This window comes from Callospermophilus lateralis, chromosome 3 (assembly GCF_048772815.1).
Source record: "Callospermophilus lateralis isolate mCalLat2 chromosome 3, mCalLat2.hap1, whole genome shotgun sequence".
Lineage (NCBI taxonomy): Eukaryota > Metazoa > Chordata > Mammalia > Rodentia > Sciuridae > Callospermophilus > Callospermophilus lateralis.
In genome coordinates, this window is record NC_135307.1 from 172,954,185 (window position 1) to 173,024,875 (window position 70,691).

At 38.7% G+C, this 70,691-nt stretch overlaps 2 protein-coding genes and 1 long non-coding RNA gene across 3 annotated transcripts; 1 reads left to right on the forward strand and 2 right to left on the reverse strand.

Moving 5' to 3' along the window:
* Nucleotides 1-729: 729 nt before the first annotated feature.
* Nucleotides 730-4,685, reverse strand: LOC143394381 (uncharacterized). The gene is made up of 3 exons (XR_013090690.2): nucleotides 3,515-4,685; nucleotides 2,112-2,193; nucleotides 730-2,036 (listed from the first exon to the last, which is right to left on the reverse strand). It is a non-coding gene; the product is annotated as an uncharacterized LOC143394381 (long non-coding RNA).
* Nucleotides 4,686-4,979: 294 nt separating this feature from the next.
* Nucleotides 4,980-58,803, forward strand: Csnk2a1 (casein kinase 2 alpha 1). Its single transcript, XM_076851651.2, has 13 exons — nucleotides 4,980-5,120; nucleotides 37,739-37,948; nucleotides 39,978-40,089; nucleotides 44,427-44,528; nucleotides 45,043-45,093; nucleotides 46,258-46,317; nucleotides 48,330-48,413; nucleotides 52,397-52,507; nucleotides 53,356-53,457; nucleotides 54,577-54,677; nucleotides 55,376-55,524; nucleotides 56,315-56,401; nucleotides 57,414-58,803. Exons 2-13 carry the CDS (start codon nucleotides 37,848-37,850, stop codon nucleotides 57,527-57,529), a joined length of 1,176 nt encoding a protein of 391 aa, XP_076707766.1. The 5' UTR covers nucleotides 4,980-5,120; nucleotides 37,739-37,847; the 3' UTR covers nucleotides 57,530-58,803.
* LOC143394382 (small ubiquitin-related modifier 2-like) lies at nucleotides 26,200-26,767 on the reverse strand. The gene is made up of 2 exons (XM_077109047.1): nucleotides 26,545-26,767; nucleotides 26,200-26,487 (listed from the first exon to the last, which is right to left on the reverse strand). The coding sequence occupies exons 1-2, from the start codon at nucleotides 26,690-26,692 to the stop codon at nucleotides 26,411-26,413; spliced, it is 225 nt and encodes a 74-aa protein (XP_076965162.1). The 5' UTR covers nucleotides 26,693-26,767; the 3' UTR covers nucleotides 26,200-26,410.
* Nucleotides 58,804-70,691: the final 11,888 nt, after the last annotated feature.

The following is a 70,691-nucleotide window of genomic DNA, read 5'->3' on the forward strand; positions in this document are numbered from 1 at the left end:
AGTAGCAACCACCCGTGCTTAGGGGCCACAGTAGGCACCACTAAGGCATCTGATTTGCTTCCACATGTGTATTGCTATTTCTTCCTTCCTTCCTTCCTTTACTTTTCTCCCTCTCCCTCCCTCCCCGTCCCCCCACTCTGTTTTTCTCTCTTTTCGTGGTGGTGGGGAATGAACTTAAGCCTCAAGAATGTAAGGCAGTGCTCCTCCACTAAGCCACACCCCCAAACCCGCTTTCAATTTTCTTTTTAACAGACGAGGAAACTGAGGCTCAGAGAGGTCAAATAACTTCTGCAAGTTTGTACTGCTCGTAAGTAACAGCTGCAATCCAACCAAGCTGGAGCCTCCTCTATAAACGCCCCGTTCACCAGGCCAAAGGGTTTGGACCTTCTCTGCAGGCAACACAAAGCCATAGAAAACTCTTGGGCAAGAAGGGAACAGGGTAGGAAGTTAACTTTCTTCCAGTGGCAGCCAGCCTGCGGGTCGCACTGGGGAGAGAGGAGGAGCCCCGAAGTAGTCACCAAAGTTCGGGCCAGAAATTGATAAGGAGTGGAGCTCGGTGGTGCCAAAAGAAAAGAAACAAATAAATAAAAGTAAAAAACAAATAGAAAACGACAGAGACAAGGGACAAGGTGAAGGACATTTTAAAAACACTTTTATCTTCATGGAGTGTTAAAATAAAAATTCATGTTTGCTATAAAAAATTCAAGCAATGCAGATGGATGCGTTGAAAGAAAAAGTTCCCTCCTCTTCCCCCTCTTCAAAGATAAGCTCCATCAACAGTTTGTGGTAAATTCTTCCTGAATCTTATCTAAAACTTTTTATGTGGTGCTGAGGATCAATCCCAGGGCCTTGCATGTGCTAGGCAAGAGCTCTACCGCTGAGCCCCAGCCCCAGCCCTCTACTCATTCCTTAATGTGTTTCAACCAACCAAACTTCTGTCTTGTTTCTTGCTTTTGGTTATGCCACAGTGTGTCAGAGACACCTTTCCATGGCAGGACCTACTGCTGTCCTCATCTCTGTTTTTTATTTTTGGTACTGGAGATTGAACTCAGGGGCACTTAACCACTGAGCCACTTCCTCAGCCCTTTTTTGTAGTTTATTTAGAGACAGGTCTTGCTGAGTTGCTGAAGGCCTTGCTAAGTTGCTGAGCCTGGCTTTGAACTCGAAATCCTCTTGCCTCAGTCTCCTGAGCCCCTGGGATTACAGTCATGGATCAGGGCACCTGGTTTCTTACTCTTTTTAAAGGCTTTGTCACTTGCTAACTGTATGACTTTGAGCAAGTCATTTAAACTCTCTTAAGAGAGTTGGTATGCTTAATCTTTAAAATGGGGATAAAACGTACTTACTTCAACAGGGCTGTTGTGAGGATTAAATATGTTAATATATTGGAGGTATCTTATACAGTGGCTGACACACATTTACTGCTCAAAAACATTAGCCTGCTGGGGATAGTAGTGCATACCTGTAATCCCAGTGGCTCGGGAGGCTGAGGCAGGAGGATCACTAGTTCAAAGCCAGCCTCAGCAAAAAAGCAAGGCACTAAGCAACTTAATAAGATCCTGTCTCTAAATAAAGTACCAAAGGGGCTGGGGATGCGGTTCAGTGATTGAGTGCCCCTGAGTTCAATCCTCGGTATCAAAAAAATATACATATTTTTTTGTATATATGAGCTCTCCTTGCTGGGAATAGCTCCATGTTTAGCTGTACCATGATTTATATAACCAGTTCCATAACTATGATTACTTAATGTGAGATAATGTTTACAAATATGGCCATAAAAATTCCATCTTTTCTGGTACATGTGACTCTGTGATATGACTTTGATGTTTTCTTCATCAAGAGATATTATCTATTTCTAGTCTTCTTGAATCTGAGCTGGCCAGTCTCATGTGACTGGCTTTGATCAATAAAATGCAGTAAAGGTTGATGCCGGAGCACTTGTAAGCCTGTGTCTCGAGAGGTCCTGCTGCTTTTGTCCTCTTCCTTTTGGAGTCCATCGTGTAAGGAAGCTCAAGCTGGATGACTGAAGAAGCCACCTGGAGGAGAGCCAAGGTGCTCCAGCTGCCAGCCCCAGCCACACAGGACCACACAGGACAGGTCAGGTTACTGACCTGCCACCTAACTGCGAATGCAGGAACAACCTCCTCCAGATGTGTAGAACAGAAAAGAGCCTTCCTGGCCAACGTGTCCAAGCTGCAAATGCACACAAACACAATAAATGGTTGTCACTGGAAGCCACTTTGTGGGGTAACCTGTTAAACAGCAACAGAACGTTGATACGCTTAGGTTGTTAGTGCAGTGATTGAGACTCTAATGGCCCAGGTTGGAATGCAGGCTCCATCTCTGCTATGTGACCGTGGGCATGGCCTGTAGCGTTGCTAAACCTGTTTACTCACTGGTACCCTAGGATGCTTTGGGTTCCTATCTCATCAAATTGCTGTGAGGATTCAGTGAGATAAAGACTGTGTGTGGGGGGGGTACAGGGCCAGTCCTCCCAACATCTTCACAACCGCTGCTGCAGTTATTGTTGTTTAAGGAAGACTAACCTGGAGGGTCAGGGAGATGAGTGTTAAGGGTAAGTATTCAATTCATAAGGTGGACACTGGGGACTGAGAGCCTCTTGGGACCAGAGACCCATGCTAGAGTAGTCTAGGAAGTGGCAGCAGTTGGGCAGCAATTATGTTCTGCGTGAGTATGAAGGGATATACACGTATGTACAGGTGAGTTCTCTGAATGCAGTCGTGGGTTAAGGTCAGAACGAGGAAGAAGAATGGACGCTGTAAGGGAACTTGAGACTATTGGAAAGGCATGAGGGTCAAGCTGAGGGAAGACTTCACTCAGATGAAAGCCCAGCTTCCTGACCATGACCTGAATGCCCTGGCCACCTCTCCTTACTTACAGTGCTTCAGTCACCATGGCCCGCTTCAAACTTAGCAAGCTCTTTCCTACCTTGGGACTTTCATACTTATTATTCGCTTCCCCAAGAGAGCCCCTGAGCCACTCAAGCAAGAGTACTCTATTTCAGATGACTTCTCTGTTTCCTTCACCCTGCGTACAGCTATCTGAAGCTTTTAGTCTATTTCACAGCTACTTACTTTCTTCCTTCCTTGCATTTATTGCTACCTGAAATTATTGTGTTGATTCATCTGTTTACCTGTGCACTGTTTCTCACTTTAGCAGGTGACCTCCACCAGTGAGGAACTGGTATCTGTCTTGCTCATACCACATCTCTAGCACCTAGCACCTAGCACAGTGTCTGGCAAGCAATCAACGACTGTGAGTTAAACAAACATGAATAAAAGTTGGGAAAAGGAAGCCATACTCCAAGAGGTAAGAGGATGGGCGGTCATTTCCTGGAAGAGGGTTTCACAGAAAACGTGGAATCACCTTGTATAACGTCCTCATTCCACAGGAAGGGAAACTGAGGCTCGGGGAAGAGGGCTGGCTGGCTTTCAGGCCCCCAGAGAACAAATTTCTATGGAAACTGAGGCATTTGGGATTAAATGACACAGACCTGAGTGGTGAATGAGGTCCAGAAAAGGTCAAGGCCACCCCTCTGAGGTCATCAGTGTAGGTCTGTAAGCCACCACCATTCTCATTCCGTCTCTTTAGATCAGAGGTGCCAGTCAGCTGAAAATCTGAAAGGCGAGCTGGGGAGGGCAGAGAGGCCCCATTCCCGGAACAGGCATTTTATATTCTGAGGTAGCTGGGGATAATGGCTCTTACAGAAATAACCCAGCCTCTTCGCCCTCCTTCCAGCCCTCACACCTCTGCCCTCCCAAAGGTGAGGCTAACACTTGAATTCCTCTCAGCAACACTTATGGCTTTCACAGGGCCTGCAGGGAACAGGGTGATCAGCAGAACCATCCCTGTCCACTGGGGGCTCACAATCTGTTGGAGGGAGCAGAGTAGGAACTTCAAGCTGCCAAGTGATAGTGCTTGGGTTTGGGGGAGCTCACGAGAGAGATCCCCAGAGGAAAAGCGCCCTGAAATAGATGAACATACAAAAATCACCCAGTCCATGAGGTAAGAGTAACAGAAGTAACTGCCAGTGGAAAGGGTGGGAAGCAACACAGCCAAGTTGGAGGAACTCTTTGCAGTTTCAGTGAGTGGAAGCATGAGGGATTTGAGAGGGGGACCGCTGAAGAGGAGAAAAAAAAAGGAGTTTGAGCAAATGTGGAGGGTCTTGAATGTCAAGCAAGAGTTGGGTGTAGGTGTACAGAGAGAGCCACCAGAAATTTTTGACCAACGGACCAAGATCAGGTTTGCACAGTAGAAAGTGCCCTGTTTTAGAAAGGTGGGCAGGGCCTGAGAATGCGGGTAGGGTGCGGTTGGGGGGCAGATGGAAAGGTAGAACACCCTATGGAATTCTGGATGGGCAGCTCGAGGTAAGATCCCTATAGGAGGAATGAATTGAGCCTCGGTCTCTACAGGGCTACTATCGTCACTTCCCGGCCTCCTGCGCCATGCCCATCCTGACACCCAACTTTCGCCCATTCGTTTCAAACTCCAAGTCGGAGCAGAAAAGAAGCTCTGCTGGAACCCTAATCCTAGACGTGAGGTCCGAGCAGGAGACTTCAGCTCCCAGGATGCTTCGTTCTCCAGCTCTGCAGATCGCGCAGGCTTCTTTTCCAGAAAGGAGGGGCGGCTCGTAGGCTGGTGGGACTCGCCGTCTGGGCAAAGTGCACGAAACCTGGGGACCGCCATCTTCACTGGGAACAGACCAATCGCACACGGAGTGGGAAGTTCGTGCTCCTCTCTCTCGTCATTTAGTATGGATACTGAAATAAAATGCGCCTAGTCATTGGAAACCTCGTTATTATGAGTTACACCGAGAATTCATCCCATTTTGCGCCTCAGTCTGGGACGGCACCCCCAGGAACACAATAGGACAGCCCAGCATGGCCGCACTCAGCCGGATTCCATTGAGGGCGGAGTCGGAAGCGGTCCCGCCCCGCCTCCCGGCAGGAGGGGGCTTCCGCTTCCGGCAGCGGAGGCTGCAGCCTCGCTCTGGTCCCTGCGGCTGGCGGCCGAGCCGTGTGTCTCCTCCTCCGCCGCCGCCATATTGTCTGTGTGAGGAGAGGGGAGAGCGGCCGCTGCAGCAGTCGCTTCCACCACAGGTACCGCGGGAGCCACCAGGCGAGGTCGTTGGGGGTTGGGGGTGGGCCCAGGATGGGGCAGCGGGGCGCGGCCGCCTCCCACGCTTCCAGCGGACTCCCGAGTAGCCCCGTCGCCTTCCCCTGCCCCCCCTCCACACACACACCAGCCGAGGCCCCTGCAGTCTATAGGGGAGGCCCGGGGCCACCCCCAGGGCCAGAAAGCGAAGCTTGGGCTCAGAGGCGGATGTGAGGGTGGGAAATCGTTGTCGGACTCCAGTTTTTTGCAAGAGAGGGGTGCTGGACTGGGCGGAGGCTAGGGGGCAACTTGGAGGTGGGGTCGCGGGGGGGGGGAAGGGAGCTTGAGGGGTGGGGCCACGGGGGGATGGTGGGGGAGGGTGTCGTGGGAGTGGTGCCTGCTGGGTAGGGTGGCGTGAAGCCTCCGCGGAGAGGGGCAGCTGGAGTTAGGGCCTTCCTAGGGTCTAGGAAGGAGCTGAGGTCTGGGTGGAGCTGAGCTTCCCACCTGCAAACTGGGTGCGAGGTGGAGGGGTCCCTGGGCGGGCTTGCTGGGGAGAAAGGGAGATGGAGCCGTGAAGTGGAGCAGAACGGGTGGAGTTGGGGTTAAGGGCTACTTGCCAGCCTGGGGGGAAAGGGGAGGTATGTAGAACGAAGGGTTGGCTAAGAGTTACCTGTGTTGGTGACCTTTTGAGTCAGTAGGACTTTTAAATTTTGTTTCTTGTTTATTGCAGTGTTGGACCATATCTAGGCTAGGCAGGTGATGGGTGGAGCTTCTGTAGTTTGTTTTGGGGAAGCAAAGTCAAGAGTCAGGGGAATTGCTTTGTGGCTTTTGCTTTTGTGGCAAGGGAAAAGGTTCTGAAAAGGAGGTGACAAGTTATTTGGGAAGACTTGATTACCTTTTAAGTGCTAAGTTGTATGAGAAGGGGGCTTGGAGGGAGGAAATGAAAATAAAATTAGGAAGGGAAGATTTTTTTTTTTCCCCCAAGAGCTGAAGACCTCATTCCATTTAAGGAGTGCAGTATAGGCCAGTGCTTAAGAACTAGACTTCCTAGTTTCCAAATATCAGGGCCTCTGTAAGCCTCAGTTTTCCTGTCTGTGAAATGTGGATGATACATCCTAGCTCAAATTTATGGCAAGGAAATAAATTAGATAATTTGTATCAAGTGCTTACCACAGTGCCTGTAAGGCAATAAGCACTCAACAGTTCTTACTGGACACTGTTATTAAAGGGCGTACCTGGTATATTTGGGGTGTCTCCTGTCTAGATAAAGTTTATTCAAAAATCTGACTTCAGAAACTATCTTTGTAGTTACTGTGAATCAGTTGACCTAACTGGCTTCATATTCATAGACTTGGGGCTGAAGTTCCAGGACCAATACTAGTTCTTTTCCATATCCTTTGGAAAAGTTCACCTGCTTAAGTCTTACCAGAGCAGGTTTGTCCTTCTATGACTTAGAGGTATTTGACTTTCATTTGTTATTGGAGGAGAGTATGTGATTTGAAGAAAGAAGATTGGATGTTTATTTAGATTGGTTTGGTTTTATCATTTGGTTACAGAGTTCAGTTACTTTAAAAACTAGAACAACAGGGCTGGGGATATGGCTCAAGTGGTAGCACGCTCGCCTGGCATGCATGAGGCACTGGGTTCCATCCTCAGCGCCACATAAAAATAAAATAAAGATATTGTGTCCACCTAAAGCTAAAAAATAAATATTTTGAAAAAAAAACTAGAACAACAAAGCACATATACCTAATTAATTAATTATTTTTTTAATGGAGAATAAGAAAAGCAGAGTACATATTTAAGGGGGAACATGGGTCAGTTTCTGAATTATTGTGGGATTGCCATGCTGTTCGAGGATGAAACAGGTGTAACTTCTTTTCCACGAGGTGCTTTTAGTTTTCCTGTTGCTTACACACACACACAAACCCACTCTTCCAGGATGAGATTTCGCTTTTATTTAAATATCTTTAAATGTATACCTTTACATCACATATGCTTAAAAGGGTATTTTGTTTTGTGGTGCTGGGGTTCAAACCCTGGGCTTCATTCATGCTAGACAAATGCACTGCCACTGAACCATATCCCCAGCCCTGAGATTTTCTTTAGAAAGTGGGTTTAAAGACTTACATCGGGTTTCGGTTTATAGTTGGCAGAAATGACACCCTCACCCTGCACCATGTCCATACTTTAATCCCCAGAATCTGTAAATAAGTTATGTTACAAGGCAGAAAGGACTTTGAAAATGTAACTAAAATTAAGAATCTTAATAGGACCTCGCAGTGGTGGCACACACCTGTAGTACCAACTACTGTGCTGCCTGAGTCAAGTGGATTGCAAGTTCAAGATCAGCCTGGGCAACTTTGTGAGGCCCTGTATCAAAATTTTTAAAAAGTGGGATTGGGCCTGAAATTGTAACTCAGTGGTAGAGCACTTGCCTGGCATGTGTGAAGAGGTTCACTCCTCAGTACTGCAAAAATAAACAAGAATCTTAAAATAGGGATATTATTATTTGGGAATAATAGGCCCTGTCTAATCACATGAATCCTTGAAGGCTCAAAGAACTTTCTCCAGCTGGATCAGACAAACATAAGGGAAAACCAGAAATTTAAAGCATGAGAGGAACTGTATTTGCTATTGTTAGATAGAGTCACATGGAAAGCATAAGAAGGAATGTGGGCAGCCTCTAGTATCAGCCAGTGAGGAAATGGAGACCTCAGTCCCCCAACCCTGGGAACTGAATTCGGCCAACAACCTAATGAAGTGAGAAGTGTATTCTTCCCCAGAGTTTCCAGCAAAGAACAGCTTTGCACACACCTTGATTTTGGTCTCAGAACTCTAAGCAAAAGATCTAGAAAAACCTACCCAATTTACAACCTGCAAAATATGTGAATTAATAAAATTGTGAGATTTTAAATCACTTCCTTTGGGATAATTTGTTATAGAAATAATAGCACACTAGTATAGATTTTTGTTATTGGGAATGGGGTACTATTACCTAAAAGTGAAGTTGACTGTGGGTGAAGTCTGGAAGAATTTTGAGGATCATGGTAGAAAAGACTTAGAACAGATTGTTGGTAGTAATTTGAATGTTAATGACTGCTGGTGAGGGCTCAGATAGAAGTGAGGTACCTGTTGTTGGAAACTGGCAGAAAGGCAGTCCTTTGTATTTACAGAGTGGCAAATAAGCTTAGTAAAATTGTATCCTGTGGTTATACGGAAGACATAATTTGTTAGAAATAAACCAGATATATAGCTGAGAAGATTGTCAAGCAGAATATTGAAGGTGCAGGTTTATTTGTGGATGTCTAAAAGAGTGAACCTTGTGAGATTCATGTAAAGCCCCCTAGATTCTTGATAATTTTATGCCAGCAGAAACAATGCTGTCTTCAATCAAAAGAGATGGAAATTAAATAGGATTGGTAGACCCCTCCCAAATTTTGACAGGAAGAAAGTGGAGAAAACTATTCACATACTTGCACGTGAATGTGCTGCTTTTTCATAAAAAAAGAAGGGTGATTCAGAGGTGGAACCAGGAGCCCAGAGGGGCGGAGCTAAAAGGCTCAGAGGATTTTTTCCCAGGATATAAAATAGAATGAATTTTAAAATGACTTTGCCAGTTTTTTTTAATGTTTTATTGTAGATGGACACAATACCTGTATTTTTATTTATTTTTATGTGGTGCTGAGGATTGAACCCAATGCCTTACATGTGCAAGGCAAGTGCTCCACCATTGAGCTACAACCCAGCTCTGAAAATGACTTTGAAAGTGTGGCTCTCTTTCCCCTTAAATTTTCTTCAGTTGAACTAGAATGCCTGTGAAGTTATTCTATGCCTGTCTCATTATAGTATGTTGGAAATAGATAACCTTTAAAAAAATAATGGCCCAGGTCTTGTGCTTAATTTTATTATATACAGAATGTCCTATACCTGAATTAAAGGATGAGAATTGGGACTGTCTGAATTGATAAGCTTTAGATGAGATTTTGGGACTTTGAGTTGATGCTGTAGTGATATGAGACCTTTGGGAAGCTCGGGATGGGATGAATGTATTGCATTTGGGAGAGATTTGAATCTTTGGATGTCAGAGGGTAGATGGTGGTAGGCATTATGCCCTCCGCACCAACTCCCATCCCTTTGTCTGTTTTAATCTCTGGAATCTGAGCATGTTATGTAGCAGAAGGAACTTTATGGGACCTTTAAGCTTAAGGATCATAAAATTGGAAGATTATCTTGGATTTTCTTAGTGGATCTAGTCTAATCACGTGAGCTCTTAAAAGCAGATAACTTTTTCCAGCTGGAGTCAGAGAAGTAGACAGAAGTTAGAAATTTGAAGCATGAGGAAGACTCAACCTGCCCTTGTTGGAGGGGGCTACATGAAAAGCATAAAAAATGCAGCAGTCTCTAGTAGCAAAGGTCAGTCCCATTTGATAGCCCCAGAGAAATGGGGACCTCAGTCCTTCAACCACAAGGAACTAAATTCAGCCAACAACCTGAATGAGCAGGACGGAGTGTCCAATGATGAATGTAACTGGTGAAAACCCTGGTTTTGTGGCTTTCAGAACCCTAAACAGAGGACCCACCTAAGCCCACCTAACTCTGGCTCTAGAAACCGAGATAATAAATTTGCGTTGTTTTGTTTGTGGTAATTTGTTACAGCAACAATAGAAAACTAATAACAGGGCCAGGCATGGTGTGCATACCTGTAATCTCAGCGATTCTGAAAGCTGAAGACAACAAATTGAAGCTGGCTTCAGCAATTTAGCAATATCCTGTCTCAAAAAGATCTAGGGATGTAACTCAGTGATAGACTGTCCTAGGGTTCAGTCTAGGGTTCAGTCTCTGCTACCACCAAAAAGGGTAAAAAAGCTAATGCAGGGTTTTGTGGGTTTTATTTTAGAATTTTAGAATCCAGAGCACTTTGGTCTGAAAGTCTTCACAGAGTATAATGCCAGCAGTGCATGAGGCTGAGGCAGGAATATCCCGAGTTAACACCAGCCTCAGCAACTTAGCATGGCCCTGTCTCAAAAAAAAAAAAAAAAAAAAAATTGTAGGGGGGGAACTGGGGATGTGGCTTAGTGGTTAAATGCCTCTGAATTCACTCCCCAGAACCACACACAAAAAAAGACTTCACAGAAAAATGGTGTTGAGTAAGGACTCTTCCTTAATGTTTAAATATTCCATTACTAGATTCAGTTTGAAGGAGATAGATGACTAGATTGGTAAATATAGATTCTAGAACTCTGGCCCATTTTGGTAGGATTGTTTTTAAGAATTAATAGCCAGTTATACATTGATCTGTATGTTGTATCTTCCACCCTACCCCAGCTTGATGTTGTAAGACTTTTTCTCCCTGTCACTGTCATTTGGGGTTAAAAGTCAGATTTAGGAAGCATAACTACATAATGGAGCTTCTAGATTTTTTTGTCCTATTTAATTTTTAGCACTGGGGATTGAATGTGGGGATGCTTTACCACTGAGCTACATCTCCAGGCCATTTTATTTTGAATCAGGTTCTAAGTTGCTGAGGTTCTTGCTAAATTGCTTAGGCTGTCCTAGAACTTGCTGTCCTCCCATAGACTGCTCAGTTGCTGGGATTATAGGCACATACCACCATGCCTGGCTGAGTTTCTTTTAAGAAAAATCTCTTGTTTTTGTTCTTTAATTAAATTCATAAAATGTGGTCTAACTAGACCTTAGAGCGTGGAGGAAATGAGATTATAGGCGTGCACTACCATGCCTGGTTCACTTTTCAAAAGCATTACTTAAGACTAGTTACTTTCTCTGTCTTTTTCTTAATAGGGTCATTGTAAGGATTAATGGAGATTATATATATGTATAAAACACATTTAATATGTTACCTAACACATAAGTGTCTCCAAAATATTAACTGTTTATAACATTTATGATAGCTGTTTTGACAACTGTACAGCAATTTTTTCATAAATATTACAATTTGTATGAGTTCAGAAACTGATGTGATTTACCATTGAATGAAGTAAGGGCTTCACATTTTCAGGTAATAATAAATAATGCTTATAATACTTGATTTAATGAGAAACTGGATTTGATCCTTGGTCTGTCACAGTTTACTGGGTGACCTGGGCCAAGTTTGTTTAATAGGAGTATTATTGTGTTCTTACATCTAAATTTCTTTGGGCTCCTAAGATGAATAATTTCAAAAGTAGCATATAATTTAGTTATTTTGTAATAGAAATCTAGGCCAGCCAGCTTTTCAAATGAAGAAATTCCCCTAGGATTATTAAGGAAAAGTGGCTGCTGTCATTGTAGCAAAGGATATATTTGCCTTGGGTTAAAGACAATGGGTAGTTTTCTTGTGTGTGCTTTTTGTGTGCTTCGGAGTAGAATTCAGTAGACTTAGTATACACACAGTCACATGTAGTATACCTTTTTTTTTTTTTCTCCTTTTAATGGGAATCAAAGATTGAGCCTTTTTTAAAGTTTAGGGTAAAATAATTCACAGTATTACAAGATAAAGCTAGGAGTGGCATTTTCTGGGTCCTACAAATTCTGTGTCTTCAGCCTTAGACATAAAAAAAACCTACTTAGCAACAGTTGCTATCATGGGAAAGCTTTTTTTTTTTTTTTAACATTAGTGATGATAATATTGTCTTGCATAGAAAATGTTATCTAAAAAGAGGGTTTTGTGTTTAAATAACCAGGATTAGGTTAATCTTTATAATTTTGTATGTTTATCATCTTAAATGCCCTTTATATTGGCTGTTCTTTTACACTTTCTGCTCTTGTGGGTTTTTCTGACAAGATTTTTATTAGCTGAAACATTTTAGTTTGCTTGGAATTTTGGACTTTTTCTGAAGTTATGACTAATGTTCTAATGGGCATTTCTCAATTTAGCTCTCTCTCTAATGTTCTAAATTTTAAGAAAACCACCCTGTTATAAATGAATGGGTAAATTATTTTCTAAAATAAATTGTGTCCTTGTCAGAAAGTACAAAATAGCCATTGTTGGCTATTGGATTTATAACCAGTCAAAAGATGTTCATTCAGCAGATCCTAAATGCCTGCTACATTTCTTGCAGGTACTCTGCAAAAGATCTCCAGATTGTCCCTGCCGGCAAACTCACAGTTGACATTTTGTCAGATATATTTTGCCACCTAGTAACATTTGAAGGTGTTGTCTCAATGAAAACTCCAATTTACTTTGTGTCTTAGCTATACTTTCTAAAACAGAAATGAAGGGGTAAGGGTGGGAATGGGATCAGGAATTAGTTGAGATGGCCAGTGAGGAGTAGAAGGCAGCAGGATAGTGGGAAAGATTCGGAGTTGGGGGAAGCTCACTTAACCTCTCAAGCGTGGTTTCTCATCTCTGCCTCAGTAACTTATATTCAGCTTCTTCATCTGTAAAATGGGCTTTAGTATTTCCTACCTCAGGATTCTTAATGAAGATTAATAATAAAAGCACCATCTAATATTATCATCTCAGGATTACTGTGAGGATTAAAGGAGATAATTTATAAAATGCCTGACCCAACTAGTATTTGTTCTTTCCCTTCCCTGTCAATAAAGACACTGTGTTTATTGCTGAGGCTGCTCTTTAATGAGACTTTTGACTTGTACTTCCTGTTTCTGGTGTGGCCTGCTAGGTGGGTGAAGTACTTAATTGCTGATTAGGGGTGGATCTGTATGTAATTCAAAGACCAGTGTAGATTGCTTTAGTTACTCAGGTACTATGTATTTTGCCAAAGGGTATATTGTCTTGATGAGTCTAGGATCCTCTTGATTCTAAATAGACAAGTTTTTGTCTCAAATTCAGGATTAAGTTCTAGGTTTGCTCTATAGATGTGGCGTCAGAAATTATTTTCTGTAGTACTTTAGGCTGATTTGGGAATTGTTTGAATATCATGTGATAGGGATATGTTTGCAGGAGGACTTCTTCCTGCATTAACATCTTCTCTAAGTCCTGCTCAGTCAGATAATCCACTTAATTTAGTTTGCTCTGGTTGCTGTCATTTTTTTTCTGTGTGTGTGTGTGTGTGTGTGTGTGCGCGCGCGCACGCACGCGCGTGTTGGTAGTGGTAGTGGTGATTAAACCCAGGGACTCTGCTAAGCATGTGCCACAATCCTAGCCTTGCTCTGTATTTTTAAGTTATAAATTCCTTGGAGTAGGAATTTACCTTTATTAGTACTTATAAAGTGTGTATTTATGATCATATTGAATAACTATAAATGACCATTCGTACTAGAGTTGTCCTCCCATCCTTTTTTAAAAAATTAAAACAGACTTTATTGTCTGGCATTTAAATAGTAAGTATTCAAAAGTACATTTTTCTATATAATTTAGTGTGAGATTATCACTGTCAAATAAAATGTTTTCATTATTTGCTTGTATTTATCTGTGCCTTACCAGTTCATTTTTCCTTCCAAAATGTTGCATGCCACACTCAAGGCCATGAAGAATTTTCAGAAACTGCAACTAAGGACTTCACCGTATACCTGTAGCTACTTATATGCTCTTGCTACATGTAGTGGGGTTTTTTTGTTTTTTTTTTTCCCACTACCTTTCTCTGACAGTTTTTGGGAAACTTTTACCAGGATGACTTTCATACATCTTAAAAACTCATAGGATTTGTTGCACCTTAAAGAAATCAACACCAAGGCCCATAGATCCTGCCACCTAGCTAGTATGGGGAGGGCATATCTTGTGCCCCTTCCTCTTTCCCCGCCCCCCTTGGCAGTCACACAGAAAAGCTTTTCCATCTTTATTTTATACAACTGTGGCCTGGTGACCAGCTTATATTGTTGGATTTAGTAGAAAGAACCTGTTTGGGTCTTGAGTTCAAAATCGACCTAGGTTCAAATCTCGCATCATCGGTTAGTGATCCTGTGATTTGGGGCAGGTTTTTCAGCTTTTGAACTTGTTGACTTCTAAAATGTAAGTATGTGCTGTGTGCAGTGACACTCATCTGTAATCCCAGTACATCAAGAGGCTGAGGAGGAGGATCTCAAGTACAAAGCCAGCCTCAGCAAAAGTGAGGAGCTAAGCAACTCAGTGAGACCCTGTCTCTATATAAAGTACCAAATAAGGCTGGGGATGTGCCTCAGTGGTCGAGTGCCCCTAAGTTGAATCCCCAGTATCTCCAAAAAATAAAAAATAGAATGGAATTATGCCTTTCATCTGGTTGTAAGAGTCATTCATATGGTAGCAGTAATTATTAAAGACAAATCCTGGATTACGCTTTTGATTACTATAGGTCTGAAAGTTTTCCATCTTTTGGTTCCATTGGTTTGGGCCATTGGAATAGTTTCACATTATGACAATTTTTGCTTGTGTTGCCTGATCAAAAGGTACAGTATGCAGATGATGATTTTGTCATTTATTATATTTTGTATTATAGAAGACAACGCTAACTTCAAATTTTAGGATAGAACTGTGTTAACCAAATCAAACTGCTTGGTAATGCCTCACTTCATTGGAAAACCTTCCATTGTTGCTGTGTCATCTGTGTAACATCGATACTTTGATCCTTTGATCCTTCTGACTTAAAAGTACAGAAATGAAATTTTCACACAGAGAGCCCAGACACTTAACGTTTTTTTGTTTTGCCTTACCTCTTGGTTTATATTAGAAATATTGTATGTATTGGCTTTTAAAATAAGACTTTTGTATACTTCATAGGTAGGAATAAAAATAGAAGCCCCAGTGATATGAAGGATCATAATCTCTTAAAAGTTAAATATCCTGCAGATTCACATAAGCAGAAATGTCATAAATTCAGGATTTATTATGGATATTTATATTCCAAATTTCAAAGAGCTTAATAGAACCATGGGGGAAAAAAACCTTATTATCTTGACTTTGAACAGGTTGTTTTCTTAATTCAGTGTGCACCTGCAGTCTTGGAATTTGAAGGCTAAAAGAGTCAGGAAATTGTCAGGGAGCTAGTTATTAACCTTTGGAGATATATTTTTATTCTCAATTTATAAATCAAAGCAAAACTTTTCTCTTTACATGGCATTAGTTTGATATGTGAGGGAAAATGCTATTGGCCATTATTACCGATAGCATTAAACATCTCAGCTTAAATTAAGACAGGAAAAGAGAATCAGTATTAATTGGAGGAGCATATCTGGCAAGGTGGCCTGCAACTCTGGAGTCTGAGTCAGGAAGATTGCAAATTCAAGCCAGCCTGGGCAACTTAGTGGAACCCTGTCTCGAAATAGAATTTGAAAATAAGAATTGTGGCCAGGTGCCATGGCACACACCTGTAATCCCAGCAACTTGGGAGGCTGAGACAGGAGGATCACAAGTTTGAGACCAGCCGCAGCAATTTAGTGAGGTCTTAAGCAATGTAGGGAGACCCTGTCTCAAAAAATAAAAAGGGCTAGGGATGTGGCTCGGTGGTAAAGTGCCTTTGGACTAAATCCCCTGTACCCGCCAATAAAATAAAGTAAGGGTTGGGGATGCAGCTCAATGATAAAGAGTGCTTGGCTGGTGTGCATGAGGCACTGGGTTTGATGCACGGTACCATAAAAAAATTAAGTGGGAGGGGGAAAACTTCATTTACTCATATGTAATTTTTTTTATTGTAAGGTTTGTTTATTTATTTATTTTGTAGTGCTGGGGTTTGAACCCAGGGCTTTGTGCATGCAAGGCAAGCACTCTACCAACTGAGCTATATCCCCAGCCCCACATGTTTTATCCTATTTACATTATCTTATTTACTTTTTACTTACAAGCTATGGTTTGGAGGTCTATTTTGTGATTGATGTTTTGTTTTTGTGCTGGTGACCTTCCAGACCTTCTGAACTATACTTGGAAGTGTAGAAGGTGATTGCATGTGTGTTGAAATAAAGGTGATTATGAAATAGTGTTCTCAATCTCTTCTGCATGGGTTTTGACTGTTCAGGTTAGGATCTCCACAAGTTATATAAATCAGAATTTCTTAACCAGTATACTTTAAATGAGTTTGAGATGAAATGAGATGCTGGTCCTTTAAGACCTGGTCATTTGTGTGAGGTACGGTGTAGCCACATGATCTAGATCCAGAGTATTCTTGATCATTTACTCCAGTGTCCATACAAACAGTAATTTTTTTTTTCTATATATCATGACCTTTTTAAAAGACTGAAAGCACTGATTTAGAAGGTTCAGTAATTGGGTGTCTTAACAGTTTTTAAGATTCAAGGGATCACTAATCTGAATCTTGGCTTCAGGTTTAGAAAAGACCATTTTCAGGTATCTAACTCTGAAATAATTCTTTTTTTCAGAAATGATTCAAGGAATTTTTTTTTTAAAGACTAAATGATTTAATGTTGGTCACTTGTGAAGAAATTCAAGTGTTTGTTTTGTTGTATGAGGGATTGAACCCAGGGGTGCTCTACGACTGAGTTGCACCCCACTCCTTTTTATTGTTTAATCTTGAGACAGGATCTCACTAAATTGGCCATGCTGGCCTCAAAACTTGTGATCCGGTCTGTGGGTATAGCTCAGTTGGTAGAGTGCTTGCCTTACATGCACAAGGCCCTGGATTCAATCCCCAGCACCACCAAGAAAAAAAAAAAAAAGGACAAAAAAACCTGTGATCCTTCTGCCTCAGCACTCCAGATCCCTGTGAAGGCGTGTATCACTATGGCCAGCTCAAGTTCGTATTTTCTTAAGCAGTACTGTGAGGCAAAATAAAGTTAGCTTCTGTAAAACTTGTCCTCACCTGACTCTAAATGCCACTATATCTTTCGAAGCTGACATTTTGTTAATCATCCATCAAGCTTGGGTCTAGCACTGGAATATAACTTGAAGCCTACGCTACTTTGTCTTTCTTCCTTTGGGAAAGGATGAGATGAACTTACTTTGAGCGACTTAATTTTAAAAATATTTTATGTATATCATCAAGTTAACCTTTTAAAATGGATCTTTTACAATGTTAAAAATGTATATTTCCTGCCTGGGGGGTGTAGCTTAGCACGTGATTAGCATGTGCAAGGCCCTGGGTTTAATTCCTAGCAACACACACACAAATGCTGATTAAAATGTGCATTTCCTGTTTGTCTAAGTGGGTAATTCTTTTTTTTTTTTTTTTTTTTTAATGGTTTACAGATTCCTCTAAGCCTGTAATAAATTTTTCCTCAATGTACGTGCACATGCACTTTGTATACATTTTCAGGGAGTTTATGGCCTCTGATCTCATTGATGAACTTCATTTTCAGTGCCATATCTTGTAGTCCAGACAATTGTTTCACCTTTTCATTACTTTTTAAATTTATTTATAAATTTATATACATAGTATAGAGCAAAGATTGAAGCTCAAGTGTCTTCAAGAATCAGTCCAGTAATATAAATGAATAGAGTTGTCCAGGTTTACTAACAGCATCTCCAGTAGGAGGGTTTTAAAAGAGCCTGTTGTTAGGGGCTGGAGTTGTGGCTGTATGGTAGAGCGCTTGCTAGCACGTGTGAGGCACTAGGTTTAGTCTTCAAAATATGTTTTTTTTAAAAATGCCTATTGTTGAATAGGCAAATCTTAGCAGATCTGATTTTTGTCAGTGCAGGAGGGAAGAATTCATTATTGCTAGAGAGGTAGACCTCCCCACCTTTCACCTTCTTTCCTTCTTTTGACAAACTAAAAAATAAACTAAACTGTTACTTTTTAAAATACTTATGAAAAAAATAATATATAATTCAACTGAACAGGTTATTCATTTTTTAAAAACATGAAAAACTCTTACACAAATATTTAATAGCAATATTATTCATAGTTATTATAAACAAACATAGTTAATATAAACATTATTCATAAGCAAAATGTGATTTACCCATATAGGATTCAGCCATAAAAAGGAATGGACCACTGATAAAATGAAAGAGGCCAGACGCCTAGATTTGGGGCTTGATGAGTCTAAAGAGTCTGGGACTGACATAGGGATTCATATGGTATATTTAGCTTTGAAAGCTAGCTCACTGTTTGCTGCCCCAGTACCACCCTATTTTCTATCTTTGGCAAGTTAATACAGCCCACTCTGTTAGCCCACATATTGATCACCTGCAGGGAGAATGGTTGTCTTCTGTGTAACCTACCTCCTGGACAGTAAAGGAATGAGAGGGTGTTAATTCCTGCGGCATTCTGGCTGGGCACAAAATAACCGAGCCTCCACACAGCCTTATAGGTTCAAAACAGGAACTCCTTTATTCTCTGCACTCCCATGAATGCCACTCACGCTGCCTTCTCCCGGGACACATCACACTCCAACCCGAAATCCCTCCTCCAGAAATCCTTCCTCCCCACTTCCCCAACCAATGGGAATCCACACAAGAACTCCAAAGTAGAAGTCTGAGGTGGACTGCAGGGGTCTAATATACAATTGAATACACAGCTTAACATAACCATCATCTCAATGGCTTGCTGGGGTCACCTCTCAACCACTCTGGCAAAAATGCCTTTCCACCTGGGCTATGGCTCTCAGCAAATTCCTTTGTTCCCAGTTTTCTCACTAATTAAATAGGTTAAATGACATACTTAAGGTAATATCCAGGGACAATTCAAGCTTTTCATTTGCATGTCAGTTTTTTCTTCTGTGTCCCATTGAGTGTCAGAGAGTTGTTCATAATATCCTTTCATCCTTTGACTAGCTACCAGACCTACAGTGATGTATCCCTTACTGTTCTCTTTAAAATTTTTTTCTTTTTTTTCTTTTTCTTTTTTATATTCTTTTTCGTTCTTGATATTGAATGTTTTTGCTAATTTGTTGTCAGTCACATTAGCAGTTTTTTTTAAAGAGAGAGATTTTTAATATTTATTTTTTAGTTTTCGGCGGACACAACATCTTTGTTTGTATGTGGTGCTGAGGATCGAACCCGGGCCGCACGCATGCCAGGCAAGCGCACTACCTCTTGAGCCACATCCCCAGCCCTACACACTAGCAGTTTTTAAAATCAAGTTTTTTGTGTCTTTCCAAAGAAATAGTTATCTTTGTTGATCCTCTTTGTTTTCTTATTTCTGCTTTTATTTTTTCTTCCAAGTTTCTTTGGGTTTATTTTATTTGTTTTTAAGTTTGAGATGTGTGTAACTTCTTAATTTTTAGTATGTTATTTTTTCAATGTATTTTTCTTGTTTGTTTTGAGATGGGTTTTCACCATATTGCCCAGGTTAATTTCAAACTCAGTGAACTCAAATGATCCTCCCACCTCACAGACTCATGGGGCATGTACCACTGTTCCTGCTTTGAGATGAATCTTTTAGAAAGCTTATGGTTGAATTTTTTTCTTTTTGAAAATTAATTAATATTTCATATTAATGTACAGTAAAATATACTCCTTGTGTGCATCATTATATGAATTTTAACACACATAGATTTAGATAACTGCCTTCACAACCAGGACAGAGAATAATTATGTCTTATCACCTTCTGCATGTTAACTTTGGTAGTCAGTCACACCTATTCTTTCACCACTAGTAATCTCTGATAACCAGTTTTCTGTTATGGTTTTATCTTCTCAAGAATGTCACACAGTGGTATTCCTTGGTTCAGTATCTTGCCTTTAAGATTCATCATATTAACGTTTCTGTCAGTGGTTGGTTCCCCCTCCCCCCGCTTTTTTTTTTTTTTTTTTTGCTGATGGACACAATACCTTTATTTTGTTTGTTTATTCTTATGTGGTGCTAAGGATTGAACCCAGTACGAGGTAAGCGCTCTACCGCTGAGCCACAACCCCAGCCCTAGCCATCCATATCTTGGAAGTATATTTTGGTTTTCACTCTTTGTTGATGATGTATAGAATTGCTATAAACATGTATATGGGCTTTTGTAAATATAAATTTTTATTTCTCTGTGGTAAAATTAATTATGAGTGGGATTGCTGGGTCATGTGAAAAGTATGAGTTTAACTTTTTAAGAAACTGCCAAACTGTTTTCTAGAATGGTGTAATAGAATTATCTAGAGACACAAAACCAATAGGAAATGTATACATATGTATGTATGATAAAAGGGCCTTTCTTAGAGCGGCTTAAATGATGAGATAGATGCTGGATAGTTCCATAATGATCGTCTGCATGTGGAGAGCCGGAGGACCAACTTTGCTCAGCCCAAGAAGTTGGAGCCTCAGAAAAAGAGGCACCAATGACATAGCCCCAGTCTGAGACTGGAGGCCAGAATAGCTGGTGAATGTTTGTGGGACTAGTGAAGAAGCTGCAGTCTGCTGTCCATGGGCATTGGCAGAAGCACTAGATGTATCTGCTCAAGAAGAATCCAGCTTGCACCTGCTGAGGCTTCCTCCTGCTTTTTGTTCCATCTGGCCCCCACCCTACTGGACAATGCCACCCACATTTAGGGTGGGTCTGCCCCCTTCGTTTACTGTCCCACATGCCACTCTGGAAACTTCTTCATAGACACCCAGAAGTCTCTCAACCCTAGGGGTGTCTCAGGCCTATCAAATTGACAGGCCAGATTTAACTATCACAAATGGCTATACTATTTTGTATTCCTACCAGCAATGTATGAGTTTCAGTTGCTCTAATCTTTTCTAGCACCTCATATTATCAGTATTTAACTTGTACTGTTGAAATAATTTTAGATTTAAGAATAGTTGCAGAGATAAAATTTTTATATGCCTGTTGTCTAATTTCTCTAGTGTTAACTTCTTACATAGTCATGGTACGTGGTTAAAACTAAGAAATTAACATTGGTACAATGCTAATGACTAAATTGTAGAATTTAATTGGGTTTTAACCAGTTATGTCATTTTTCTGTTTAAGTGTTTCATTGCAATAAGTTGTCATGTCTCTGAAAATGTCATATTGTCCATTCTGTGATTTTTATGACTTTTAAACTTTTGAAGACGATTGGTAAGATTTTGTGACTATCCTTTAATTTAGGTTTGACTGGTGCCTTCTCAAACAGATTATATTTATGAATTTTTGAGAATACTACAACAGAGGTGAAATGCCCTTCTCATATCAGGTATATTATGTCAATGTGACTTTTGGTATTTCAGTAATGTCTCCGCCATTAAGTAATTTCTTCCTTTTCACACTTACTCATTAGAAGGTCGTTCCTAAGTTCAGCCCACCTTTGAAAGGGAGGAAAATTAAACTCCATCTCCTCAAGGGAGGCATATCAAATAATTTGTGGGCATACATTAAGACCATCATAGTAATTAATAACTATCCTGGAGAATATGCTTTGAGGATCTGCATATAATCTTGTTTTTCGAAAAAGCTTTACTCACTAATATTGTATCTGTCAGTGGATCTTACCTACAGCAATTACTGATCTCATGGTGATCTCCTATTTCTTTGTTTCTACATGTTGTTTGGAATTCTTACAAAAGGAAGGTTTTAAAAAATTTAGTCATTTATATAGTATGGATATTTGCTTTGTTGTTTGGGGTTACAATCCATTACTCTCATTTGTTTTTGTTCATGTTGTTCCCTCCTTGGACGTTGGCATGCTTTCAGATCGGCTCTCGTGTCCTTTGACAACAAGATTTGCCAGGCTATCTTGTATTTTTCCTACCTCGATCTTAGAATCAGCCATTTCTTCAAATAGTCCTTTTCCCATTTATTGGAGTATTATATTTATAAGCCGAACTCTGGGCACAAGTTTTCTTTTTGCTACTCAGTGTCACTCTTTTATGTCCTCCCAGCACACAGGGCTAGGAATTTGGGTCCAGTAATGTCCATTTTGTGGGTGCAATACTATGAATTTTTACAAAATCACCTCTCAAGTATAGTACTAAATAGAACCTGCCATGATTAAACACTCATTGTTTTCTATCTCTGTTTTTGTTTTGTTTTGGTTTTTGTTTTTTCTGAACTCATAAATGAAAGTATACAGTATGTAAAAACAAAATACATGTAAAATTTATCCACATTGCCTGGCAGTGGCACACGCCTATAATCCCAGCAGCTCAGGAGGCTGAGGCAGGAAGATCACAAGTTTGAGGCCAGCCTCACCAACTTAGCCTCACCCTAAGCAGCTTAGCTATATCCAGTCTCAGAATTAAAAAAGGGGGGTGGGCTGGGGATGTGGCTAGTGGTTAAGTGCCTCTGGGTTTAATACCCAGTACACTTCCCTGCAAATAAAAAGATTTATCCATGTGTATAAATCGCTCCCTCTGAGGAATATTCCATTTTGTGGTTGTGTTACCATTTGTTGTCCATTTACCTATAAGAGATTGGTTGTTTTTATTTTTTAATTTTGAGACAGGGTCTAACTTCATTTTTGAGACTGACCTTGAACTTGGAATCCTCCTGCCTCAGCCTCCAGGGCACTACGTTTGGTTCACTGTTATTTTAATTACCTTATCTATATCTTTTTGTGAAGTGTCCATCTGTGTCTTTTGCCAATTTTTTAATTTGGTTTTTGGTGGTGGGTTTTTGTTTGTGTTTGCATTGGGGATTAAACCTTAAGGTGCTTAACCACTGAGTACCTCCCCAGCTGTTTTTGTGTATTAGATAAAGGGTCTTGCCCAGTTGCTTAGGGATTTGGGAGCCTCTCTAAATTGCTGAAGCTGGCTTTGAACTTATGATCTTTCTGCCTCAGCCTCCTGAACCCTGGGGATTACAGGTGTGTGGGGAATACAGCCGTGGGGATTACATGTACCTAACTTTCTTGAGTTTTTTATTTATCAAATATGATTTGCAAATATTTTCTCCTTGTCTGTCAAAAATCAGTAGCTCTATTTGTGTGGATGTTTCTGTTTTTCATTCTGTTTCATTGATCTTTATCCCTTTGCCAGTCCCACATTGTACTGATAGCTGTAAATTAGTAATAAGTCTTACAATATGACAGTGTGATGCTTGTAGACTTATTATCTTTTTTCAAAGTTGATTTGATAAGTCTAGTTCATTTGGTTTGTGTTTTTTCTTTTTCTTCTTTTTTGAGATGAGACCTCATAGTATTGTCCAGGACTGCCTTTGAACTTCTGGGCTTTGTTGATTTCTTCCACCTAACCCTCCCAAGTAACTAGAACTATGGTGTGTGCCCCCACCCCTGGCTGTTAATCTAGACTGATAGTCTTTGTCTTTTACCTGGATGATTTATTTCATTTATATTTATATTAGTCATAATTCAGTTTAAACCCCCCAACCTGGGATTCTTGTCTTCTGGATTTATTTATTTTTTTTATTTTTGGGTACAGGGATGAACTCAGAGGTACTTAAACACTAAGTCACATCCATAGCCCCTTTTATTCTTTATTTTGACGGTCTTGCTACATTACTGAGGCTGGCTTTGAACTTTGGATATTCCTGCCTCAGCCTCCTCAGCTGCTGGAATTATAGGTGTGTGCCACTGTGCCTGACTATTCTAAAGTTTTTTTTGGGGAAAAAAAAAATACCCTGCCATTCTTTTGTATTTTTTTTTCTTACTAGTTTGGAAATGTATGCTATTTGTGTTCTGTAATTATTGTAGATATTAAAACTTTGTAGCCATGACTTATTAGCATGCAATATTACTTGATAACTTTATCCTCCTTATTTTTCTTTTTGGTACTGGGAATTGAACCCAGGGGTGCTTAACCACTGAGGCACATCTACATCCCTTTTTATATTTTATTTAGATACAGGGTCTTGCTGAGTTGCTTAGAGCTTTACTAAGTTGCTGAGGCTGGCTTTGAACTTCTGATCCTCCTGCCTCAGCCTCCTGAGCTGCTAGGATTACAGGTGTGTGCCACTGTGCCTGACTTTAGCCTCTTTTTATTTTTTTATTTTATTTATTTTAAAATTTATTTTATTTTTTAAACATTTGTTTATTTATGTATCTTTAGTTTTAGGCGGACACATTATTTTGTGTTTAACAGTACTGGGGATTGAACCCAGGGCCTTGCACATGCTAGGCAAGCATTCTACCACTAAGCTACATCCCCAAATCTTTTTTTTTTAAGTTCTACAAATATTGTTATTCTTTTATATATAGTCTTCCATAAACCTTCCATATCAACCCTTTTACCAAATTATTTCTCACTTTTCCATAGTTTTGACTTTTGCTAATTTTTATCCTATTTTTCTTTGATCACTTTTCTTTTCAGCTTTATTGATTTTATTATTGCAATATATTTCATCTGTTAATGTCAATCATCTCTGGGGGGGCGGTTCCTATTGTCTCTTCTGCCAGTTCTTTTGGAATATTCAATTCCTAGTTATGTTTTATTATAAATTGGACAGCACTTTTTTTTTTGGTCAGGCATCCAGAGAACACTTTACAAGCGTAAGATATTCTCTCCAATAGAACTTTAATTCCTCTGTGGATCTTCCACTCAGCACTACACTAAGGGTGTAGCTAGCTCTCTGAAGTCCCTGGTATCTTTGGGAAAGGTCTCCTATTAGACTTCTCACATTGTGAAGACTCTTGACTGTGACTTAAATCAGAACAAAAGAACAAAATTCTGCTTCTTGGGGATCAACAAAGGTCCTTTGGACTTCCTTGATTTGCTTCTCTAGGTTCTCATTTTCTTACCTTTGGCTATAATTGCTCCTCTTTCTTATTTAAGAATGAAAGAGCATGCCTGTGCACATTGTCTTTAGTTGTTCTCAGTGGAATGGTGGATCCAAATAACCTAGTTCACCATTAATGAGAAAAAGAAAATTGCCTGAAAAAAAAATCTTGGTTTCTTACTTGGAAACCAAGAAGCTCTAACCACATTTTTAGAGATCATCATTACACCTTTAGCTACTTGCCTTTCTAGGCATTTTGTTTTGTGACCTGTGCAGTAAAACTGATTTGTGTGGGGAATGAATGGATAAAGGAAGAAAAAGAAATGCAATGACTGTGAATTAATGATTTTGTTTGTTTTATTTTTTTTTCTGTAAAGAAATACAGATTTTAATATATCCCATCAATTCTATTTCTGTTTTGAGAACCCCAATTCTAGTTTTTTTCCCAGAATTTTGGAATATTACTCATTACTGAGAAAAGAATGGAGATGTTTGGAGGCCAGGAAGTTAGAAAGGGTGTGTGTGGTACTGCCCCAGCCAAATCTGTTTCTAGAGCTGGGGGAGAGGAAGGATGCTGCCTGCTCTCCCTCCATCTATATATCCCTTGCCCCTAGCTTCTCCTAAAGCCATTATTTTTCCTATAGACTAAATCTCTCCATATCAGACTTTGAACTTTTGGAACCTAAAACCATAAAGATTTTCCTACTTTGTCCCTTCTCCAAGGCAACAAGCAAATTTGTTTATAGGGAGAAAGGTTGGGAGAGTTGGCAAAATGGCCAACTTTAGGGAGAAGACACAATGAAAAAATAGAATAGTATATCAAATATATTATGATGTCACATAGATTGTTCTTTAAAAAAGTCTAGTTGGGAAAGGAAGAAGAAAACTAGGAGCTAGAACACTATATGGAGTGAGAGAAGTTTCTCCTGTAATGACAGAATTTGGGCTATTTTGTTTGTTTTAAACACAAATGGTCTTGGTTGAATGTGGTAGACTAATAGTCTGCAAATCAGATACAAAGTTTTTGCTTATCTGTGAGCTTCTTATAGGGAATAGCACAATACGCTAGCCTTTGGTCATTTTAGGAGACAAACTGTAGCTCTTTAAAATTCTTAATTTGCTTAAAAGTTTGTTTGTTTGTTTGTTTTAATAATTTTTAGTGTTTTTAATCTGAATGCTTCCTATGCATCCTTTAAAACTTAAGCTTAGATGTTATTTTTTTCCCTAATAACTTTTCTTCAAAACGTTTTAGGTACTTTGTAAATATTCATTGAATGAATATTAAGTAGAGCACCAAGAGTTAATTCTTTAAAAAAAATTTTTTTAGTTGTTTATCTATCTATTTATTTATTTATTTCCATTTTAAACAAGAAGTTTATTTAAACAACAAGACGCTTGACTTGAAGGGAAAACTATCTAGGAATCTTTTTTAAGAGTAATTTACCCCTACTTAAAGACAGATTGCCCTACATGTAACAGCTTTGTACAAAAAAGTTATAAAATTGTCCTTGGTTTTACAATGATAAATGAAAAACATTAAAATTCTCCTATTGAACAAGGTATGCAAGGATAAGAGCTGAATGAGCATGCCACTAATGGAGAAAGGGAATATTTTCACAGAACCAGTATTTTTCCCCATCTCATCTCCATTTGATGTCAATCAAAACATCATTGGCCATTTAGTTTAAAAAAAAAATGCAATATGCTTGTGCACATACACCAGTTACTTTATGTACAATAAAGGAATGGGGAAGGGGAAAATGAAAGAATAAAGAAAACTATACTGTAGTAGTCAGGATGTGGTGGGACCAAATTGCAGTTTTCTAATTGAGAATGTATTCTTGGTCTGTAAGAACAGAGTTCTGGAGTAAAGTAGCAGGTTCCCTTTTTAGTAGACACCTCTTGTCTGCTGCTGGAACACATCAATTGTATCTTCATCCTCCATTTCCAACTGTGCAGGTGTGTCTGTTTTATTAATTGGCTGCCCGTCAAATCGGAATCTGATCTGCCTCATCGACAAACCCTGTCGTTCACAATATGCTTTCATTAGTTTACTAAGTGGTCTCTTAATCTTAAACTGCACCTCAGAACCATCCTGCCCCGCCACCTTCAAGGTAATATGATCGTTGTTCTCAGTCTTGACTCCTTCCTTGGGCTTTTCGTCGGCCATGGCAAGCACCAGAGTCTCCTCAGCTGCCGCTTCACAAAAGAGGTACCAGGTCCGCACCGAACGAGCACACAAGCAGCTCCAGGAGCGGCAGAAGAAGCTATCTATTTATTTTGTGGTGCTGAGAATCGAACATACGAGCCAAGTGCTCTACCACTGAGCTACAGACCAGCTCCAAGTTAATTGATTCAAGCACTAATTACTTTAGATTATAATGACTAGTTTTCTTTGTTTAAGGACTGAGATACTTTCTCTCTGCTCTCCAGGGTCCAGTCAGGCACTCATTTTCTGAACATAGTAAATGTTCAATAAATGCTTATTACTAAATGGCATTCTGCTATTAAATTTGAAAGGAAAAGAAAATCAGAAATTAAAGGCAACTATGAATATTTACAACATGTAATTCAATATTAGTTACTTATGCTTTTGTGTGTTTAGTTAGCCTTCTATTCATTGTCACTTTTGTAAAGGAGAAAAGGCAAGTTTGTTCTCCAGATTTTGTTCACCTCTTACCAGTTCATGCTATCTGCTTGTTAGAAGAACAGTTCATTCTCTGCAGCAAGGTTAAAAGGTGTTTTCCTCATTGGGCTACCTTTTGTCTAAACAAGTAGTCCTAAATCATGTCATCTGAGTAGTCTGAGCACATTCCTCATTCTTTACTACAGAAATCCTTATCCTGTCTGGGTGATTATGAGATTTGTTCATTCAGTGTGGATGATCTAAGGATAGGAACAGTTATTTAGTTTTGCTTTTGATGTAGACTATATAAACACTAGGGTTTGAAAGAATTAATGAAGGTGGGTGTTATGTTGCATGCTTGTAATCCCACCTAATTCAGGAGGCTGAAGCAGGATAGCAAGTTAGAGTCCAGCTGGGCAATTTAGCAAGACCCTATCTTAAAATAAATAATGAAAAAGACTGAGGATGTAGGTCAGTGAAAGAGCTCCCCTGGGATCGATCTTCCATCCACCCAAATACACAGAAATTCTTCAGTAAAAATAAAGTTGCAGAAGTGGCCAGATGCTGTGTGTGGCACATGCCTGCAATCCCAGCAATTTGGAAGGCTCAAGCAGGAGAATCACATGTTCAAAGCCAGCCTCAGGAACTTAGCAAGCCCCTGTCTCAAAAAATAAAAGGGGCTGGGGAATGGCACCCCTGGTTCAATCCTGGTACCCCCCCCCCACCAAAACCAAAACAAAACACCAATAATGACTAATTGGACTTGTGTAATAATTGTCTGACACTGGACAATTAATAAGTCTCTGATTTTCTTTTTAGTTGCCAAATTGGGGGAAACCAGAGCCACCAAGGCTGGTTAAGGACAAGAAGAGTTTACATTGAAATTGAGTCTGCAGTTGATGATGTCAGTAAATTTAGGATTTTGGCAATGCATAATTTAGCTTTGTGATTTAATGGAGTTTTAGTTTAGTTATAATTTTATTAAATAATAGTTTTGCAGATCCATGTCATTGGCTTTGGTATTGTGTGACTTTAGTAAGGGAAAATTTGTTGACAAAATACTCTACATTGAGCAAACAAGACTTAGCCATGTCTTCAAAGTCCACCTGTTTTAGTCAGCTTTTTTGCTGTGACTAAAGGACCAAACCAGAATAATTATAGGAGAAGAAAAGTTTATTTGAGGGCCCTCAGTTTCAAAGATCTTAGTCCATAAGAAGGCTGGCTCCAGAGGGAAGCAGCTTACATAATGGAGATCAGGAAGCAGAGAGACTCTACTCTCCAGATCCACAATATACCCCAAAGCCACGCCCCCAGTTCCCACCTCCTCCAGCTATACCCTACCATTTCATTTACCACTCAGTTAATCCCTATCGGGATTAATTTACTGATTGGGTTAAGACTTTCACAACCCAGTCATTTCTCCCCTGAACCTTATTGCATTGTCTCTCACATGAGCTTTTGGGGGATACCTCACATCCAAACCATAAAACAACCTGAGGGCTTTGAGATATATAGTGGTCTTAAATTGTCAGCTACTAGAAATATACTTCCTTTTATGTAGCACTGGGGAGTCAAGTAAGGTAATTTAAAATGAGAATTATAGGAAAGAATACTTTCTCTGTAGTTTGGGTTTTTAAGGTACATTTGTATTATGAACAAGGAATTGGAGAATTGACCTTCCTGTTATCCTGTACTCAGTTACCTTTTCCTAATTTCCAAATAAACTACTGTCAAAGTTACTAAAATAAAATTTCTCCAATAGTTTCTTAATTTGAATTATTTTGGGGAGAGAAAAACAAATCTTAATTGTTTATAGAAGAAGTTATAGTATATAGAGAGACTTATAGAAGAAATTATAGTATAGAGAGAAAGAAAGCAGAAGGATCAATTAACTTAAGAACTTATGGCTCGGCTGGGGTTGTGGCTCCATGGTAGAGTACTTGCATAACGTGTGAGGCACTGGGTTCGATTCTCAGCACCACGTTAAAAAATAAATAAAAAATAAAGGTTCATTCACAACCAAAAAAAATTATTGAAAAAGAAGAAGAACTTATGGCTCAATTTTTTTTTCCAGTTTTCCTGATTTTGCACCAGATAACCTGAAGTGTTTAGGGACACCTTATACTTTGATTGATGGCTGCTTCATTTTGTTTTATTTAAAAAATATAAGACCAGGACCTAGATGCCCTTCAATAGATGAATGGATTTTAAAAAATTGTGGCATATATATATATATACATAATGGAATATTACTCATCAATAAAAGAGAATAAAATCATGGCATTTGCAGGTAAATGGATGAAGTTAGAGAAGATAATGCTAAGTGAAGTTTGCCAATCCCAAAAAACCAAATGTCGAATGTTTTCTCTGATATAAGTAGACTGATTCATAGTGGGGTTGGGAGAGGGAGCATGGAAGGAATAGAGGAACTCTATATGGGGCAGAGGGGTGGGAGGGTAAGGGAGGAGGCACGGGGTTATAAATGATGGTGGAATGTGATGATCATTATCCAAAGTACATGTATGAAGACACGAATTGATGTGAATATATTTTGTATACAACCAGAGGTATGAACAATTGTGCTCTATATGTGTAATAACAATTGTAATGCATTCCGCTGTCATATATAAATTTTAAAAAATAATTTAAAAAGGAAAGAAAAAATATATATAAGACCAGGCTGGGGATATGGCTTAACAGAAGTGAACTTACCTAGTATGCAGAAGGGCATGGATTCCATCGTGGTACAACCTAAAAACAAAAAGATAGATTGATCAGTCTTCCCATTAGCCAGATGTTTTTGGTGCAGTCCTGTAATCCCAGCTATTTGGGAGGCTGAGTTAGGGGGAACATAATACAATATGCAAAACCATGGGCTAGGTGCTATGAATTTTAAAGGTGATATTGGACGATGGAGTCTTGATTTTGGAAAGTTCAGATCCAATAATGAAATTAAGATTTGAAGACTCTTATGTGGTAAAAAGCATCTAACTTGGCTTGAATATCAACTCTATCTGTACTGGGTATTCTTGATCAAGCTGCTGAATTTTCTTGGGTTGTTTTCTTATTTGTACATTAGGGAAAGTAATGCTTATTCATAGAATCATTGAGAGGATTAGGTATTTAAAGCTAAGAAACTCTTAGCTCCAGATTTATAATATCTAACTATTTTCAGAATATCTTTTGAACATCACAAAGCCATTTTTACATTAAGACCAAAACTGTCTTGTGAGTTACTTTCCAGAATTGTTTTTTCTCCACGAATGGCACCAATAGTCTGTTAAGCCAGAAATCTGAGTGTCTTTCCACCTTTCAAACACATTTTCCAATCTACTCAGGGTGATTGAGTTTATACTACAAATTCTGTTTTACAGATTCTTCACCTGTCTCCATTGCTGCCATCTTAGGTAAAGCTGCCATCATTCTCTCACATAGGCCACTGTAATAGCCTTCTGTCTTCCTAAGTCCTGCACCATACCCAGCCCAAGGAAAGTTGTTTTTTTTTTTTTTTTTTTGGTTGTTGTTTTTTCAATACCTATAAGCCACTTTTCTGCTTAAATTTTTTTCAGTGAATTTCCATTTTTCTGAGTCCACAGATAAATCTTAAATAAGTCTAAATTTTCTCACACCTGATTTGCCTTGCTCATTCATTATTACAGTTAGCCCTCTGTATCTATGGATTTTTGCATCTGTAGATTCAACAAGTCAAGGATTTAAAAATACAGTATTCAGGGCTGGGATTCTGACTCAGCGGTAGAGCACTTGCGTAGCATGGGCGGGACCCGGGTTCGATTCTCAGCACCACATAAAAATAAAAGGCATTGTGTTGTGTCCATCTACATCTAAAAAATATTTTTAAAAATACAATATTCAGAAAGATCAGTTGCATCTGTACTGAATATGTGCAGACTTTTTTCTTTTTCCCTGAACAAGACGGTGTAACAACTATTTATGTAGCATTTACATTGCATTAGGTATCATACATATTATACATTGCAGCATAAATAAGGTAGATCTAATTAAAAGCATTCAGGAGGCTGTGCATAGATTATATGCAAATGCAGTGTCATTTTAGATAAGAAATTTGAGCATTTGTGGATTTTGGTGTGCAGGGCATTCTGGAACCAATCCCTTGAAGAAACTCAAGGCCAGCTGTATTCCTAAATCCTAGCATAGTGCTTTTCATAGTAGATGTTTATATATTTATGGGATGGACAAAGGCTCTTTTGAATGTTTGAAAGAACCAAACTAGTAATTTAAGAAATTTAGGCTGTTCTTGTTTTCCTTTCTGTTAGGCTGCATATGAAATACACAAACACTTTACATAGGAGCAAATGAAATACTGTATCTGAATAAAATAATGTTTGTTTTGATGACATAACCTGTTTGTTGCCATCCCTTTCTTTTTTTTTTTTTTTTTAAGTTGTAGACACAATATTTTTATTTGTTTTTATTTTTATGTGATGCCGGGGTTGAACCCAGTGCCTCATGCATGCTAGGAAGTGCTCTACCACTGAGCCACAACCCCGCCCCCTCAACACTATCCTTTTCTTAGCCTTGTATTTCCACTTATCTGAAATTGCAGAGCCACGTTTCAGGAATCCTATTTTATTCCCCCCCATATAATTAATGAAGGCCAACCATTTGAAATTCATGTGAGTATCTTTTACTGAAAGCAGATTATTTAGTTTTCATGAAAGTAAAAAGAAGCATCTCTTTGGGATACTGCAAAACAGTAGCTAGTCAGCCTCCCAATGGAGAATCAAATCCACCAGTTCATAAATTAGATCCCAGTTAATAAAACCCAGAGCTGCACAGGTCATTCAGAATAGTACTTGAGAATCTCAAGAGGTTCATTAGTAATTAGTCATACTGTGCTCTTCACAGAGAATGTCAAGGCCTAAAGAGTGCCGTGAAAGACTGGGTGGTAAGATTGCAATAGAAATGGACTAGTGAATAGATATTGAGGAATAGTTCCACTTATTTTTTTAAAGTCATGTTTGGCCACAATTTACCCTTCACAAGCTAAAAGTTTCTGTACTTTTTGTATTTTAAAGAAAACAAAAGGGACTGGGATTGTGGCTCAGTGGTAGAGCGCTCACCTAGCATGGGTGGGACGCGGATTCTCGGCACCACATAAAAATAAAGGCATTGTGTTGTGTCCATCTACACCTAAAAATAAATATTTTTTTAAAAAAAGAAAACGAAGATAAGTTCTTCTTTATTAGTTTTCACTAAAGAGCTATGTCATGGTGATCATTTAATATTAGTATTGTTTCTAAGCCGTTTCTGGAAGATCATCTCACTTGCTCTTCCCTTTACTCCATAAGTGCAGTTAGGTGAAAACTAGAAGGCCAGTACAGGTTCTTACCAGTTAGGGAACACTACTTGTTCTAATCATTCTAATGCATGTAGTCGCAGTTACTAAATTGGTGGTGTTTTATAATTTCTTTTCTTTTTGGTACCAGGGAGGGAACCCTAGGGTGCTAAATCACTGAACTATATCCCTAGCCTTTTTTTGTTTTTTGGAGACAGGATCTCACTAAGTTGCTGAGGCTGACTTTGATCCTCTTGCCTCAGCCTCCAAAGCCATTAGGATTACAGATGTGCGCACGCCACTGTGCCCATTGGCTTTACAACTTCTTAAGCTCTTAGAAAAGGGGTTTTGAGAGCCACAAATGAAGAGTGTATTATAATAACAAGCATCTGGCATGCAGGCCTGTAACTCAGCTACTCTCAGAGGCTGGGGTAGGAAGATCTCAAATTCAAGGCCCCCCTGGGCAATTTAGTCTCTGCCTCAAAACAAAAAAAGATTGGGGTTATAGCTTAGTGGTTGAGCACTTAGCCTAGCTTATGTGAAGCCCAGGGTTCAGTCACCAGTACCATAAAACAAAAACAAAAAGTGCAGGAGAGTAGAGTGTATATAAAGATATTTAGATATCTGTTCATTTAATGCTGCTTTATTATTTTGGCTGTTTTAATAAGCACACACACATATCTTACCTGTTTTCCTGATGTCTTCTGCCTGCTGTCAATGCAGGCATAGTAGTTATCCTATAATTCAGATGATATGTCTTTGGGAAGAAGGAAAATAATAAGATAATAATAATAATAAGAAAAGTATCTGCTTTCGGTATTTTGTTTGTTTGCTGTGTGCCTGTTTCAATTTGCACTATTATTGGTAAAATCAAAGAGATTTGAAAATTTTTATAGACTGTTTTAAGTATGACATATACCTGTAATCCCAGCAACTCAGGCTTAGACAAAAGGATAGAAAGTTCAAGACTAGCATCAGCAACTTGGTGCGATTTTAATTTTAAAAAATTAAAAATATGAAGAGCTGGGGATATACCTCAGTGGTAGAGTGCTCACCTTGCATGTTCAAGGCCCTGAATCCAGTCCCCAGTACTGCCTGAAGGAATGTTGGATGAGAAGGGGATGTAGCACAGTGGTAGAGTGCCCTTGTGCTCAATCCCCAATACTGGGTGGGAGAAGTTTTGGTACTTTGAATGACTTTGTTGTTGTTTTCTGGCCATTGAGAACATACATTTATGTAACACCAGAGGTTGGGGTTTTTTGTTTGTTTATTTATTTATTTATTTATTTGGTTTTTGTTTTAGTTTTTGGTACCGCGAATTGAACTCAGGGGCACTCAACCACTGAGCCACGTCCCCAACCCTATTTTGTATTTTATTTTGAGTTGCTTAGCACCTTGCTTTTCCTGGGATTCTAGGGGTGTGCCATCATGCCTGGCACCAGAAGGTTTCTGTTGGACAGAAACAAATTACACGAGTTTCTTGGATAGGAGAATTCATAAGTAAATACATGATTTTAATTTCATGTATTTGGGGTGGGGAGCCCTGGTATCATTGGTGGTGTTTTTCACACATATGGAGCATAGCATTGCCCAACTTCTGGTCTCATGCTATTTCTCTGAAAGCTTTAAGCCTCTGAAACCATCAGAATAAGAGGCATCTTTTCTGGCTTATCTTCCTTTGGTAGCTAAACTCTAGCTTAAAACCTCCCAGATCTCACAGCTTTCTTTTGTGGTGGGTGGGGAGGTATCAGGAATTGAACCCAGGGGCGCTTAACACTCAGCCACATCCCTAACCCATTTTTGGTATTTTATTAGAGACAGGGTCTCACCTAGCTGCTTAGGGCCTTGCTAAATTGCTAAGCACTGGGTTTGACCCACTCAAGATCCTCCTACCCTCCTGAGTGGCTGCAATTACAGGCATGGGCCACTGCACCAGGCTCACAGCTTTCAAATAAGCATAATCACATTAATTCCGGTCCTTCCCTACAAACCTATATGGTAAATACAATTAACTCTTTGAAAGTCTGAAAACAGGCCAAGCGGGTATGAAATACAGCCCCTTGTTTTTTTTTCAGGTCCCTTAACCTTTCTTTACCTCAGTTTCCTCTATAAAAATGAGGATAATGGCAACTTCCTAACTACTTCCTTATGGTAAGGATTAAATGAAATAAATCCTTATAAAGTAATATATGCTTATAGTTATATTGTTATCTAACTAGTTTATGATTACTTGGCAAGAGAGATCACAGTCATAAGACAAGTGGCTGTGTGTTTATGGATAAATTTCCCTTTATGGCCATGAGGTTTTTTTTATACTGTTTCAAACTTTCATTGGAAATAACTTCAAATTTACATAGGAGAAAAAAGTTAAAAGTAGAATACCTGTGATACCAAAAACAGACAAGAAAATGCATAAATGCTTTGAATAGACATTTCTTCAGAGAAGATATACAAATGGCTAATATGCACATGAAAAGATGTTCAAGATCCCTAATCATTAGGAAAATACAAATCACAATCAATAATATACCACTTCATACCAATTAGGAGAAATTGGAAACTTTGTGTACTGTGTAGGAACCTTTGTGTACTTTGGTAAGACTGTAAAATAATATAACTGCTTGTGGAAAGCAAAATGGTAATTCCTCAAAAAATTAAGCATTAAACTACCATTTGAGTGAGCATTCCTACTTCTGGATATGTACCCAAAAGAATTGAAAGCTGAGTCTCAAACAGATATTTGTACATCCATGTTCATCACAACATTATTTACATAGTAGAATGTGAAATCAACCCAAATGCCTGTCAGCAAATGAATGGATAAGCAAAATGCAGTAAATACAGCTGGGTGTGGTGGCACATTACCTGAAATCACAGCTGCTCAGAGACTGAAATAGGTAAAGGAAAGCACCTCCGGGCTCAATCCCTAGTACTACCCCGCAAAATGGTGGTGTACAAATTCCAGTTATCGTTCAGTCTTAAAAAGAAATGAAATTCTTAAACATGCTACAGTGTGGATGGGCCTTCAAGACATTGTACTAAATTAAACAAACCAGGTATCGTCTTGTTCTGCATGTACAAGGTACTTGAAGTAGTCATCTCATAGAGCAGAAGACAGAATTGTAGATGCAAGAATCCAGAGGTGAGGTGCTAGTGTTTAATGGGTGCAGTTTCAGTTCAGAATGGTGAAAATTTCTAGAAACAGATGGTGTAGTGATAGTTGCACAAGGATGTGAATGTGTTTAATGCTACTAAACTGTATACTTTAGCATGGTTTAAATTTTATATTTCACATATTTTAACACAATTTTTTAAAATGTTTGCACAAAAACATATAATAGTACAAAGGATGTATGTATCCCCTTAAGCCAGATTTATTATTGTAATATTTTACCCTGTGATTGTGCTTTCATGTGTACTTCAAATATATACACACATGTGGGCACATTTATTTCTGAACCATTTAAGGGTATATTATATACATCATGAGCTTTTACCTTAAGGACTTCAGGAAAAGTTTTTCTTCTTTGCACTGGGGATTGAACCCAGGGGCACTCAACCACTGAGCCACATCCTCAGCCCTATTTTGTATTTTATTTAGAGACAGGGTCTCATCAAGCTGCTTAGCGCCTTGTTTTTGCTGAGTTTAGCTTGGAACTTGCAATCTTCTGCCTTAGCCTCCTGACCTGAGCTGCTGGGATTATAGCACTGTGCCTGGCATCAGGAAAATTTTATAAGAATAGATGATACTCTCTTAACTATCATAAATAAGTCTGTGCCAGCTTCATAATTTTTATTAGCACACTAATCTCTCATCCATGCTCCATTGTTATTGTTGTTTTCATATCATCCCAACCCTGCAGTACAGTGTACAGTCTAGAATAATGTATTACATTTACTCATATGTCGTTAGCCTTCCTTTGTCTTTTCTTTTTTTGATACCAGTTGAACCCAGGGGTGCTTAACTATGAGCCACATCCCCAGCCCTTTTTTGTATTTTATTTAGAGACAGGGTCTCACCAAGTTGCTTAGGGCCTTGCTAAATTGCTGAGGCTGGCTTTTAACTTGGAATCCTCCTGCCTCAGCCTCCTGATCCACTGAGATTACAGGAGTGTGCCACATCATCCAGCCCTTTTTCTTTTATGATAATAATATTACTTAGGAGTATAGACTCTCCCTTTCTTTTAAAGATGCTTTCTCATTTTCTGTTTGTCCAGTGTTTCCTAATAATTAGATTGGTGTTATTCAGTCTCAACCAGAAAACTACATAGAAGATGTGTTAATTATCATATGTAAAGACTCAGTACAATTTTAATTAAAATGCATAGTAAAGGGAATAAATGGATGCTGTAGGATTTTCAGAGAATGAAGACAAAAGGTTGGAGTAGTCAGGGGATGCATTTGATTTGACTTGATAGACTGATATGTTAGAATCATTTTGCAGTAGCTTAGCTAATATACCTAATACTGTGTTTATTAAGTTTCTATATTAAAGCAAGAGGAAATTACTGATTCCTGTTTTTAGATTTAATGAAATCAAACGTCTTTCCAATGTTCAAATGCCTGCTAATTATTATATAAGATTCTTTGAATGATTTGGATCAGTATAAGATAACATTGAAGATGTATGACATTATTTTCTTTCTGTTTTTCATCAGATATTAAAGTCAAACTGACAATTTGTATTCTCAACTTTGCCACCATTCTAGAACCTTTTAGCACTCCTTCTTAAGTTGTAGAAAGCTGCTGAATGGAAAGTACTGTTCCTGCCAGTACTTTGTGTAATGTGTGAACAGTGGTAAATGCTGATTTATCTATTCTCAATGCCATTTTTGCCTTTTCTAGACTATTTTACAAAGAACATTCATTTCATACAGAAGTTATAGACTGCTTTGCAAAATATGATTCGGACCAACATCAAGTTTTAGTATCTATCTTAGGGTTTTTTTCCCCCTCCATATTAATAGGAACATTGTGGGGCTATGGTTGTGGCTCAGTGGTAGAGCACTTGCCTAGTATGTGCAAGGCCCTGGGTTCCATCCTCAGCACCACATAAAAAAAAAAAAAAAAGATATTGTGTCCAACTAAACTAAAAGAAATTTAAAAAGAAAAAGAAGAACATTGTGGTTAACATAGTTGGGATTTATTCATGGATTAATAGGTAGGAGAGCCTAAGGTAAAATTAAGGCCGTTATTATTGTAAAACTTTTTTCTTCCTCTGTACTTAAAAAAAATAATAATTTATTGGACTTTTTTGCATTTTGTTTCTGTAGTTTGAAGAAAACAGGTCTGAAACAAGGTCTTACTCCCAGCCATCTCTGCACACAGTGACTGCCAGATCTTCAAGCCTCAAGTTCAGCTTTGTCCGCCAACCTGTCTGACATGTCGGGACCCGTGCCAAGCAGGGCCAGAGTTTACACAGATGTCAATACACACAGACCCCGAGAGTACTGGGATTATGAGTCACATGTGGTGGAATGGGGGTAATTATTCCTATTTACTTCACTGTCCTCACTCAGAGTACCGAGTCTTGTGAATTCATTTGAGTCAGTAAATCTTTCCAACTCTGCTTCTCCAGACCTCAAGGTTGAAGTTCAGCTTGTGATTTCTTTTTTTTGAGCTGCAAATTTGGTTCTGTAATAAAGAAGCAGAGGATTGTTTTGGTAAGGTAACAATTTTGAAGGACTCACTTTAAAAATCATTTTCTATGTTTCCTTTTCTCTCATTTATATATTTTGTACATGAAGGTGGTAGCTATGAGCTTGTGTCTCAAGCTGAAGTTATTGCAAACAGGTGAGAATTAGTGCCTGAGAGACTTTGAAAACCCAAAACTCTTACATAAAGTATTTTTGAGGTCAGCGAATGTTGTCCCATGCTGATACTAAAGGATGGAACAGTTCTCCAGAAAGGTGTCCTCTTTTTGATGAGAAGCAAAATTAAATCCTTAAACATTTGCCCTTATCATGAGACTAGGCATTTTTAACATGGAATTCAGCCCAGATTCCATCTTGAACAGTTGTAGTCTGCCTGAACAGCTGTGTTTGCCCTTCTGATTCTCTGTGCAGACTCATTTAAATGTTTGCATTTCCTGTCCCAGTGTGGCATTACATTTAATTGATCTGATCATAGTTTTGTGATAAAACTATTTTGACATTCAAGTGCAAAAGAAAGCATGAAAGCTCATAAAGATACAGCTCTGATTACATAGCCTATATAAGTGGTTCACAACTGTCTCCCTGAATTTTCTGAGGTTGTATTCTTTATAGTGGTTATGCAATGATTCTTAGCAGTAAATACTTTTGTCTCTGCATAAAGAGGCACACTGTGTGCTTTAAAGATATCATCAAGAACCAGAGGCACAATACCAGTAAATGTGTGCCAGACTTCAGACTCTACGTAATATGAACCACTATTTGCAGATTGAGTGCTTTACATTTCGTTCTGCTTGAAGTGGCACTAAACAGTCCTTTGTCCTTGGTGCCATTGCTTGCTTGGGTTTGTTTTATATGTCCTCACACAGGAGGAGAGCTTTAATGAGAACTAAGAAAGGTTCCTTCCCCTAGACCTCAGGATTGTTATATTGTCTGTTGCTCTTAGTACCTTTGCCTTCTCTTTTCACTCACTTGTTTGAGCTTTCTGAGGGAAATGAATGACTGCCATGGAAAATAATACATTCTAAGAATAAATGAAATTTTGACCTGTTGGTGAAGCCATGTTTTTCATTCTTTACAGTATAGCCTCTAAGTTGGAAGCAAGGGCAGGAAAGGGGTGACATTTCCCCTTTTTTTTTTTTTAACCTCAGTTTATGACAATTGACATTGCTTCTTAATGATGGAGTATGAGTCAAAGTAGAGAATGGGACCCCTAACCATGGTTTATGGTCTGCAGTGTGGTTTGTGAACTTTGTAACGTGGATTATTCTCCGTGTTTGCCTTGGAGAGCAAGTGGGAAATCAAGCTTATGTATTTAAAGCCACTTAACCTGCAAAGAGGCCCATTTCTAAGAGAAATACTTGTTGAAAACATACATAACAAATTCTAATAAGAACTAAACATTTGTGGAATGTCAGTAAGGGCATAAGCAGTTTGGGATTTGAAGAAATCATTGAAAGGCTTCATTTTTCAATTTCTGGGATTTGGTGCCCCCATCCCCACTACTGGGCTCTATACCACTGGGCTATATCCCCAGCCTTTTTTTGACACAGGGGTTCTCACTGAATTGCTAAGGCTGGCCTTCACCTTGTGATCCTCCTTCTTCAGCCTCTTGAGGCACTGGAATTACAAGAATGTACCCTGGTGCCAGGCTTTTGCATTCTGTTTTTAAAAATTAGGCCAATTAAAAATATGTGGAGCCTGTTATAGTTGTGCATGCCTGTAATCTCTGGCAACTTAACAAGTCCCTGCTTCAAAATAAAAAGCAGTTGGTGCAGTGGTATTGCCTGTTAAAGTTGGCTTGCTGCTTGATAATTTGAACTTTTTAAATCATTGTGACTTTGACTTTTTTTGTCTACAGAAATCAAGATGACTATCAGCTGGTTAGAAAGTTAGGCCGGGGTAAATACAGTGAAGTATTCGAAGCCATCAACATCACAAATAATGAAAAAGTTGTTGTTAAAATTCTCAAGGTGAGTATTAGAGAGTGGATTTTAGAGGTATTTAGAATGTAGGTTTTTAAAAATAATAGTGATGCCTTTTTATAACCTCATTTGAGAGGTTTTTGGAGTGCTTTCACCCCTTTATTTTATTATATTCTCTGAAGTTGATAAAACAGGTAATCCTTGTTTGACAGATAATGACCTGAAGCAAAGAAGTGATTTGATTCAAGTCATATAGTTATGCTGTGGCAGAGAATGAAAGTAAACACATTGTCTCCTAGGTTTTGCCTAATATTCATTTCCTAAATTTTTAATTACTGTCTATGGTTTTGTTTTCAATAAATAAATCATTACCTCTACTTTAAAAGGATGAGAGGGCACAAAGGCAGACCTTAAAGAGACAAGCAGAGACATCAATGCATCTAGTCTGGTATAATTTCCTGTGTTGAGGTGATGTGATAGGGACTGATGCAAATTGGGAAGCACATATCCCTTCAGAAGGAGGTCGCTGCTTCTCAGTGTTTGTTTTCTTTTTGTAGTACAATTTCATTGTCGCTTAATTTCTGTTTTACAAAAAGAAGCCAGAAACTGTTGTTAATGTATGAATACCTGATTATTTAAATGACTTAAGATTAAAAAAAAAAAAAACCTACACAGTCCAGATTTGGCCAATGGGCTACTAATATGCAACTTGTAATTTAGTTATTACTATAGTGTGCACTATTGTTGGAAATTTATTCCATAGTTCCTTGCTACAGGTAACCAACTCGGTTACAAGCCAAGCTGAATCTAATTTACACCAGATACATTTTTACATTGTCTAAATGGTGTTTTGTTGTTGTTTCTTTCTTTATGGTAACCCTAAGCCAAAAGAAATACCTAATGGTTCTGTATGTTAATAGAAGCTTTGTTCAAATAAATAAGTGACTGTTATTTCTTTAAATTTTTATGTGTTCTTTTTAGTTAATAAATGACAGTAGTCTATTTTGAACTATTTATACAAATTTGGAGTACATCTTATTCTAATTAGAATAATAAAGTGATTATATTTAACAAGTTGGTGGCCATCAAGAGATTGATACACATTCATTTAAAGAAATAATTATTTTATTCTTATGTAACCATAATTGATTGCTATTGAGATGTGTATACTTCACTGCTTCTCAAATATTGGGATCATGCTCATTTCCTGGTCTACACTGACTTTTTGCATAGTACTTGCTTTTATCACAGCAACAACCTGAAAACCCAGCTTCATAAAAATAGGTCCTCAAAAAGACATACAATGCAAACAAATGTTGAAACTACGAACTACCTCAGGCTGGTAATGTACTTACTGTCTTGCTAATATCAAGTGTGATTGATGAATTTGCCTCAAAATTTAAAGTATTCTACTGTGACCCTGGGAATTTGCTAGGGTTCTTCATTACCATTTCAGAACCAGTGTTTAAATATTTATATCTGACATCACATGAAGAAAGAGAAGTAGGCTGGAAATCAGAACACTTGTGCTTTAATCCAAACTCTAATAGCAGTCAACCATGGTAGTTAATTGTGAAAGTGAGATAATTTTGTTTTACCTACCTTTCTTAGGCTTTTTATAGGGATCTGATATGAAAATGTGTATGGTGACTTATTTGGTGCCTGAAATTTTGTTATTGTAAGATGGTGTTCATACTGGAAACTATATGATAGAATGAGAGAATGTTATTTATGTCTTTTTTTTTTTTTTTTTTTAATTGCTAAAGAGTTGCTTTGTGGCCTAAAATATGGTCTATTTTGCAGAAGGTTCCATGAGCTGCTCAGAAGAAAGTGTTTTCAGCAATCTTTGGATGAAATATAATATATATGTCTTTTTTTAAAAGTTTCTTTTTGTAGTTGTAGATAGATAGTATACCTTTATTTTATTTATTTTTGTCTTTTTTTTTAAAGTTTCTTTTTGTAGTTGTAGATAGATAGTATACCTTTATTTTATTTATTTTTATGAAGTGCTAAGGATTGAACCCCAGTGCCTTACACATGCTAGGCAAGTACTCTGCCACTGAGCTACAGCTGCAGGCCCTATATATGTATTTTTTAAAATATTTTTTTAGTTGTAAATTTATACAATACCCTTATTTATTTTTATGTGGTGCTGAGGATTGAACCTAGTGCCTCACAGTGCAAGGTAGGCACTATGTCTTTTAAGGAGATGATAATACTTATTATATATATTTGAGAGAGAGAGAGAAAGTATACTATACAGTATATAGTTAGGAAAACTGGGCTAAAAATAAATTTCTAAATCACTGTTCAGTCATGACCACCAATGGCTCTCACCTTCCTAGAAAAGATAATTTCTGAATTTCCTCACAGTCTTAAAAGGTAGATGTATAAATGTCCTTCACAAACTATATTTAAAATATTTAGGACTGGGATGTAGTTCAAATGTAGAGTGCTTATCTAACATGCATAGGCCATATTTTGATCTCCTCAACTCAGAATTTTTTTTTTTTCTTAAGAAAAATTTTAGTCTGTCCCTGTTTTATCCAGTAAAAGTTACAGTGATCACATTGAACTGGGGTGTAAGTCACCTACCTGGTCCATATTAAACCAACTTTAGAAGTTCAGATTAAATAAAAGATTTGTAGACCAATAGTTGTTGGTTGTTTTGTTGTTGTTGTTGTTGTCGTCTTGCCATAAATCAGCTATTGGGAAATAGTAATGTAGTAGAAAACAGGCGGTGGATTGATGGGTTTGTCTCTGGAGGGAGAAATTCTCCTAGATAGGTCCACAGATCAAAAAGATCCGATCTGGTGAAGCAAAATGGAATACTGATCACCTTGCTTCCCAGCCAGCCAGCTAATGTACTGAGTTCTCATAGGAGCAAGGTAAAGCTTTGAGTTGAATTGAATGTGGACTATATAAAAGTGACTATAAAAAATACTTACTTCTATTAAGTGTCATCTTTGCAATGGGACATACATATCACAACAACTCTGAGGGAATTATAGTCCTTTTCCACCAGTAATAAAAATAAAGTTGAGAAACCTTTAGATGTTTTTCCCAAAGCCATATAGCTATAAACCTAGGCTTTTAGGACTGTTTCTAAAACCTGCTTGCTTCCTGCTGTACCAGAAGTAGAACTTAAGGTTAAAAGAGTTTTATAGTACTGTAGTTCCTGGACCTAGATCATCAACCTGGGAACTATCTAAAAATACATTCCCAGTTTCATCCTCAACATTCTGATTTAGGCCATGTGTGGTGGCATATGCCTGTAATCCTAGCAATTTAGGAAACTGAGACAGAGGAGGATCCCCGGGTCTAGGCCCGCCTCAGTAATTTAGCAGCACCCTAAGCAACTACACCTGTCTCAGAATTTAAAAAGCAAGGGGCAATAAGATTTTGAATATAAATTGAATAAAACATACTTTTAAATTAATGTCTATTTTTACTAATTTGATGTGACTATTGAACCTTTAAGATTACACATGTGGCTTGCATCATATTTTTCTTTTTTTTTTTTTTAAAGAGAGTGGAGGAGGGAGAAAGAGAGAGAATTTTTTAATATTTATTTTTTAGTTCTCGGCGGACACAACATCTTTGTTTGTATGTGGTGCTGAGGATCGAACCCAGGCCGCACGCATGCTAGTCGAGCGCGCTACAGCTTGAGCCACATCCCCAGCCCCTCATATTTTTCTTGAGCCAGCATTGTTTTAGACTCTTCAGATAAGGCTAAACTTGTATTTTCTGTGTTATGCCCAACCATGTTCTGAGGTCTTTTCAGATAACCTCATTTGATTCTTGCTGGGTCCTCTTTTTACATGTAATGAAAGTCTTAAAGAAGTTAAGAAATTTGCCCAAGGGTACACAGCCAGCAGGAATGGAGATAGGGCTGGCACCGATGGCAATCATGACTATGAAGCCCACACCTAACCCACAGGTTATGCTGCACAGAAACAGTTTGGCTGTCCTTGCTGTTGCTCCTGTTTTCTTTACATAGGGTCACACACTTAGAGGAAGGAATGAAGAGAATCAGTGTTTCATCCTAGAGGACAAGAAGTGTTTTTACAGTATATCTTAGGATTACCAGCCATTTAAACTGCTAGTTTGTAAGGTTTTAAAACAACGTATTGAGATTGTCAATTGAAATTAAATGCTAATTCTGTGGAACTATGGCCTTTGGAGTGGAAATCTTTTCCCCTTTAATTCAACTTTTGTAAGTACCTGCAGAGTGCCTGGCACAGTGGTAGGAGAAGGGGATTCAGAGACGAGTCTGACACATTTCCTTCCTTCACGGAGCTCATAAGTAAGCCATTTATGTATTATCCTACCTGTTAAAATACTCTGAAATAATTGTTTTTGCTGATATACGTTTACCCTTTCAGCCAGTAAAAAAGAAGAAAATTAAGCGAGAAATAAAGATTTTGGAGAATTTGAGAGGCGGTCCCAACATCATCACACTGGCAGACATTGTAAAAGACCCTGTGGTGAGTATAGTAGGTGTTAGCAAGGCCCCCCGGGGCTGAGGTGGTCTTGGAACTGGAGCACAACTTGCCTCTTTCTATTCTCCCTTTCACCATTCAGTCTGGCATTATAAGTGCTTAATCAGATATACCATTTAACTAGCTTAGGTCTTTCTTTCAAAGAGACCTCCACCCACAGACTATTTCTTATTCTTCTAGGCTAAGAGACTGATAGCACTGGAAACTGAAATGTGTTAATCCATTTTGCAAACTCAGGTCCGATGCCGATGGGCGATGGGCGCAATGTCGGGCTGCCTAGAGCCTGGTGAGACTTCAGCTCCATGTCTTCTGTTTGAAATCCATCCCAAAAAATGACCTAAGTGTGGTGACGATCAGAGTGGGGGGGCTTGTAGCAATAAAGGGTTCCTTACTTCTGAGGCAAGGACTGCCAAATTCACCACACAGCATCCACAAACTTTGTGCCCACAAAAGCTGCCAAGGCTATTACTAATGTGTGTTTTCTTTTTCTCTCCCCTAGTCACGAACCCCTGCCTTGGTTTTTGAACACGTAAACAACACAGACTTCAAGGTATAATATATAGCCAACCATTTTAAGCTGTTGGGTTTTTAGGCCACATGGAAAAACCTTTTTAGGGGTGATGGTTAAAAGAGCTTGCTTCTTAGTGATTTTAAATCAGTTTTTCATCCTTATGATGCAAAATGTTTAAGACTTAAGAAGAAAAAAAAATCCTTTACGATTAATACCCACTTTCCATATTTTGCCCTTTTATAATGACCCCTGTGTTTTGATCATCACTGGGATTCCTCAGAAACTTTCGGATCTCCTTTCCCCCAGGTGGTACTGGTGATTAAGCCCAGAGCCTCACATCCCTAGATAAGTGCCCTATCACTGAGCTACACCCCCAGCCCCTTGGGCCATAAATCTTGAAGGGTGTAGTCAAATTCTACCTCTACAACAATGTCTGAATCCTAGCTCATCCAGAGACTTATTTGTTTCACAGTTCTTAATTCCAGTACAACAGAAAATGTATTATAGTACAAGTTGTAAGGGTATTTGACCTGTCCTTGTACCAGTCATATGAAGACTGTTAGTTATTAATAAATGTGTGCATTTTATTGAGAAGGAGACAAAAGAAGAGGAACTATTTTAGAATCAGAACAATAACTTCAATATAAACTTCATCAGAGAATACCACTAACCATTTAAAGATGTACATGTAAAAATTCTGCAACCTTTTGGGGACTGAAAAGATTATATACAGCTATTAGAATTTATTTTCAGCTTGGGACAGGAATAGTTCTTTTAAATTGGCTTAACTGGTTTGGCATTGTGCCATCTGTATACCCACTAGTGATTTGTAGTGCTAACTGTGTAAGTCAAAGATGGGTTAGTTCCCTACTTAAGAAGTTCTGTCTTTGCCAAAATGTCCTTTTATAAAGGAGGTCTGAAGGTAAAGGAAAAACAAATTAAATTGTAAACATGTATTAGTGTAGTAGATTTAGCTTCAGCAATATATTTAAGTAAGTAATTCTTCACTTTTACATGTAGAGATGAAGACCCAAATTCTCTTTAAGTGAATGTTGTTGGAGATACAGAAAGCAATGAACAGACAGATCTAAGAATATTGGCAAAGGAACCAGGTCTTAGTTTGAATTACAATGAGTGAGAATGAGAAATTGCTTTCTTCTTAGCATTATTTTGTGGCTCAAATATTGCATTTGTCTTTGACAGCAATTGTACCAGACGTTAACAGACTATGATATTCGATTTTACATGTATGAGATTCTGAAGGTAAGGATCCTTGGATGTCAAATATCTTTTTAATTTGAATTGGTCTTACCTTTGTAAAATAGTCCCACTGATGGTAGAAAAGCCAGTGAATAAACTTGAAGTGTTTTCGAAAACATATAAGTGGGTTTGTTCATTTGTATTTTTTCAGTACTGGGGATTAAATTTGGGGCCTTGTAAGCACTCTACTGCTGACCTACATCCCTAGCCCTTTTTATTTTGTGACAGGATCTCACCAAGTTTCCCAGGCTGGCCTTGAATTTTACTTTCCTTGCTCAGTCTCTTAAGCAACTGGGATTATAGGTGTGCACCACTGGACCCTGCACATTCAAGTTTTCAACAGCTAATGGTATTAAAATCTTTAGACTTTTGTAAGGGTTGTGGGGATAGGGTCTAGAGGGAATATAACTTAGAATCCTTTGAAAGAGATGTTTGTAAGAGCTGAGGGTGAAACCGTTGATGTGATAGCTTCTGCTTTACTTTTATTTCACTTATGATTCAACAAGTAAAACAGCAAACGTTAACTGAGCCTCAGAGGGTCATCATCCTCAGGATTATATAAATCTCTGTTTAGGGATTGGTGATTGAGAGTGAACTTCGATTTCTCAAGTGGGATCATCAAAGTGGGATCATCAAATATCTTGCTCTATCAATTTTATAGAGGAGAGAGTTGCTAAGACTTGGCTAAGGTTTTTATAAAAAAGGGTTAACATCAAGCCTTCGGAGATATTTGATCTGTCCATTGGCCAATGGAGTCCTATGGCAAGCAAGGCTTCAGAAAGTTATAAATATGCTTGTCTAGTCCTGAGAATTGTGGGAATTCAAGTTGCCCTTAAGTTAGGACAAGAACTTGGATGAGGATCACAAGTTCAAAGCCAGCCATAACTAAACAAGGCCCTCAGCTCAAAAAGGGCCAGGGATGTAACTCAGTGGTAAAGTGCCCCTGGGTTTAATCCCTAATACCACCCCCACCCCCCCCCGCCAAGAAAAAAAAAAAAAAAAGAACTTGGGTAATGATATCAGTTGACTAAAAGATCAAAATTAATGAACCCCGAAGATTATTCAGTTCATCTTAATTTGGGGTAGGAAACTTTTCAGATGGGATTGGATGACCTAGATCATGGGTTTGCAAAATTCATTAAAAGGCTAAATGGTAAATATTTAGAATTTATGAGCCAATGGGGTCTTTGTCACACCATTTGGCTCTGTTCTTAGGAACATAAAAGCAGTCATGGGGCTGAGGTTGTGGCTCAGTATTAGAGTGCTCACCTTGTATGCATGAGGCCCTGGGTTCAATCCTCGGCATCACATAAATGTAAAATAAAGATATTGTTTCCACCTAAAACTTAAGAATAAATTTTTTTAAAAAAAATAAATAGTCATGCAAACAAATAGATGTGACTTTGTGCCATAACATATTGTTCACAAAAATGGACAACAATCCAGATTTGGTCCATAGGCCTTGGTTTCTCAATCTCTATTGTAAACTCTTAGCTGCTAAACATGTATTATTCTTCAGATATAAGGTTTACATATAGGCTGGTTTTCTTTTGTGAGGCCTATGTTTATGGAAATAATCTAGATTTTGGATAAGAGGTAAAATTGGAAGTGGTGCAACTGGTATATACTTTTGGGTCTTTCTGAATAGAAAGGTAGTTGAAACAACTCTGTAAAGAACAGAACTTGAGGGCTGAGGTTGTGGCTCAGCTGTAGAGTGCTTGCCAAGCACGTGCAGGGTCCTGGGTTCAATCCTCAGCACCACATAAAAATAGATAAAGGTAATAAAAAACAAAAAACAGCACTTGAAATTCAGAGACCTGAGTTTGCTTGACTATGGAATCCTGGGAAAAGTCTCTGAAAAATAGCTGTAGAAGTGACTGTCCTAATCCTGATTCCTAGGGGTGTCTCCAGAGGATAGGAGGAAAATTTAGTTGGAGAAAAAAAAAATTAAAGAACTGTATTTAAAAAAAAAAATGACTTTAAAAAAATCTGACTTTTATCTGCTCCTCCCACAGGCCCTGGATTATTGTCACAGCATGGGAATTATGCATAGAGATGTGAAGCCCCATAATGTCATGATTGATCATGAGCACAGAAAGGTAAAGAGATAAACAGATTTTATTTATCTGCATGATGGAATCTTCAACACTTTATCCCTAGTATCTGTTATGGTTACAGGTGCTTGTTTTTGATAAATATTTGGTAACTGACTAGATTAATTAAATCACCATTTTTAAACCATTGTTTATATGCTTAGGAATACTGTCAAGGAAACAGATGAGTATAGTGGACAAGACATTTGTCTAGACCAGGAAACTTTGTTTCTAGTGTTTTTTATTGAATAATTTGTTTCTGAGAAACCCTTTTCTCATTTGCCTTCTTTTTCTTACCTGTGAAATGAGTGTAATGGGCTGGAGATGTGGCTCAAGCGGTAACGCGCTCACCTGGCATGTGCAGGGCCCTGGGTTCGATCCTCAGCACCACATAAAAGATGTTGTATCCACTGAAAACTGAAAAATAAATACTAAAAAGAAAAAGAAATGAATGTAATGATTGCCTTGTATACCATTAAGTTAAATGTGAGAATTAAAAGTACATAGCTGTGAAGTGGCTGAAATATTTAGAAAATGCTAGTTTGGTTAATAAGCATCCCAGGCCTCACCTCTACTATTGCTTTACATGGGAAGTGTAAGGCCACATTTTTTGAGGTGACCAAAAATTAAGGAGTACTGAATGGCCAAGGGTGTTGCTGTTTCAAAAAAGGGTTAAGAGAAGCTTTCTTTGGAAAGGTGACATCTTAGTAAACACTGGAAGAATCCCTGCCATGCTGTCTCAGGGGAGGTATGTTTCAGGTAAAGGAAATGGCAAACACAAAAGCCCTGAGGCAAGAATGTGTCTGTCTGAACATTAAGAGGAAGAACCTACTTAAACTGTTTTCCACCAAACAGAGATCACTTCTATAACCCCCAAAAGCGTGGGGATTTGTTCCCAACAGTAAGCCAGTAATTAATTCTACTGCAGACAGCATCTGGACGTTCTCTAATTTGATTCATTTCTGACCTGAAGATAACATTAGATTCCAAGATTGCCCTCTTCCCTTTTTTAGCTACTAATCCCAAGCCCCAGGTTGTTTAACATTTTGCTTCTGACCAACTGGCTTTAACTTGGACTTCCCACAACCCCTTTCTCAGAACTAGGGGAAACACATTTACTGGTTTATTATAAAGGATATTACAGAAATAATAGGTGCACAGGGCAAGGCATGTGTGAAGGGGTGCAGCTTCCATGCCATCTCCAGGCACACCACCCTCTCGGAACCTCCCCATGTTCAGCTGTTGAGAGGTTCTCTGAACCCTGACCTTTTGGACTTTCATGGAGACTTTATTGCATAAGTGTGATTGTAACATGGACAACTGTATAGCAAAGTGATTGGACAGAAAGAGTATGATCTAATGCTAATAGACTAAGAGGAGAAACTCATCAAATCCTGTCTGTTTGGATTCTTCTTGGCCTTTCTGTACAGTATTCCTCCCAGAAATGGCACAGGATCTCTTCTGAAGTAGTGGTCTTAGGGTTAGGGTTACGGTTAGTGTTTAACTGGAGTTCCCACAAGTCTTTCTCAGAACTCTTACAATGTGGCCAGCTCAAACAGGTTTTCAGTTCTGTGATTCACCTTAAGAGAAATTCAGTTCTTGGTCTTCATTGAGGAGAAAAAGGTATAGGAAGAAGGAAAGCAGCAAGAAATCTTGCTTTCTAAGTCCTAAAGTACCACAGCATTAATTGTCTTATCTGTATTGCTCTGAAACTGCTTCAGGAACCAAGGACAAAAGGCCAAATACTTCAGCAAAAGAGATACTCCTCATTCTAGTTATTTAAGGAATAGGTATTATGGAAATCATGAGCAAGGAACTATGGAAGAAAACTAGCTTGTGTGTGTGTGTGTGTGTGTGTGTGTGTGTGTGTGTGTGTTTGTGTGTGTACATACACATATATATATATATGTATGCACATGTATGTATGATAATATCACAGCCTCGCATGTTAGAACAGCAATAAGGCTAGAACTGGGATAAAATGGAGAAAAGAGGGAAATGAGATCAGAGCTAAAGAGAACCAAGTTATGCACATCTTAAGAGGTAATTGTCAGTCCCTGTCTCTGAAAATGGAGAGCTTTTTCAAGGTCTGAGCAGAACATTGATATATTCTCAGTTGCGTTTTAATGTTCATTGTATATGTATTAGAACAGCTAAAATTTTAAAAAGCTGGCAAGGTTGTGAAGAAAGTTGATACCTTGCTGTTGGAAATACAAAATTTGGCATGTTCGTAGTTTGTCACTTTCTTAAGCTAAATATCTGCATACCATATAATCCAACTGTGTCATTTATCTCAAAGAAAAAACTTGGGTCCACACAAAAACCAATATACATAAATGTAGCTTTATTTGTGATAGCTCAGAATTGAGGAAAAAAAACATGCTTCCATGGGTGAGTGGTTAAAAAAACTGGTATTATATATCTTTACCCTATCCTATTATGGTATACTATTAGCCATAAAAGGAAGCAACTCTGATTACATGCAGTAACTTGGATAGGTTTTATACTGAGAGAAAAAACACATCTCAAAAAGTTATATGCTAATTCTAAAAATGAAAGAACCAAGGAGATTGAGAACACAGGTTACTAGAAATTGACATCACGTGAAACATCTCTGTGGTAATGGAACACTTCTATATCTTTTGGTGAAAGTGATGTGATTAAAATTGTATGGAACTGCACACATGTGCACACATGCACCTCCATGAATGCATTTAAGACTTATGAATTATCCCAGTATCAATTTCCTGCTTTTGCTTTTGTACTTTAGGTGTGTGTGATGTTGCTATTGAGAGAAACCCATTGAAGGGAACACAGATTTGCTACTATTTTTGCAACCTCCTGTGGACCTCTAATTGTTTTAAAATAAACAGCTTTATAAGAAATGTTCTGGTTGCTGTGTAGATGATAGAAGGCAAGAGTAAATGCAGGGATATTACTTAGGAAAAGGGACAAATGCAGTAAATCCGACAAGATGGTGGTAGAATGGATTGAGGAGGTAATGGTAATGGTCAAAATATGGCACAACAGCAGGACTTGTTGACATTAAATAGGATGTTTGAGGGAAACAGAAGTCTAAGGTGAATCTTAAAATTGGTCTGAATGGCAGGTGGCTTGAGGTCATCTTTTACTGAGAAGGAAACTGAATGGAGTTGATTTTCAGGGAATAATTAGGTTTAGATTTGAGATGTATACAGTGACTTACTCCAGAGCAGTCAGTCATTTTCCCTCAAGGTGTGCTGCTCATACCAGAGTATGGTCATGCTTTGCCTATGGTCAAATAGGGTTATCTCTTGTCTCTACTTGTCTTTTTCTACTTTCAGGACACATTTTGGTAAAAGTTTTATTTATATATGTGACTTTTCTAAAACTTCATTCACTCAGCAAGTATTTACTCAGTTTTTTTTCCTCCTGTGTACCAGTTATTGCATTAAATTCTAAAAATTACGAGGGTAACTAAAACAGTTTTAACTAACTCAAGGAGTTGACAGTCCATATTTAAAATGAAAGGTGGAAAACAGACAATAAAGAGTTAAAGAAATATACCTAAGGTTCAGGGAACTAAAGGCAATGATTTCTTCTACTTGGGTGATTAGAAAAGACTTCATTGAGGAGCTAACTTAAGTATCCCAAAAGAAAATGTTCACTAGTAAGTTGAATACCAATAATGTAGTCCAATGAGATGGGCTGGGGATAAAGTTTAGGGATAGAGTACTATACCATGTGCCAGGCCCTGAGTTTAATCCCCACCCAGTAACACAAAAAAAGAAAGAAATTCAGAGAGACATAAAATTAGAGTGTCTTCATAAACGAGATCGTGGGAAAAGCTGAATGTCAAGCTAAGTTTAGTTATTATAAAAGCTAGTAAAGCAGTTTCAATAAAGAGTGATGTAGGTGATATTTTTTAATAGAATACTCTAGTGGTCCAATGGAAATAGCTTAGAGGAAGATAAAGTTGCTCATGGTTTATTCTCTCTCTTTCCTTTCAGCTACGGCTAATAGACTGGGGTTTAGCTGAGTTTTACCATCCTGGCCAAGAATATAATGTCAGAGTTGCTTCCCGATACTTCAAAGGTCCCGAGCTACTTGTAGACTATCAGGTGAGAAGAGAAGGGCTAGTACAATTTTGGTCCTATGTTATTTTGCACATAATTTACAAATTACATCACTTTGAGCCTTTGAATAAGCCATTTATGTACATCCATAGCAGTCCCTTTTATGTGAAATGTAACATGAATCACTTTATTTCCCATAATTTGTGTTGCTTTTGTTCTCATAATGTTGGTAGTATATCGATAGATCTGTATTTGATCCTAAATTAAGGGAAAGTATACCCAAAATATTTTTTCTAGTCTGAAATTTCAAAATTTTTGAAAATTATAAGCGAGGTTTAACCAATCTTAAGAGTAAACTTAAAAATGTTCCCTTTGCTTCTCCTAACTTGCACCCTGAATATAAAGATGCACACACACAAACGCACACACACAAAGGTAGTGGGGGGATACCTAAATTTACCAAGTTCTAAAAATCTGAAAATTCTTTGAGGTGCTTTTCACGATCATTCTTCCTAGGTTATTATCAGATGCATTGAAGAGTTTCAGACTCTGGGAGTGGGGATGTAGCCCAGTACTAGAGTGTTTGTCTTACATACACAAGATCCTGAGTTCAATCCCCAGTGCTGTTTAAAGTGGGGGTAGAGGATTTCATAGACCAGGGATTTTCTTATGTAAGTTTTTTAAAAAAGCAATTTAAAGTAGTATGTGCACATTGTTATAAAATTGCATGAATGCATAAAAAGAAAAGATAATATGTCTCTGGTTTTTCTCAGAGGAATGGTTTTTTTTCTTTCTTCCTTTTTTTTTTTTTTTTTAATAATAGACAATTTTCTGCTTTAAAGTCAAAAGCCTGGGCATTCACATATGATAACAATTACTTTGTTTTAATGCAGATGTACGATTATAGTTTGGATATGTGGAGCTTGGGTTGTATGCTGGCAAGTATGATCTTCCGGAAGGAGCCATTTTTCCATGGACATGACAATTATGATCAGGTGATATACATTGTTCCCATTAAGAAACTTATGTAGTGATGACCAGACCTGCATCCTCGTTAGAAACCTCAGTGGACTTGTCTAAAATACAAATGCTTAGCCCTCTATCTATTCTATCTCTGAGGATAGAGAAAAGTTTTCAATTTACTGCTTGTTCAGTCAACATGACATTCATCTTCAGGTTGATACTTGGTAGCCACCAACTTAGCTTTTTGAAATCAGACAGTCTTTTCTCTCTTCCGTCTTTTTAGTTTGCAGTACTTGTTTTATTGTGAAATATACATATGAATATTAAGCATGTGTATATTTCAAAGAATTACATTAAAACAATCATGCAACTGTTATTCAGATTAAAAAGTGTACATTACCATAGAATCTCCTACTGTAGGCTTTCATTAGAGTTGGAAATATTCTCTCCTATATGTTGGTTTACATGTAATATTTCTGTGATCCATTTCTTTATATGGATTGAGTTGATACATATCAATAGAAATAGAGATGGTGTTTTTTTAGACTAACTCCACTTTCCCCTTGAAGATCAAGGGGCCATTTCATTCATGAGGAGCTAGCATGATTCTGGCACCTTGTGGAAGGTACTGTTGCCTTGTTCCCATTGAGCATTCATTTCTAATGAATGATAGAATACAACCTGACAAAGACAGTAACTGTCAGGTGCCACGCAGGACTCAGTCTTTATCAAGTAGTTCATAGAACATTTGTAAGAGAATTAAACAGATAAGGAAATTAATTAGAGCTGTAACTATCAGAGTACCAAGGTACAAAGACAGTGGTGGAGAGTAGCCTTCATGTGCCAGGGCAGCTTCCCAAAAGAAGTGATATCTTCAGTTGGGTTGGCAGGGTGAGGGGCACAGTTCCAGTAGGGGAACATTTCAAAGGGAAAGTTAAAAGGCAGTTTTTTCCTAACATTTTCACATTAAGTTGATTTGAGAATTTTATGTCAATTCATTCCTGCTGCACACAAATTTGAACCACAAACTATTAGGAGGTAACATTCATACCTATAGGCATAATGGTGCCTTTCTGTTAATTTGGTTGTGGTTGTTGATTTAATCGTGTAATGTCCTTGTGGTTTGGGTTTTTGTCTTTCTTTAATACTAGTTGGTGAGGATAGCCAAGGTTCTGGGGACAGAAGATTTATATGACTATATTGACAAATACAACATTGAATTAGATCCACGTTTCAATGATATCTTGGGCAGGTAAGTCCATAAAATCTGTGCATCTCTGACATAATTGCTTAGGTTTGAGCTGACGCTTTGGATTCTTGAAATAGTTCTGTTGTTTTTGCCAGCAATGCTAGAGTGCCCATGTTCTGGTGCTGCAGGATGCTGCATTGAACAGGCCGTAAAGCATTGGGTTGAATGACTATTTCTCACATTCACTTAGAAGATTTTAATTAGAGGATTATAATAAGAGAATTCCTATGAAATTAATGAAACGGGTTTTAGAATAAGGGTACAGTTGAGGCACAAATCAGAATCTCTCTTGATTTAGGTTTTAACAGAAATTTGTGGACTTTCCTAATGCAAGGGCTTCTACTTGCCAAGTGGCAAAGTTGTCGGGAATGTGTGTGGGAACAGGAAAGAGGTCTACTTAGCTCAGCCTCCTGCCCTCATTGCTGCAAGGAACATTCACAACATCCTATAAAATAACCTGAATTCGTGGATCTTAAAATTGGAGGACTCGGATTTCTCTTTTTTGTAACGCTCCTACTTTCAGCCTCCAATTAGCTTTGTCATCTTCTCACCCCACCCCAGCCCTACTGTGGTAGAGTGGTACAAGACTGCTATCTTGAATCTTGCCTTTCTTTTCTGTTGGCTGAGGAAGATGTAGCAATGAAGTATTGGGCTTCTGTATCCCTGTGAACCATTTCTAATTCCCCCTTTTGTCCTTGTAGACACTCTCGTAAGCGATGGGAACGCTTTGTACATAGTGAAAACCAGCATCTTGTCAGCCCTGAGGCCTTGGATTTTTTGGATAAGCTGCTGCGGTATGACCACCAGTCACGGCTCACTGCAAGAGAGGCCATGGAACATCCCTATTTCTGTGAGTCTTAACTGCACACAGCATGTGGAGGCTCTCCCATCACTTCCCAGCAGAATGTGAGAAGTGAGGCAGAATGTATGCTGTGAAGAAAGCTCTGCTCCCTTGGTCCCGTTGGAAAGAGCTGCAGTCTAGCTCCTGTTAGCTCCCTGCAAGTTACTTGGCCCACATTGAGCCTCGGTATCTTCAAGTGGACATTGATGGCAACCATTGTGCAAATTTAGGGGGAGGTTTCATATCTATAAATTTACTGTTTAGAGGGTGGTCTGGAATAGTTGAATTAGAAATGAACAGTACTACACCTGTCCTTTCTCTGGTAATCATTTGTTGGGGAGACCCAGTAAGGCTTATAATATTATAGGTAGACTTTGATTTACATTTATGAGTATAGCTAATTGTGCTTCCTGGATTAAATGCTGCTACAGTGACACATCAGTGTTGGATTATTCCCTGAGGAGTGTTGTCTTGATCAAGTTAGACTGTATTTGTTTCCGTTAAGCCCCAACTTCATCACTACCAACTTAACATCTTAAGTTAGCATTATTATGGTAATTACCTTATCTTCCTACCATTTGGTTTCAGAGTTTACCTTTGTCACCGTTGGACAGAAAAGGTATTTCTGCTTTAAGCTACTTGTCTAATTTATGGTGAAGGCAATTGCTACCTTAAGTTCCAGGAATAATATGGAGTAAGATAAAATGCAAAGTTTGAAGGTGGCTACTATAAGGCCCCCCAAGGCTGGTTAGTTTAGCCTTCAAACAAAACAGAGCCTAACCTTTTGTCTCTTTTCTAGACACTGTCGTAAAGGACCAGGCTCGAATGGGTTCATCTAGCATGCCAGGGGGCAGTACACCTGTCAGCAGCGCCAATATGATGTCAGGTCAGTTTGTTGGTATATTCCCATTTAAAATGTAGAAGTCCATTACTGTTAGTTTCATGCCTTCTTTGTGGCCTGATTTCTTATGTATCTTCTCTGTGGGATGTCCTTGATGACAGACCGGCCCATGTGGCTTTTCCCATCAGGTCTCAAGGTGCAATTTATTCTTAAATTTACTTCAGTGACACTCTCTTGACTATGGAGTATAATTCATACAAAATTGTTTTCCATTATTATTAAACTGTGGTTTTGTGATTTTTTAATAAAATGTACAATTATTCAAAAGTATCTATAGGTCCATACCCTAAGAATTATGCATTCAGGTAAGATCCAAGTGGGTACACTGGTGATTATAAGGCATTTACTCATATACCCTCAAATGATTGCTATATTCTTTGTACTGGGGACCAGTGATACCCAGGGCCACATGCATGTGAGGTAAGCATTGTATCACTGAGCTACATCCCCCAGCCATTTCATTTCTTTTTTTTTTTCCCCCTGGTGCTGGGAATTGAACCCAGGAACACTTTACCACCAATCAACATCCTCGGCCCTTTTTTTATCCTGAGAGTCTCAGTAAGTTGCTAAGGCTGGCCTCAAATTGCAAACTTCTGATCTCAGTTTTCTAGGTACCTGGGATTATAGATGGGTGCCACTGTGCCTGTCTCAATTCTATTTTTTTTTTTTTAAAGAACTAGCTGCCGTTTATTTTTTATCCTCTTAAAGTATTTTACCTATGTGAACAATAATGTACAGCCGAGATTACTTATTTGAAAACAGTTATCAGTAGGGAACTGGTTAAATCAGTTATGGGGCATCTGTTCAGTGGGATATCATGTGGCTATAGGAAAGAATGAGTAAGTGTTTCATGTTCTGTTAGAGATCTGATTCCAAGATAATGGGTAAAAATTGACCAGGAGGGAGCCTTCATTAAAGAAAAGAGTCCTAGGAAAAACTAGTGACTACTGTTGCTGTGCTTGGTATCTCTGACTCACTGTTAGCTGTTTTCTTTCAGGGATTTCTTCAGTGCCAACTCCATCGCCCCTTGGACCTCTGGCAGGCTCACCAGTGATTGCTGCTGCCAACCCCCTGGGGATGCCTGTTCCAGCTGCCGCTGGTGCTCAGCAGTAATGGCCCCATCTGTCTCCTGATGCCTGAGCAGAGGTGGGGAAGTCCACCTTCTCCTTGATGCAGCTTGCGCCTGGCGGGGAGGGGTGAATACTTCAGAAGCACCGTGTCTGAACCGTTGCTTGTGGATTTATAGTAGTTCAGTCATAAAAAAAAAATTATAATAGGCTGATTTTCTTTTTTTTTTTCTTTTTTCTTTTACTTTTTTTTTTCTTTTTTGTTTTTAACTCGAACTTTTCATAACTCAGGGGATTCCCTGAAAAATTACCTGCAGGTGGAATATTTCATGGACAGATTTTTTTTCTCCCCTTCCAAATTCAGTTCCTCATGACTAAAGAACAAAGATAAACCAGCCTCAATCCCAGCTGCTGCATTTGGGCGGAGATTTCTTCCCATTCCCACTGTTGCTTCCCCCATCTTCCTACACTTTGGGGGGTTGTATCTCACACTCTTCTCCAGAGATTACAAAAACGTAACTTCTCAGGAGGCAGGAAGGAAGAGAGGCAGGGCGGACCCAATCTAAGAGCAGTGTACTGCTGGTCACTTACATCACTTTACTCCAGAAGTGCTTCAGTGGGGTTATCCTGGCGACTCTAGTGGAAGCGTGTCTTACTTATGTTGAGATGTTGAAAATCTACACAAAGTGCAGACAGATCCTAAAAACTTCTGTTTAGTATGAATCATGTCTTACTGACCTAACCCTAAATCCAGCTCACTTATAATTTTAGTTTTAGTTTAGTTTAAAATTGTGATACCTTCCCTCCCGGGCTCCTTCCTACCTTGATCTTTTCCCCTTTCACCTCCCAACATGCTGTGCTCAATAGCTGGTAGGAGGGAGAAGGCAAAAATCTTTTCATTTTCTTTGACTTGGCCATGTTGAAGTCACTTGGTTACTGGGAATAACTTACTGCTTTTCTCAAAAGAAACATTTTCTATGTAGGTTTCATGATAGCAGCTCTGAGAGCTAATGGGCGGTGAGGCCACGCTGAGTTTCATTTTAAGCTTTCTACCTTCTTTTCCTCCTACCCTCCCTTCCTTTACATGCCATCCAATGAGAAGACCCGTTCCTCGGTCTTATAAATGTATCTAAAAGGCAGGAGCAGAGCCACTATCTCTAGTGAAACAGAAATGGTAGACCTGTAATCGTGGGCCACTATCAACTCTTGTTACAGCCCTGCCACCCCTTGCTGTGTGTATATATATAATACTTTGTCCTTCATATGTGAAAGATCCAGTGTTGGAATTCTTTGGTGTAAATAAACGTTTGGTTTTATTTATCAAGGTTAGATTTAAGTTCCCTGTGTAAAGGTCTCGCTGGGTGGGTGTCTCACATTCACATCTGAGGGGCCTGCAGCCCTGTACCATGGAGGCTTCCCAAAGCCCCGGTTTTTATACACCCCTTGTTTGACCCATGGTACTGGGCAGGGCAGAGAGGCCTTAAAAAAGCACCACAAGCCAAAGCGTCTCTGGGGATTAAGGATCCTTTGCCATAAAACTCATTTTGTGTCAGCAGTGCAGGGATTGGTTGATGGGAAAAGTCGCCAGTTTTTGTGTGTTTGTGTGTGTGTATAAAGTGGACTTTCCACTGTACTCCAACCACCTAAGTTTATAAGGTGCTTCACTAAGGAAGCCTAGTTTTTTAAGCACAATAGTAAAACCATCAGCTCTGTATTTTCTCCTGTTATTTCATTACAGTAGCTGCTTATGGGGACTAGGAAAAAATTCTTCCAACGTATTTTAAGGCCTAAAATCTTAGTTCCCCATTCCTCCTACCTTATGGATTCACGAGCCTTTCTCACCTGGGCATCATAAATAAGCAGTTGTTTAGGGAGTTGACTTTAATGAACTTATCTAACTTTGTAATCCATCTTGGTTTTAGTAACTTTATCAAGGTGGTGGCTTTGGGGAATACAATGGTAAACTCTAGAGGAAGCCGACGCCTCCTTTTATAATGCTTCTCAACTGTAGGGAGAGCTGAAGGGAAAACATTCTGACTGTGACAGGGTGATTTTCTTCCTTGTAGCCACTTACAGTGATTATTTATTGTACTTGACCCTTTGATGCCCTAGAATGCTGTGAGGGTTACCATGTTGAACTTGTGCAGAAGCTAAAAAGCACCAGATGTGCCAGAGATGCAATTTGTGATTACGTTTGCACTGGATTGTGCTTGAACAGGACGCTTATGATTAATGAATTTTTTTTCTTTTGAGGTCGGGGAGGAGGGTTGGAAATCAAGGCTTCACACCCCATCTTGTAGCTCAGAAATCTAGTGGTAGCTGAGATTGATGTGGAGAGCTACAGACAGTGGACCTCCTCATACCTCTCAGACCTTGTGAGGACTGAAGGTGACTGCAGAGGACTCTGAAGTGCCACCAAGAGCCTTTTAAAATACATAAATGTTTTTAAAAATGCTACTTAAGGAGTCATTGCAGAAGCATGGAGAGAGTTTTTTTTTTTTTAAAGACCCATTTGGGTGGGTGGGTGGGGCAAGGGTTTACAGAGTAACAACTTCTGTGTTGTTGTAAATTACCTCATCTGCATACCTTGTATTGGGACACTATTTCTCAGCACTACCTGTGTCTGCATTGCTTAGATGGCAGGAAACGGAATGCCAATATAGAATGGCTATGTTGGCAGGATTTTAACATTTTTTAACCTTGTTTGAAGTGGTCTCTTCACCCCCACCTTTTTAAGTTTAAAGTCAGAAGTCCTCCCTCACTTTGATTTATTGGTTGTAATTGTATTGTAATTGGTATAACTAAATCATAACTGTGCTGGGAAGAAGTTGTGCCATGAAGGTCTTTAATTTTTTTTTTTTTAAATAAAAACATTTAAATAAATGAAATGTCCCTGCAGCCTGAGCAATATGCTTCTCCACCCGACACCGTGTGTGCTTAGATAGCTTTCACGTGGTTTGAATTTAGTATTGGGTTGATGGAGATGACAAAGTGGGATTGAGATTGGTTGAGAAGCTTGGCAGTCTGGGAGTTTTTGACCTCAGGGTACCGTGAATGGAAAATGATGTTGTTGCCAAATAAGACTGTTCAGTCCTCCCCTTCTCACATACTTGGTTACTAGGCAAACCATTTCACTTCTGAGTTAGTTTCATCTATTAAATGGAGCCTCTGATGCCTTAGAATTTAGTGACAGTATATGTCAAGTGTCTGGCACCTGTTAGGCCCTCATAAACCTTATTCCTCTGGCCCTTTGCTATGGAGTATTATTAGTCCTTGATCTTGACTTGAACTGTAATCCCGAGTACAATCTCTGGCAAAGGCCCTTCCTTAGTACCTCTGTGTATATTTAAGCTCGGGGAGACTGAGGTGTCTTCTGAGATCTTTTTCAGCTCTGACACTAGTTTTATGAAGTTTAGTGCTTAAATACAAAGGCTTGTTTTAGCAGAAAAGACCAGTAAGTGGCATAAGTCCTATGAAGGGTCATCTTTGCAGATAGTCCAGCCCTGGAGGCCACTTGTTAAGTCTTGGGGACCTGGATTGAGTGTGTGCTGGTGGGCTTATGGGCACATACTTGATGACTTGAACATAAACCATCAAAAGGCTAGGGAAGAGGTAAAAAATGTCACTGGCTTATCAATACCAACTTAGTACAACCCACAAAAGTAGACTTGAATTGCTTTTATTTCTCATTTAAACACAGTTTAAAATTTTGAAATCAGAGAAAATATTAGTATCCCAAATATCTGGTTTCCTTTAAGTGTTCCCTGTGTACTATTATTTTATGGCCCCGATATGTTGAGGTTGAGATTATTGGGAATTGAGAAAGGTTAGGATATAAGGAACTCATGTGTAATATCTTGTATTTGAATGTTAGTGCCCCAAATATCTAGTTTCCCTTAAGTGTTCCCTGTGTACTATTATTTTATGGCCCCGATACATTGAGGTTGAGATTATTGGGAATTGAGAAAGGTTTAGATATAAGGAACTCTTGTGTAATATCTTGTATTTGAAATTATCCCTCAGGATCCAACTTTTTGAATGTGTACATGACATGACAAGGCATTACAGTGTGACTGTCAGATACAGTATATTTGAAATAGCTCTTCAGAGTAGGACTAAATTACTATAGTCGTAAAATAGTAGAGAAAATTGGAGATTGACACAATTGGGGGTTTTCATTTTCTCTTGCTCTTGAAATTTCATTTTCACCTATTAAGTACAGTTATAATTAGAACTGACCATTGAGTACATCCTGAAAATCTACTTTGTCACCACCACCTACAGATTCCCACCAGCAGATTCTCTCCCAAGATTAGAATTGGGTGTAAGGAGTTATTTATTAATCACCAGCCCTTGCCTCCCTTGTGCTTCAGCTTTAGAGACTGTATGGTCCTAGATAATCCAGGCTGGCCAGGGCCTATTCCTAGTGAAGGAAAAAGTTCACCGAAAGGCTCTGAAGTAGTCTTCAGTCCTGCCTCAGAGAACATGTCTAAAAACCTTGATCCTAACTCATCTAAAGTGATCTCTCCTGCTTTTCCCACTGCCGTTTCTATCCATGTTCTTTTTCTTTATAGGATGTGGAGGCAAGCACTCTACCAACTGAGCTATATCCCCAGCCCCATACCTAAAATTTTATAGGATTATTGTTTCTTCTAGCCATAAACTTTTCATTTAATACCTGGCCTATAAACTTTCATTTAATACCTTTTCATTTAATTATCTTCCCACATACAGGTACACTTGATGACCTTACATGTCTTATCTGTGCATCCTTATAAAAAGCTGCTTCTTTTTTTTTTTTTTTTTTTTTTTAAAAGGCCCATTATCCCTTAAATTTAAGAGGACTGGATGGAAGAGCATGATTCTTAAAAATAGGTAGTTCCTCCTACACTCCTACTGTCACCGTCATTGATTCCCCCCACACACAAAATAAGTAAATGGAAGTATTGTTGCATAAAGAGCAGCTCAACATTATAAGGTGATATCCTTGCCCTGAGGTTTGTATCTGTAATTATAAGCCATGGAACAAGCTAACATGACAAGAAAATATTTCATTAAATGATCTCTAGTGAAATCATAGATGGCTAAAGGCTTAGCAAAGATCGTAGTCAAATTAATAGACTAAAATGCTGCAGTCTCCCTACTTTCTACCACTTGTATATAGTAAGACAGATATACAGAAGGTGTAAGGATATTTTGAGTCGGAGTTCATCCTGTTTTGTTTTGGTGCTGGGGATTGAACCCAGGGGTGCTTTACCACTGAGCTACAGTCCTCCTTATTTTGAGACAGGGTCTTGCTCAGTTGCTGAGGACGGCCTCAAACTTGTGATCCTCCCTAGTTGCTGATATTAAAAGCATGGGCCACTGTACCCAACTTGGAATTCATTTTACATAGATAAGTACTTTATAGACTGTGGTGAACTTAACCACTTCAGAGAAGCAACTTAGTAGAACCACAGATTCCCTGCTTCTAATCAGCTCTGGCTGGGTGATTTGGGTTTGGTTACTTAACCTCTCTGAATATTTACACAAGTGACTTATTATAAAACATTTACATGTGTAGCAGATTTTATTTTTTTAATTTTTTTTTTTTTAGTTGTAATTGGACACAACATCTTTATTTCACTTGTTTATTTTTTTATGTGGTGCTGAGGATCGAACCCAGGGTCTCACACGTGCGAGGCAAGCGCTCTACCGCTGAGCCACAACCCCAGCCCAGTGTAGTAGATTTTAAGGAAAGCTGTAACCACACCCATAAACCTGCTACCCAAGTTAAATCCTTATTACCAATACAGATGGGTCCTCATCTTCCCTTTCCTGATCAGACCCTTTCTCTTCCTTCTTGCCCCAGAGGTCCTAATATTTTCTTCAGCATTAAAATAGGGCAAAGATTGCTATTTTATACTTTGGTAGTTCACATTTAGATGATAAATATGGAAAGTGTCCAGCACAGTGTTAATCATAGAGGACCAGATTTTCCTTTCTACTTTGATTTGTCTAGTTGTGTAGAGTATGTGTTGAAAAGGATGCCTTAATTGTAGAGACTCATGATTTGTGTGTTTGGGATTTTTCTTACTATTTTCCAGGAGATGGCAGTATTTGCCAGAAAAAAAAATAATAATAATAATTTGCATTAAACCTGACGGGTTTTGAACAGATGTAAGTCGAGTTTCTGATTTGTACGAAGGCCACCATTGTCCCCTCTTGAAGTTCTGTCATTCTGAATTTTAAAGTTCTCTGCTGAAAGCCAAGTATTTTTTCACCATAGCTAGCTACAAACAGTTTGTCTCCCTGTGGCTACAATCACCAGGGACTCTTACTGACCGCAATGTAAGAAACTCTTCCCCAGGTACCTCCAGATTGCCAATCTGTTTCTTGGAGAAGTTCTTAAGGGATTTGAATATTTCTGAGTCAGCAACAGTCTTGCATCACCTGCTTTGACAGAGTTGTCTTGGCTCCTCTAATGAGAGAAAGGAAAAATGCAGCAGCTGGTAAGTGACATCCTGTGAGTCGCTCTCAGCAGCCATAGAGCAGCATTTGTATTCAGACCTTGCTTCTGTGTATTGAGCAGTTGGGAGCTTCACAGTGAAATTTTTGCAAAGAAGCCTAATTCCCTTCATTTCTTCATACCCTATTTTGTTCCCCATTTACCAGGGTTCAGCAAGACTCTTAACCCCGCCCTGCCCCCCCCCCCCCTTTTGACTGGTCTTTCCAGAGTTCATTTCTCTATGAGATGTCCTTCAGCAAACATTTGCTGGTATCCATGAGCTTGGCCCTGTGCTGAATATTGGGGTGTGAGGGATGAGGTACAAGCCTGTGGGGAAATGTTCTATTTTTAAATAGAAAGGTGATAGATGATTATGTAAATGAGATAGTCCAGCTTGTTTAATTCCTTAGGAAGGGCTGGGGATGTAGTTCAGTAGTAGAGCACTTGTGACCTGGGTGAGGCCATGGGGTGACCAATCCCCAGCACCACAATCAATATATATATAGATTCCCTAGGGAAATTGCCGATTTCCAGTCAGTGTGGTACATTGAGTGAACTTGCATAGGTACCCACTTCTATCATAAGCACATTGCCGGTACTAGTCAAAATAAAATACTTTCAAATAAATAGCGCATTTTAAAGAAAGAAATCAAAATTCTCAGGTGAGAGAGAGGAAGAGAATTAATTTTGAAGGTGTTACTAGTGGACTCCAAACAAGATACCAGGCCTACAGACAGATGAGACTCAGGCCAGATGGTAAAGTTTGAATGCCCTCAGGGAGGTGGGAGGCAGCCTCAAAGATGTTCAGGGCAGAAACTGAAACATTCCCCTGATGCTTAAAAAAACTTGTCTCCAGGGGAACAAAACTGCAAGAAAACAAAGCATTAACTATAGTTGCCTGTGGGAGATGAAGTTAAGATAAGTGTTGTGGGAAAACTCACTAGGAAAGAGCCCTGAACTCTTAGAGAAGGGAGAAAGGTCACAAAAGCATTTTCAGGAGCAACTTCCTGTGTTGCCAGGGAATGGCCCAGATTTAAGAAGCTCAGGCTACTGGGCCCACATCTGAGGTTGGAACTCCTGGCTCATTTTTGCTGTCTTCCTGTGCTGCTTTTGCCCAGCTGGGCTGCCAGGATCCTTGTCCAGCTAGCTTGCTTGCTTCCTTTCCTTTCTTTTATTTTGTTGTGGTTATTATTTGTTTGTTTGTTTGTTTGTTTGTTTGGGGTGCTGGTAATTGAATCCAGGAGTGCATAACTACTTTGACTCATCCCTCAGCCCTTTTTTTATTTTTTAGAGATAGGTTTTCACTAAGTTGCTGAGGCTGGCCTCAAACTTGGCAATTCTCCTGCTTCAACCTCCCAAGCCACTGGGATTACAGGCATGTACTGTAACAACCAACCCTTGTCCAGCTTTCTAACCATTCACAAGAGAAACATTTTCTTTCTCTTGATTTTGTTCACTCTCAAGTCTTGTCTTCACATAACTCTCTAGGTCAACAATAGTTCAGCTGATCAAGACTGGGTCCAGCCAAGCAACTCTGCCTCAAACTGATGGTTATTTAGTTTGGGCAACTCCATAAGAATTGAACTCATATTCACTCCATGTGGTTCCTCTGGGTCCCATGCTGAAGCTGATGCTGCCCAGGACATGCTCTATTCAGGATAGACTGCTAAAGCACAGAAGCCAGATGAAATCACATAGGCACATGTCAAGGATTTGCTGTGTCACATGCACTGTTATCCCATTGGTTAGAGCAAGTCACATGGCCAAGCCCAACAGCAGTAGAACAGGGAGGTACACATTGCACATTGGGTAAACCAGAAGTTACAGGACAAACAGTATGTATATATAGTATTGTTATAGGGCAGTGAAGAATTGAAACCAGTAATGCAATTGGCCACAAATAACATTTGTATATATGGTATACATGAAAAGGATTATGCCAATTCTTAGCTTGTTAGCATTGAGGAATAGGAATTGTGGGTAATTTCTATTTAATTGTATTACCTAAGTTATACATAAGTTACATATATAGTCATCCCTTGGATCCATGGAGGACTGGTTCTGGGACATGTACACACCCATATTAAAATTCACAGATACTGAAGTCCCTTATATAAAATGTTATAGTATATAACCTTATCATTACCTAATACAATTTAAATGTTATATAAATAAATATTATGCTATGTTTGGGAATAATGACAAAATAGACCATATATGAGTCCAGACATATTTTGTTTTTCTGGATTTTTGTTTTGTTTTGACTGGGGATTGAACCCAGGGGCACTTTACCCCTGAGCTACATCCTTAGTCCTTTTAAATGTTTTTTTTTTAAGTTTTGAGACACGGTCTCACTAAGGCTGATCTGGAACTTGGAATCCTCCTGCCTCCCAAGTTGCTGGATTTCAGATGTGTGCCACCACCTCCAACTTTCCAAATATTTTTTGTTTCTCCATCCATGATGGAGAACCCATAGTTATATGGGACCAACTATGTATGTATATATCAGGGACAATTATTGTTTTCAAACAACAGAGATCAAATCAGGCTTTGATGCTTTCCTGAAACAACACAAATTCTCACTGCACAAAGGAGTCTTCTGGGGGCATGTAGCATTCTACTTATTGGGGTGGTGGTTACATGTGATTTTTCTCTGTAATTATTGGTTAAACTATACATTCATGGGCTGGGGATGTAGCAGTGGTAGAGCACTTGCCTCGCATGTGTCAGATCCTGGACTCGATCTCCAGTAACACACATACACACACAAATCCACTATACATTTTTGTTTGGTAAATTTGTTAAAATTCAACTGTTAAAAAAGTTTTTAAAACAGACAACTAAGCAAACTAAAACCAAAAAGTGATTATTAATTTTACGTATCCTTAGTGGAAACACTAAATATTGATCTAATGAACATAATAATATTCCTTAGAGTAAATCTGGAAAGTGTGAGTAGCTGTGATAATGCTGGTAACAGGATAAGCAGTTAAAAAGCAATAAGTCATCTTTTATAAGGAGGAGTAAATAATGACTAAAATTGAAAAATCAACAAGTAGTATTATATGCATGATATTATGGGGTTTTTTATTGTTAACATTGTAGCACTATTTTAAAAACTGGTTAAAAAAAGTAAACTAAACTATTTTTATTTACATATATTTTTGCAATACTGGGGATCAAACCTAGGGCCTTTTGCATGCTAGACAAGTGCTCTACTACTAAGCTATATCCCCAGTCCAGTAAACTAAATTTTAATAAAAAATATGTATTTATTTTGAATGTGTCCACTTCTCACCATTCAGCTTACCAAATCCCACATCCAGGCTACCATTCTCTCTTGCCTGGATTATCACAGCTGATAACTGGTCTTGCCTTCTTCTCTCTCTCTTGCTTCCAGATTCATCCTAAACTGTGCAGAGAAATCTTTCAGAAACAAATCTTCTCATCTTTTTAAAAAACCTTTTAAAGACTCCTCAGTTGCATGTTTCCTAAGTCATTTTATACGTGGGCACCCACACAGACCCTAGGCGTATCGTGTTCAAAATGCCAAGACAGGGAAAATCTTAAAATCAGCCAGCAAATAAAAAAACATTATGTACAGAGGATGCTAAGAATTAGAGACTTGTCAAAAACCACATAAGCTAAGAACAATGAAGTGATTTTAGTACTGAAAAGAAAAATTTGTCAATGCAGAATCTCAGAATCCTATACTCAATGGAAATGTTTTTGAAAATGAAGGAAAAGTAAAATAACTTTTCTCACACTGAGAAATAACTGAAGGAATTCATTACCAAAAGACTGTTCTGTAAGAAATATTGAAGGAAGTTCTTCAGGGGAAGGAGTATGGTATCAGAGAAACCTGGATCTGTACAACCAAAGTAAGAGCACTGGAAATGGAATGAAAGTAAATTTTTTAATTACTTTAAAAATAACTAAAGTCTATTGGATTTTTTGTTGTTGTTTTTCTAATTTGGGTTCTGGGGATTGAACCCAGACCTTGTTCATGTTAAGCACACATTATACCACTTAGGTATACCTCCAACCTCCAAAATAGAACAAAGTCCATAGTAAAGTTTTAACAAACATTTATGTAAAAGAATATACACAGTAAATACTTAAGGTTTTGTAGATCAATGCTCTCCCTATTGCCACCACTGATCTCTACCCTTAGAGCACAAAAGCAATCATAAACTACAAGTAAGTGAATGAACATGACTATTTTTAGTTTAAAAAAAAAAACAAAACACTATGAACGTAGATTTGAACTTCATGTATATGTGTGTACCAGAGTTTGTACCCAGGGGCACTGATCCATATCCCTAGCCCTTTCTAAATTTTTTATTTTGAGATAGGACCTCACTAAGTTTCTGAGACGGCCTCAAACTTGTAATCAATCCTCCTGCCTCAGCCTCCCAAGTTGCTGGAATTACAGGCCTGTGCCTGGTGAACTTCTTATAATTTTATATTCCAGAATGTATTCTACTTTTGATTTTTTTTCCCCCACCAGACATTTAAAAACATAAAAGCCTGCCAGATACAGTGGCACATGCCTTTAATCCAGTGACTCCAGAGGCTAAGGCAGAATTGTAGACAAGTCTATAATTCTTAGTATCCTCTGTACTTATTAAGTTTGAGGCCAGCCTCAGCAACATAGCAATGACCCTGTCTCAAACTAAAAATTTTAAAAGGGCTGAAAAAAAGCTCAGTGATAAAGTTCTCCTTGTTTAAATCCCTAGCACTCCTCACCCCACCCGACAAAATAATGTAAAAGTCTAAATTCATGAGCAATGCAAAATTAGGTAGACTGGTTTTGGCTTTCAGTTGGATCAGGCAGGTATTCTTTTCCACACCTTTTTAATGGCCAAGTAGTATCTTTTTCCCCCCAGAGAGATTCAGAAGCATGCTGAGTCGTATTTTATTATGTGGACATACTGCAATTTATCAGTATTTAAAATTTTTACGTATGTTATAAGATACACAATCCATCCAGGCATGGTGATGTTTAAAGCTAAAACATCAGCAATGAAATGTGTGTGGGTTTTGTTGTTTTTCATTTGCAGTGTTGGAGGCCAAACTACATCCTTAACCCTCTACCCCAATATTATTTTTAATTTTTATTTATTTGTTTATTTATTTATTTTTTTGAGACTGTCTCACTCTGTCACCCAGGCTGATCTCCACCTTCTGGGCTCAGATGATCCTCTTGCTTCAGTCTTCCAAGGAGCTGAGACTACAAGTGTACATCCCCATGCCCAGATTAATTGTTTTATATGTAAAGATTTTAAGTATTGTTAAATGAATTGCAGTATGTTCACATAATAATAAAATACTACTCAACCATAAAAAGGAATAAACGATTCATGCAGCAACATAGGTTGCTTCAGAAATAATTATGCCAAGTGAAAGGAGTCATGAAAAAAACAAGGTACAATGTGGTTCCATCTACATGGAATGCTGAAAAAATGCAGACCCATCTATAGTGACAGAATGCAGATTAGTGATTGTCTACAGGGGCTCCGAGGGAGAATGGTAGAGGAGGAAAGGATTTTAAAAAATGAGGGAGAAGATTGGACTCTACTGTGGTGAGGTCTTTATACCACACATAAAGCCAGGGTAGTATCTGAAGGTAAAGTGTGTGGTGTTGGAGCTGCCAGCCATGTAGTGACCCCAAGGTCTGTTGGAGAATATAATCAACATGAAGAATTAGTGAGTCGAGAGATGGAGAGGCTGAATTAAATGAGCAAATAAATGCTCTTTTTGTGGATGCCTGTTTTGGATGGAATATTTACTCACTGTATTAAGTATAAATTTAACATCTTAAAGTGATACACATTTATTATTTACTTTCTGTGGATCAGGAATCAAAGTGCAGACTATCTGGGTCCTTTGTTCCAGTGAAGTCGGGGTGTCAGCTAGGGTCATGCTCTTAGCTGAGGCTCAGGCCCTCTTCCAAGCTCTTTCACTATTAGCTGAACTCTATCCCTGTGGTTTGGGATTCCCCTATGAGCTTTCTGCCATTCTCTGCCATACAGGAAGGCCTGGACCCCCTTCTAGAGGATTCAACTTGATTAACTACCTTTGTTATATTGCAAAAGCCCCTCATCTTGGTCATATAGCATGACTTCCTCACCAGGGAAATCTTACATTCACAGATACCGCCTATAATATACAGGCAGTCACATACACTGAGTGGGAATCATGGGACTCTTAGAAATCCACTTACCACAGAGACCTGACCCATTTCCCTGTGATCTGCACTCAATCTTTTTTCCTTTTTACCATGTGATGTTTTAGATTGAACCCAAGGCCTTGCACATGTTAAGTGCATGTATGTTAGGTACAGCATTTCCCTGCACTTACTCTTTTTTGCAGTACTAATGATCAAACTCAGCATCTTGCACGTGCTAGATAAGGACTTTCCAAGGACTTTGCCAAGTGAGCTCTACTCCAGCCCCCTGCACTTAAGAATCTGGGTTTCTGGGATTTTTCCATGTTCTCCCAGGTTTTAGTTTGTTCCCTCCTTAACATCTCTTCACTTGGCTTTATAGCTGCCTGGTTACTTGTCTCTCCTATTAAAAAAACAATTCATCATCTGTCACTCCAAGTCCCACCTCAGCCTGGACCAGGTTTGATGTTCCCATAAGCAATTGTATGGATAAGTGGAAGTGATTTAAAAAAAAAAAAATTTATTCACAATACCTTTATTTGTCTCATTTTT

Coding starts and splice junctions, on each gene's coding strand:
- LOC143394382 (XM_077109047.1), bottom strand. CDS start 26,692: ATGGCCGACGAAAAGCCCAAGGAAGGAGTCAAGACTGAGAACAACGAT. Junction 26,488..26,544: donor AGCATATTGTGAACGACAGG/GTTTGTCGATGA, acceptor TTAATAAAACAG/ACACACCTGCACAGTTGGAA.
- Csnk2a1 (XM_076851651.2), top strand. CDS start 37,848: ATGTCGGGACCCGTGCCAAGCAGGGCCAGAGTTTACACAGATGTCAAT. Junction 37,949..39,977: donor TCACATGTGGTGGAATGGGG/GTAATTATTCCT, acceptor TTTTGTCTACAG/AAATCAAGATGACTATCAGC. Junction 54,678..55,375: donor TTCAATGATATCTTGGGCAG/GTAAGTCCATAA, acceptor TTGTCCTTGTAG/ACACTCTCGTAAGCGATGGG.